This window comes from Opisthocomus hoazin, chromosome 5, assembly GCF_030867145.1.
Source record: "Opisthocomus hoazin isolate bOpiHoa1 chromosome 5, bOpiHoa1.hap1, whole genome shotgun sequence".
NCBI classification, from domain to species: domain Eukaryota; kingdom Metazoa; phylum Chordata; class Aves; order Opisthocomiformes; family Opisthocomidae; genus Opisthocomus; species Opisthocomus hoazin.
The window spans coordinates 38,139,022-38,211,110 of record NC_134418.1 but is presented as its reverse complement, the minus strand read 5'-3'; positions in this window follow the sequence as shown (position 1 = coordinate 38,211,110).

The following is a 72,089-nucleotide window of genomic DNA, read 5'->3' as shown; positions in this document are numbered from 1 at the left end:
AGCTCTGGGGTCCCCAACAGAATCACAGAATCACAGAATGGTAGGGGTTGGAAGGGACCACTGTGGGTCATCTAGTCCAACCCTCCTGCCAAAGAAGGGTCACCTACAGTAGGCTGCACAGGACCTTGTCCAGGCGGGTCTTGAATATCTCCAGAGAAGCAGAATCCACAACCTCCCTGGGCAGCCTGTTCCAGGGCTCCGTCACCCTCAGAGGGAAGAAGCTCTTCCTCATGTTCAGACAGAACTTCCTGTGCTTCAGTTTGTGCCCATTGCCCCTTGTCCTGTCGCTGGGCACCACTGAAAAGAGCTTGGTCCCATCCTCCTCACACCCACCCTTCAGATATTTGTAAGTATATATTAGGTCCCCTCGCAGCCTTCTCTTCTTCAGGCTGAACAAGCCCAGCTCCCTCAGCCTTTCCTCATAGGAGAGATGTTCCAGTCCCCTCATTATCCTCGTAGCTCTCCGCTGTACTGTCTCCAGTAGCTCCTCATCTTTCTTGAAGTGGGGAGCCCAGAACTGGACACAGTACTCCAGATGAGGCCTCACCAGGGCAGTGTAGAGGGGAAGGAGAACCTCCCTCATCCTGCTGGCCACACTCTTCTTGATGCACCCCAGGATCCCATTGGCTTTCTTGGCAGCCAGGGCACACTGCTGGCTCATGGTTAACCTGTCGTCCACCAGGACACCCAGGTCCCTCTCCGCAGAGCTGCTCTCCAGCAGGTCCACTCTAAGCCTATACTGATGCATGGGGTTGTTCCTCCCCAGGTGCAGGACCCTGCACTTGCCCTTGTTGAACTTCATCAGGTTCCTCTCTGCCCAACTTTCCAGCCTGTCCAGGTCACGCTGAATGGCAGCACAGCCTTCTGGTGTATCTACCACACCTCCCAGTTTGGTGTCATCAGCAAACTTGTTGAGGGTACATTCTAACTCTTCATCCAGGTAGCTGATGAAGAAGTTGAACAAGGCTGGGCCCAGTACTGACCCCTGAGGGACACCACTAGTTACCAGCCTCCAACTAGACTCAGTGCCGCTGATGACAACCCTCTGAGTTCTGCCATTCAGCCAGTTCTCAATCCACTTCACCAACCACTCATCCAGCCCACACTTCCTCAGCTTCCCTAGGAGGATATCTTGGGAGACTGTGTCGAAAGCCTTGCTGAAGTCGAGGTAGACAACATCCACGGCTCTCCCTTCGTCTACCCAGCCAGTCATGTCATCGTAGAAAGCTATTAGATTGGTCAGGCAATCAGAAGAAGGACATGGATGTGTTGGAGCAGGTCCAGAGGAGGACCACGAAGATGATCCGAGGGCTGGAGTACCTCTCCTATGAGGACAGGCTGAGGGAGTTGGGGCTGTTCAGCCCGAAGAAGAGAAGGCTCCGGGGTGACCTTGTAGCAGCCTTCCAGTACCTGAAGGGGGCCTACAGGAAGGATAGAGAGGGACTTCTCACAAAGGTGTGTAGTGATAGGGCAAGGGGGAATGGATGTAAACTAAAAGAGGGCAGATTTAGATTAGTTACTAGGAAGAAATTCTTCACTGTGAGGGTGGTGAAACACTGGAACAGGTTGCCCAGAGAAGCTGTGGATGCCCCCTCCCTGGAAGTGTTCAAGGCCACTTTGGATGGAGCTCTGAGCAACCTGGTCTAGTCGAAGATGTCCCTGCTCATGGCAGGGGGATTGGAACTAGAGGATCTTTAAGGTCCCTTCCAACCCTTACCATTCTATGATCCTATGTTGACCTAATTCGAATCATGCTGCAAGGCAGACCACCAGCACATGTTGTCAAAAGACCACACAGGAAGAGTCTACAAGATAAAATAATTTTCCAACTGCAATACCATAAGTAATCAGCAAAAATCTTTGCCACCTTAGTCAAGAACCATCAGGGAACCACCTGTGCTCCATAGCATCCAAGTCTAATCATACAAGGAGGAAAAGACCAGCCACTATACAATAAAATTTATCCAGTAACAAGAAGCATTGTGTGCAAAACAAATCACGCTCTGAGATCATTAGTGAAGGTTCAATTTTCTCTACTGCTGAAGTTCAGGAAACTTAGAGATGTGATATGTTTAAAAATATTTTTCATTTCAGCTATCTGATTTTTGTCTTTATCCTCTACAAAAGAAATAAGGCTTTCCAAATTGTTTATTGTGAGAGGGTGACAGTGTTTGCATAGGCAAGGAATAAAAATTCCCAGTTGAAAGACATCAGGACAACAGGACTCCATCCTTAGAAAGCTTTAAAAAATTATCTCAGAGACTTGCATCAATATTTATTCCCTGTTCCATGGTTAGAAGTCTACAAAGACAAGAATCTTATAATTTGTGATGACTGCCAAACAAGAACAGCAGAATTTCATCTTTTAACTAAGTCATTAGCTCAACGAGTGGTGTAAAGGGAAGAGTTTGTCAATGTATAAGACAGAAATTTTAAAAGATCTGTTGGGTGGGAGAGTATTGGACATATTAGAGAATTTGACTTCAGCGTTCAAAGTTCAACTATTGCAGAATCATAAGCTGAGTTGGTAAAACTGCTTAGTTTTACAGTAGTTTACATGCAAGTTATTATCCACCCCTGGGAATCTTTTTCAGCATTAAGAAATTAATGGCTGATCCTGTAATTTAGCTCCATCCTTGGTGTTTTGGCCAACATATTTGACCTACTTCGTAACTCATTGCCACAGTTTAATTTGTTATTGAAATTCATTGTATGCTTTCTTTCTTTTATCTTACGAGGTCCAAACTCATTATGTTTAAAAATATGCTGAGTTAAATTGTGAAATTTACTTCATTGGAAATACTAGTAGTCCTATATAAATGCCTAATCACCCCTTATTTAAAATTTTCAAAAGAAAGTCAGCAAGAAAATACACTAGAAAACAGCTGCCTCTTCCACTACAAAAAGTTTTGCATAAAGCGTTGTAACTAGGGGAAGTCACTCTTATGAAAGACGCTGAGGATATATAAATCCTGAATGATGATGACAAAAGTTACATTTGACAACATTTATAAATCAATTAGTAAATGTTATGTAGAACAAGTTGTCTGAATTCCTTTAGATAGTCTGAATTTTCTAGCAGTCTTCAGGGTCTTCTGTATTTCAAAAACCACAAAGGCTTTTACGTTAACTGGCTTGCCACTCTGCAACCAAAGTTGAACTGGGACCACAAATCTAGTTGTCTAATTGCAGGCAGAATGAAAAAAGAAATATTGCATTCTTTTTTTTTTTTTTTTTAATATTAGAAGGCTTCCCTTTTCAACTTAAGATCACAGACAGAGAAACAATAAACAGCCCAATATCATACATGGCTGAAGCTCTACTATTATCTTCCTTTTAAAGACAATCCCGTATATAGGGCAAATTATCACGGACCATAAAATTTGACACAGCAGTGCTTTTCTACAGAGACAATTTTCTTATTCCTTCATACTCCATTTTCTGCACTGGACTGTCCTTTAATAATACAGCCATAAATCTGTGCTATATTTCCTGTATTTTAATGTAAAACATAAAAAGGATGGCATAACTTGTATAATAGAATCAATATGATTTTGTGCTAATACTCTATCACTGAGAGCAACAGAGTTAAACTTTGTTTCAAAGTGGTTACTCATCTTGTCCATTAAACTGTATTTCAAAAACGAGCTTAATTTTATTATTAGGCTCACATTGCTTTGTGCTCTTTACCTGTTACTACATTGCACTTAACAACAGATATTCCACTCAACCTTTTAATTGTGTTACTCAGAATGTAAACACTGGACAGACAGAAGCTAATGCAAGAAAATAATTTTCCTAAAGAGTTGGATTATTTCCTAATTGCTTATTATATATGTATTCTCTTGCCAGAACTCAAGATTGAAAATTCCACCTTCTTCAAAGCTTTAATGCTATTTGGATCTCTGAAGCACTTATATTTAATTTCACAACAGTGTCACAATTCTAATGGTATATTTTTGTGTCTCCAGCAGCCAATTGTTGATTTATTTTCTTTCAGGCAAAATACAAATAATCTCTTAAGAGATTTGCTTGTAACCTTTCTGTTTGAGTTAATATATTTGCAGTGAATAAATTATAAGTTCAAAAATAACTTTTTAAGGTCCTCTTGAATTTAAAAACTCCATTCAGTTTTGAAAACTTAGTTGGAATATTTCCTATGAGACGTAACTGGAAATGAACTCATTAGTGGACCTTGGGCCATCCCCAGCATAGGGGTGTGCCAACTGTGAACTTCGAGAGTGATGAAATGAGCAGCCCTAGTCACCTAGCAGCTTTTTGACCTGTCCTCTAGAAGTACATTCCTGGCTGTGGAGACACTCCTGTAAACCATACTCTCAAATTACCTCGGGGCTAACTGACCCATGGAGCATTCCAGAAAGGACAAAGACATCAGATGCTGTCTTTGTCAAAGCATTCACCTTCCCACTCCACATTTTAATAGCTTCTCTTAAAATCTATTCATTCTCTCTTCATTTGGTGTAGACAGAGGCTGCTCTTACTTGAAGCGTGGAATTTTGAGATGGTAGACTTCAGAGACACAGATACCTGCTCTAGCTCAGTGCTGTCCAGCAACAAAGAGTCTAGATCCTCACGGGGTCAGGTGAGCAGATTTCTTTGCTGGAACGTAGGCTCCAAATTCACAGTTCTACTGACCTACACTGGAAGAAACTACAGCTCCTGCTTGCCCATAATTTCTCCTTTCTGTAGAAAGGAAAACCAGTTATACGGGGAGAATTGAGCATCCCCTGGTTTGGCTTCATTACATACCTGAGACATTGCGTAAAATTACCCAGATCCTAGTTAGTGACTCCTAGATTCATAATCAAGGCAGCTCAGAGTTAAATAATTCATCTATAACCCCTGTAGATTTCGCTTCCCACCGGTGCTCTTTGCAAGCCTCACATTTATCCTGCTGAATATCTGTGTAACTTGATATAGCACAAAAAGAAGAAAAAGGAGTTACCAAGCAAGTCAGCTTCAGGTCTAGACTACAGTTTGTAATGATAGTCAAGCTGGCTACAGGCCAGGTTTAACAAGTCAGAGCCACTTCTTGGGGTATCTAGAGCTAAGTTTCTATCAGAGATAACAACAGCTAAGAAGGACATAATTTGTTTTATATTTTAAATGCAAGTATGTACACAAAAATTAACTGGGTGGGGAGGGTATCCAAAGACAATTTTTAAGTGTCATAATTTCCTAGAATAAATTACAATAGTTACTCTCCAATACAAAAATGCTTTGTCAAATCATCAGTGAACATTCAGGATTTATTACCAAAAGCTTGGTCTTTCAAATAAAGCACAAAATGGGAAGTTAGAAGGCTCGGATTTTCTGACATATCTCCCTCTCTCTGAACATAGTAAGAAAATTTATCTAACAATTAAGAATTTTCAGGTTTTTTTCAATAGTGCCTTGTGAGATCATTTAATTTGTAGAAGATTCACTAACACCTGAGAGTACTGTGCTTCACAGAAAGATATCATTAAAACTCGGTCAGCACATATGAAAATAACTATCTGCATCACAAATATTTAATTTTTTTGCACTATCTTGCAACTCTAAAAAACAAACAAAAACAACAAAACCCATGCAAACACTTGAAGCCCAATTCTGTTCTCATTGGAATCAATTAAATTTTGGCAACTACGTTGAAAGAAGCAGAATGGAGTCTTAAAGTACACATGCTGTTACGAACACCAGCTATTGCAGAGATAAAAAGGTCTCTGTTTTCAAACCATCTTGAATCAAATTCAACTCTAGTAAATTCTTTTGTCGCTTAAAAAGCCTGTTAACTCTGTACCTAACAGACTAAAATTGGTCTTTGGACCTACATTCACCCAATTAGCTCTTCATTTTAGTTTTACACTCAATTAATTCACCATATGAAAAACGCTAGTGTTTCCCACACATCTTTCATCCAAGAAGATGCTTGCTTTTATACAAGTTGTTTTCTATTTGGAAGTGTACTCATCTTTATAAAAAGATAGGTTAATATTTGAGGGCCGAGCCTGATAAACTGTTACTTCTCAGAGGAAGGAACAAAGATTATCACAGAAACTATGCAAACAATTCGTTAGATTTCCCCCCCCAAGTGAAGGGCATTATTATTTTGTTAAGTCAATTTAGCTTCTCTGCAATTTATTCTAGATTATTATTAACATTATAACTTTGACCTTGTATTTTCATAAGCCTTGAAACTGAATTCTGAAAATTATATTACAATTTCGAGTTTATTGACCAAGAAGATTGTATCAGAAAACCTTAGACACTCATATCTTTGCCAGAATAGACTAAATAAGAGTTTGTGCCTGGACAAAGCTAATGCATTTACAAATGAATAATCACAAATGAATGACTGCATTTTTTGCTCAATTCTTTCTTTCATCTTTAGTATAAATAAGACAGTATCGTAATAACTCCTTACAAATCACACAAGTGAAAAAAAATCATTAAATACTCAGCAGTATAAAAATATACTGGCTAAAACAGACTAATTTCTTTATCTTACTCTCAATTTTCTTTCAACTGCTTTTGTTACATAACTCTTATTTTTCAAAAATTTCACTGCCTTAATTTTCAGATAGACATGATCACATGCAGTTTGGAAATACAGATGCAAAATTATAAAACTCAGTAATGGTATCTATTGCTCTATTTCTTTCAGACAGGCAGATACATTTGTCTGCTTTTCATCACATGGCAATATTTAAACTTTTTCAGAACAATACAGTAAGTATAGCCATAAAATTTCACTGTCCCATGTTTGATACTGTATATGCTTATCCAACCAGACAAATGTATTTTGACAAAGGAATCTGTAAGGCCAAATGAAATTTCAGCACATCTCAATATACAATACAAAAGCTGAGAACTGTCAAATCAGACAAAAATACAGCAGATAAAGTCACGTTAAATTCCACCCACAAAAGTATTTGAAGTGAGAGACACCAAGAGCTGAGGAAAGGAATTTTAATTTTGTTCATATTCTTTTTACCTGTAAACTGTGATAGCTCAGCATAACATAAAATATCAACACTATAAAATAGCTATCTTTTATAGGGCCTTGTCCAGTGACCTCCAGTATTTCTGCATCAATTCCCTTAGCAACACAGGACATCTGACTATCACATTTTCCAAATCTGGTCTCCATCCCACCAAGATCAATGATGCAAGGGGAAAGTATCATGCTCTCCTGAAATTGAATACCAGCGTTCAAGATACTAGACCTGTCATTAAAGGAAAGACCAGCAGCTTTGCTTCAAGCAACATGTAACAGGCTTACCATGCAGGTTTATCCATATGTTCCACAATTTTAAGATTTTACCAAAATTTAAGACTGACTGTGCACAATGAGTGTACAGTAATTCTGATATTTGGTGGGAATACTGAAAGTATTCTTCATTGGTAAATATTCCCAATCTGGTAATCCAAGCCTTACCTCTAATAGACCTGTTCTGTGGGGTTTTTTTGCCTTTGTTATTTCATCTACATTTTTATTGAAGTTTGATATGATAACCAAATGTTATAACACAATCTTCATGCTCCTGTCCGGCCACAGCCCCAAAATATCCCAAGAATGTAGTCATTTCTTGCATTGTAAATTGCATCTGTCTCCCACAGGAACACTGCCATTTGGTGGATACTCCTCAATAACTGTTAGGAGGGGGTGGCTTCATAATACATCTGTGCAGAATGCATAAGATGACACCATTATGAGGGTCACACGTCCCACAGGAGTCCACTTCTCACTATTCTTTTCATTCCCCATCTACCTGGAACTTTACCCTGAAATCCTCTTATTATTCCCTTGCTGACTAACACTCTCTTGTTATCTTTCTGTATTTGAATCAGAATGCCATAAATAGTAAAGCATCTGAGCAGAAAAATGGTCAAACGAAATAGTACCATCAAAAACTGAATTGTTCAAGAATTAAGGAAAAAGTTACTAAAGACTGCGAACTAATGAGAAAAATACACACATTCCACAAACTTTTATCTACGTTCAAAAGGATTCACACATCTGCATCATCTGAATGATCTCAAGTGTCAACAGCGACCTTTTCCTTACATCTGCCTAACTTGCAGAAGAAACGTCTCCCGTTTATTTGTACTTTGACACATACACATGCAGAGGGCACCAAGAGTTGAGTGTACATTTAGTTATAACCAGGTAGAATGAACTCTCCTGCCTCTCTTTCCATATTCTTCCTTTCCTCCTTTTCACACAAGAATAGTTAGAAAAGGATCGTCTCTTCCCTGGTGTAGTAAGCATACGAAGAATTCAATTCTAACTGGAAATCTCAGGCACTACTAGCTTTTAGAATTCCAGCCTTCACTGCCAAAACTTCCTTCCAAGCCTTCAAAATTCAAAATTTCAGCTACTAAGGCTGCTGCCTCTCTCTTGTCTAAGTTGCTTAACGAAATATATAGTTATTCTGGTAACTTTACTCTCAAAACCGAATCAACTTCTGCCAGTTGATTGGGCAGGAGAGAATGTCCAAACCACATTTTTTTCCTACAGCAATAACAGCTATTCAAAATAAAGTTACTAAAACTTTAAGAATTTAAGGCAGAAGGATTTTTTTTTTTATTAACATCCTTGTCAATTAAACAATATGACACGGTTCCCCATTTGCTACCACACACCTAGAGAAATTACAGACATGACATTTCAATGAAATCAGAATCTTTACTTTTTTATAGGCTAACATGAGGCTGATCAAGCCGCTGTTCAGAAGACAGAACATCTGGTAACATGGACAAAGTTACAAGTACTTACCAATTTGTCTTTCATAAACACCTTCATAATCAGATGGCTCTAGTTTTGGAATTGCTCTGACATCTTTCTGTTTCTGTTCTTTACTGTGAAATGCACTCCAAAGATTCCCAGTGACATTACTTGCCAGTGTCTCAACATGATGTAACCATGATGGGTTTGCATCACTGAGATGTCTAAAGACTTGGAAGAGCATTTCAACTGATGCTGTAATATCACATCTATGAATTCACAATGACATGCTCGGAAGATTGTTATGAGCCTACTGGAGCGATTAAGAAATTTGTAACACTATAAAATGTAATAAGGAAAATGAACTGATTTTTTTTTTTAACCTCAACCATTTCCAAACCTTTTCTTTAAGGCAGAAAAGCCTTATCTATGCTTACAGACTAGACTTACAAACTAGACCCATAGTACTCAAAATTACAACACCAAACTTGTGGATCCTTTATCAATTTGAGTTATATATCAAGACTTCCAACATTGTGCAGCTCAGTCATCTCAGAATGCGACTTCCAAGAAGCACCTTTCATAAAAAGGTGCTTCAGATACATGATCAGAGAAGCCAGAGAGAAATACACTTAAATTTTTTTTTTTTTTAAACTGGAACACCTTCCTCTTTTAATGATCTATAGTTCTGACCTGTTTATTCCAGTCATACATACCTGTGTGAGGTTTTTTCTTTTTTGTTTCTTTTTCTTTTAAAACTAAACAGGAGTGATAGATTTCATCTAAGAATGACAAAGGAAAAGGCTCAATTTTTGGCTATGGCTTTACTTACAAAATTCACCCAGGACATAGGAAACCCCTGCTAAGCTTCCTCCTCTCTCTGAAACAGGTTCAGGTGGTAGCCTAGGGTTTTTTTCAGGCAAAAGTAAGAAAGTTAAAGCAGTTAAACCCACAGCCTAGTAAGTAGTCTTCTCCCTGCACAAGGATTAGGCTCAATGAGGAGGGAGGAAGGGGTGGTGACAGGCACTCCTTACACACTTGCCTTGCCAGCCACTTGATGGCTCAGCTGGGGGAAGAACAGGGTCTGCTGGGCATATTCTGAGCGAATTTGCTGGATCAGCCTGGTCAAGTGAGATGGAGAAAGGTTACTGCATTTGTGCCTACAGACTCATCTTGACATGTGAAGACGGAAGGTTTCTTCAGTAAACTCGAATACAAAAGTTCAGAAAACTTTTAGACAAAAACCGCTATGCAGAGCAAGGCATCATCTGAGCAAGAGCTTTAATTTCCTTCAGAGGGTCATAATTTCAAATGTAAGACACTAAAGCAGGTGTTAGGCAAGACTTAAATCCTTAAGCCATTTTTTGTGGCACAAGGTCTAATTGCCTATAAATCATGATGTGTTATCTGCTTGGCACATAAAGCTTGTCTATAAATACATAACTGTTTTAAAATCCATATTCCTGCATGGCACTGAATAAATCAACTTGAAAATATGACACAGTTTTCTGTTTGTTTTAAACTTCCAGATTTAAAAGAAAACACTTTAAAGTGGAGTAGCTTTTTTTTTGGTGTGGGGTTTTTATTTTTGAAAATCAGTCTGCTTCTAAGCATTTAGATTTATATGAAGATTCAATTTAATGTAGTCTTAGGAATAACAGTCACATGAACTCCAGTGCTTTTCTTAAACCGCATTAAGAAAAGGTCGTCTCAGCTAGATATGTAGTGTTAATAGCACCAGCATTAACAGTATTCATTTGCTCTTGTGAAAAAAAAAAAAAAAAGACATTCACAACACATCTTCCTCAGTTATGGTCAGTTAATCTGGACAGCCATAAGAACTGAATATCTCGTATGCTGCTTGCCACCTTGCTGGGACAGTCAACAACAGAACTTAACTGATACAGCTCCTGCTATGTGTCGGCATGCAAAATAATCCGATAGTAAGGTGTTGTACCCGGAAAAGTGGTATATCAATAGTTGCCAACCTTCCCTCCCTCCTTGGAATTTATGGAATATCACAGTCATAATTTATCGCACTGTGGCTGAGAGTCCATCACTTATTAGAGCTCCTCTCTTCTGTGATTTAAAACCACCTACACATGTACTTTAGAGCTATTTCTGAGATTCCCTGAGCGGTTTTAGTCTGTATGAATCATGAAGCCAGTGAAAGTTCTATAAAGTTTCACTGTTTTGAATTTATTATTGTTGTATATCTGGAATAAGAGACAGCTCCAGCCTGAGTCTTTTAGGGGTACACAGAAAGGAGCACAGCTGAACCATCTGGGTCAACATTGTTCTCTCTTCTGACATTTGCCTTCAGTGCAACACAAGGCTGGGCACATCAGCCCCAATGCTCCTGCACACCATGGGATCACTCCTGGTCTGTGTCATGAGCATGATTAATCCACATAGCTTACAGAGGAGGAGCAGAAGAAGGTGGACTTCAGACACACTTATATGCCGCAGGGCACAACCTAAGACTATTCAGCCACAAAAAAACCCAATTTCTAATGTTAAATAAAGCAGCCTCAAAAGAAGAGAATTCTGCCTCCAGAAACATTATGCACCCCAGTACAGCCTAAGCATCCTGAGTGGCAGGAGCACACCACTAGTGAGTAAATTCTCTGATTTAACATTGCTAAGAATCTGGTATCTAGAGCTAGATCCCAAGAAGAGTCTTGGCATCACCAGATGTCCTTGGCTTCCAATAACGGACTACAGCCAGTACCTGACATATTTTACTGGTCCTGTATAATAAACAATATGTATATACAAAATGCTGTGAAATGCTGCATATCATGATTGTCATGTCAATCAAAGGGGAACTAGAGCTGAACTTCAGGAAAAGCAGAAGTGTGTCTTTCAGGACGTTAAAAGACAAGATTAACCTGTCCATGAGCTGTCCACGAGCATTTTCTCACTCTATTAATAAATTCCAATAATACCAAGCTAAAGACATCGTAATAAATAGTTCCTCTTTTGTATACTCAAATCAGTCCTTTAAGTTTTAGTAACAAATCAGTGGGCCAAACTTTCTGCTAATACAAGAAAAAAAAAATACAGTATTAATCATGACAGAGAAGCCAAGTACTTTGTTATGCTGGTGTCATCGTTAGACAGCAGAAATTTAACTCACCAGGAAACTGTCATTACACCAGACGTGTATCCAATAACACTCCAACCTTCTCCATATCCCCTCTAAATTCAAGCTGCACAGGTTTATTTTTTTAAACAGTCTGTAGGATTACTTTCCCTTCTCTCCATGCCTAACAGCATTCACGCAATTATAATTAGGCATAGCCAGATACCACCAACAAAACACCTCACAAAATTGTGCCAATTCATGCCCATGCAGAGAGAACAGCAAGCAGAGCAGAATCCAGATTTTTGCTTATAAAAGACTCTACATGTGCTGCAGAAGAATTAAAATGAACATATCCACTGTGATGGATTCTGTCGTTATTGCACCTAGGGCAGCAAGAAACTAGAATCAAAAGAAAATAAGTGTTTCAGTCATGTGAGCCACTCAGGCTGTCAATGTAACAGATTAGCTCTTCTGCCTTTCCAGACAAGGAACTGAGACCACCCAGACATATTATAAGAGGACACTACATCTGAACTTTAATAGGCCTTCTGGCTGAATACTTGTATTTGAAGAGTGTGGACCAAATGGTTTGAGTTTCTGAGCCACAGACAGACATCCAAAAAAGGTACAGGAAAAACCCAACCACACTTTGAAGGGGCTTATACAGAGCAAAGGAATACTTCATTAGTTTACCAAATTAAGATATTTATTACATCCTCCCTTGCATGCTTTTGTCTGATTGAAAACAGATTTATAAGATGCTAGAAAACAGATTTATAAGATGCTAAAAACAGTTCTGGACAGCTGGATAAACTAGGCTGTGAACTTGTCCCCACTAGGAGAAATCTTCATTTGGAACAGTATTTGTTTGCACACTGGCTGTCAGACACACACTACTTCGATCTGAACCAATGCAAAAATGTTCACATTCACTTTTGAAGGTGGTATTTAGCAGCCATTTTTTAAAGTATTGCTTTTGCCATAACATCAGAAGCATAGCATCGATCAAAAGGACAGCCACAATTGTTATAAAGAGTATAAATACAAAAAGCTTTAATAGCTAAAGGGTAATTGTAGTGTTCAATATATTTTATGCCTTTTTTGTAAGTAAATGGCATACATGCACTGCAAATTAAAATTCAAGCTATCATACTGTAATATAAAGACACTGTGCAACTGCAAAAGCTGCGAACAAAAAGAAATAGGTAGGGTTCTAGACTCTGAAAGGCTTCTAACACATCTTAATCTCTTGATTCCAACTGTAAAATAGGAAAATTGGTATAATTCTAAAAATAGGGTTAAGTGATTTTCATAGTTCTCAACAGAGTCACCCTAAGTCTCACTTCCAGAATTAACTCTAATTAAAATCACTGCCATAAACTAGATCCATTGCCTCAAAACTGAAAATTCCCATTCTACACACCTAGGAAAAGTATAGACAAAATCCTGAAACTGAACTAAACAGGGACGCTCAGTAACACAGGATGCTTCTAGGGAATATTAATAGCAAGCAGTCTGCAATCACCTCAGCAGCTGAAATTCCTTCATGAAAATTTAAGAGACAATTTAAAATAGCAATTAAAAAATGCAAACAGAACTTGCACATGGATTATTCACAAATAGGAACAAGGCCTGCATTAGTCAAATTAATTGTTCTTTCAGATTGCTCACACAGCTCTCTCCGAGTGTTGTTTTCTGCCATCTGTCACTCAGAGTGCACCTGTGGGCAACCATCCTCATGGAGCTGTTACTACTGTTCTGGTATGGAGAGGATTACCGCTTTTCTTCTGATAATCATATCCGGTAACTTGAAAAATAGCAGTAAAATCACCTAAAAATCCTCTACAATAAAGTATTGTTTTGAATTTCTTTTTCCCTATTGTAGATGAATACTGCTGCAACCTAGTAACATTGTTTCAAGCGAAACACAAGAAACAAGCCTTTAGCATGAACATGCGTGACTTGCATACCTGTACGTAAAAATCTAGACAAAATATCAAGGTCTAAAATAAGGTAAGTAGTTGAGCATGTTAAAGTGTCAATGCACCCATCTTGTTTCATAGAAGTGACTCCTTTGGACAGTTTGAGTGGGTGACTAACCCACTGAGAAAGTAAAACCTTTGCTCTGCTAGTTTATGTCATAGCAGTCATCGCAGACATTAACAAGTCAAGAAGTCTATTTGTACAATTGTCTGATTTTCTGCCTCAAAATTTCAGCAACAGCAGGATATGAAACCAGTAATTTATGTACTGGAGAGTAAAAGAAGCACTGATTTACTCAGCACAGTATGTATGTCCCACCTTTATTCTTCCTTTGTTGCCTGAGAAACTAAGTCACTGTTTTACAGTGTGTAAAGTATACTAATGTGAAAAATCTTCACTAAAATCTAAACATTTATCTTAGCTCTATTTAAAACATCCCTATGTTCACATGAAGACTTCAATCTCAAGAATAAACACACTTTCTTCATGATTAATCTTAGGTTCTTCATTCATTGTTCAAAATCTGCCCCAGCCTCACATTTGACAATCTTGCTATGGCAAGGTTGCAAAGGCGCTGAAAGCACCACTTTGTAGAAGGCTTTAGCAAAGCCTGTTGAGAAATGCACAACACTTGGTAAACACTTCATTCTTTTTCTTTTTAAGCTTACATACTGGAATCATGGGATGTCCTCATATTTAGACCCAACCTTAGAGAACTGTTTGCAAAGTTTTGAAGCATCTTTCTTTGTGCCAATAAGAACAACAAAAAACTGCATACTTTTTGCCCGGCTCTAAAACACAGTAGTCCTGATTGCCCTTCACTTGAACAGTTGCAGATGTGTGAAATCAGTGTATTTCACTACAGCTAGTCTAGATTTACACTAGCTCAGCTGAGATGACAATCATATTACCTATCCAGCAGAGACAGCAGGATACAGTTCAATTGCCTAAGGTGACATTTGATCAGGACACCAGGATTAAAATTCTTTACTATCACTTACATCATGCAATTGCCAGGAATGCCATCTATGTCTATCCTGCAATACAAGCATTACTGGTAGTGAGTCTGGGTACCATAATATAGTCACCTGTAAGGGTAAACTGTAGCAGAATCCCAGCACAAATTGTCCCTGCATCAGCTATTGCTGTCCCAAGCACTTCCTGGGCACTGCTGCAGAGTGAGAACACTCTGGAGCCTCTCCACATATGCAGCATGCGTGCAGCCACCCCGGGTTAGGGTCTCACTGACCCCTGTGGCCCACAACAGTCCCAGGTGTTTCTACTTTGCATTTTTGACATAGCCTTGAAGTCTCATAAATGCCTTGGCACCTCATAACAAGGTACCAGGTGCATCTCATCTAAAAATAAAATATTGCAAGGAGGGTGTGTTCTAAATTTCAACCTAGCAGGAGGTTATCCAAAAGCACTGGAGTTAGATACGTAACACTGCAGTATATGCTGACAGAGATTGAAATGTTGAAACAATTTTTTTAAAGCCTTCCCTTAAAATAAAGCTCCTTTCCTAGCTCAAGAAAATTGAGTAATATTTCATGTTTATGGTTATTTGTGATGATGAAAAGGAGTTCATCTGCTGACAACTTGTCGCTTATATATCAAGTGCTTCTCTAAGAGTGTGAGAGGAGGAAGACAGTTAAGTGTGATTTAAGTGAAAAGAATCAGGTCTCCATACATTCTAAAATAAAGGTTGATTACAAAACATATGCATACCTCTGCCCATAAATTGGTCTACTATAATTAAAAGCTGCCCAAAAATTAGTCTTACTCTCCCTGCACCACGAAAATTTTTCTCTTCTTCAACATGCCAAAATAGCAGATAAAAATCCCCAAGACAGGTTATAAATTCAGCCTCATGAGAGATAGATATCAATTACATTTGCTTCTGAGAACCAGGTTCTTCAGTAGAACACCACAGCAGTGTTTTCATATCAAAGGTTTCCAGCTTTCTGCTGAAGACTGAAAGTTTCTGTTTTCAGGTGTTTCATTTTTTTGCTAAGAAGTCAAAACTGTCTGTAAAGAGCACACATTTCTCATCTAGAAAATAATTTTAATAAAGAAAATAGTTTCAACAGAATATTTTTGGCCACTTCTGTGATGAATTCATGCTGGTTTGCCTTTTACAAAGCAACAGCATGAAAGCTTAAGGTTCAGAGCTAATCCAGCAGAGCAGCCTCAGCCCCACTGAAATTTTTAATCACAGAGTGCACCCAGCACACCCACAATGGCCAACCTCACATTATTCATTTAAATCAACAGTCAAAAAAAAAGGAAAGAAAATCAGAAAATCCTCGCTTTTTTCCTCTTGGTGAAGGCTTCTTACATTTGGATGCATTTGAATTACGCAGTTTTATCTCCAATGACAAATCTGTTCTACCTTGGCTGCACCAACATCTTAGACGCATGCTATTTCTTTCATTCGTTTCCCTTGTGCTTTTACCTCAGTACCTAATGCGCTGTCAGAATCAGAGACTCCATCCATAAGTATTATGTGATGAGTAACTGCTGTATATGCAAGCACACAGGAGAAATGAGCTTTCACTTTTTCATTGCAATCATTTACATAGTGAATATGATCCCATATAAATTACATCCTGTCATCTCTTTACATTTGATCAGCTGAAGGATCCTTCTGTCGAAACTGGGAGAAAGAAAGAAAAAGAAAAATTACCAGCAATTTGACACTCCTTTATGCTTAGAGTTTGAAGGTTTTTGCAGCTTTATATTCAAAATGCTATACTTCCTGATGGTTTCTCCTCTTAGAAGAGGATTCCTTTGATAGTCAGACAACTTCTATCTTATCCCTCCAGGCTAAAAATCTCTGTTTTCATGACTTCCCTTAGAAAATTAGAATAATATGAAGTGAAGAGGTGTTTCTTAAGAGGTTACGACCTGACAGAAATGCCTTAGCTGTAGGAGAACTGACAAACAAGTGTACCTTCTGGAGGGTGGAAGAACCCACAAAGTCTGCATTACTGACATACAGATTCTCACTATAAACATTTTTCACATTAATATTGGTTTTCAGCCAAGTTCTCTGAGAATTTAGCGTAGAGTCACACCTTGACAGGATTCATCCTAAATCACATCTTTGTCTACATTTCTTAACACAAAAGAAATCCACTTTGCATTAAAGTGACAAAAGGGTATGATTTAAACTCTTAACACAAGGCAATTCACGGCTGAAATAACTGAGCAGCACAACATGTCTTTTTCTGTGCAGGTTTTACAAGGCATCTGAAATTGATGACTAATACTGAATACACGCTCCTTTCCACTAAAAGAAAAAAAAGAAATCATATTTTTACTGAATGTTTTCCAGTGTCTTTAAGGTGGGAATGTTGGGAGTGGGGTGGAGGTAGGGGTTTTTTGTGCCTTTATCATCTCTGGAGCTTTCTCAGACTAATTGGCCACACAAAGTTCACTGTCCTGAGATGTTTATAGAACTAATATAGCAGGTTTTGCCTTTGCTTTACACAAATTCAAGAGTCTCCCAAATACTAGTGAAGAACAATGGGCCAAATTCTGCTTATTGTACACATTGCCATTGGTGGACGAATGCAGAGGATGAGTGCAGTGACAGGACATGGCTCACGACTTCTTTTTCCTGCATCTACGTGATCAAGATGAGCAACTCTTAGCACACCACCAGTTTAAAAAATGAAATTTAAAAAATCAACTAGATTAAGAATATTTTTGTGGTTTTTTTTCTACTTGAAGAAATATTCTTCAGCTATGACCCACTACTTTCCTGCCCAAGAAAACTAGCCAGACTGCAACTCCAGCAGGTTAAAATTTACTTACAACATACCTGTGCAAGCAGCCAGAGAAAGCAGAGCATGTAAGTGGGCTCCCTCCAGACCATAACAGCATCATCATTAACTCCTGGTTTTAGCTTGTTCCTTAAGTGAAAGGGAGATGGTAGGGGGACACATAAATGGATGGGGGGCATAACACACTCATCACTGGCAAAGATTATTCTTGCTTCAGTCATTACATTAGATTCTCCACTTGTTTTTCATACAAACATCAATCTTTACCCACAGAAACACAAGCTGAACTGCTCTCTCTACCTAGCTCACAGGGGATGTCTTAAAAATTCACTCTCCAGCACAGATGCACAAAGTCATGGTCTCAAACATGCAACTTAGTAGTTCAGTGCAATATTTTCTTTAGTTTTACACATTATTTTTGATTGGGAAGCCAAATTTTTGATGAACCAACTGCTAAATTGTCAAGTTTGGTTGAACTAGTACTAAGATGACAAGATGCATACCTGAAGTTTGTGAGGTCTGTTTTGAGAAAACAAATCCAGATTACAAATAAAGGAGCCACACAATTCCTGAGAGGGATGGGATAATTAAAAAAAAACAGCAACAAAACATACAAAACCAACCTTAACAAGCAACGGAGTTAAGAAATTTCATTTTCTTGAATTAAAACAATAGACCTAATGTGAAAAGATTGAATGATATTCTGTAGGATTTAATACTAATACCTGTTAGTTATGAAAATGTTCACAACTTTTACAGACTGTTCCAAAAGTGCTGCAGTTTTTTAAGTAATATTTATCATCCAAAAATGAGCATCAATTACTTGTGTTAATTATGTTCCAATTTAATAAAAAAACCCACAACTTTTGTACTAGGGAGCCATTGCAAGGCTATATGATCCAGCTGGCCAACCATAACAAAAACATAAAGCAGACAAGAAAGCCCAGTGAAAATGAAAAGTTTGAGAGTCCAACAACATAAAAGAATTATTCATTCAAGTTACCCAACAAAATGCTTCAAAAATAGGAAGCATTCAAGGAACATTACTATTGGTGATTTGTTAAATTTTCTGACCATTAAAAGACCTTAGTTTGTTTAAAAAAGAGAGACCAAAAAAACAAGGTGACTTCCTTTAAGGAAGAATTAAGTGGAATTCCATAATATAGAAGGCAATTTGTCTGCAGGAGCCTAAACAAAATTACAAAAGAATTTTTATGTTTTGCCAGTCACTGTTGCATCTGCTTTTTCTATTGTGAAATAGGATGGTAAGGGGATTTCATATTATCATCGTATTTTATTTATGCAGTTAATACCAAATCCATCCATGACCTCCACTGTATTTTTAAGCATTACAGCTTTGTTTGAAGATTTTATTTCAAAAGCACACTTTTAGGTTGAAAAATACCACATACACAGAAATCCTACATTGTCTCCATAAAAAGGTCTCCTGTGATCTTCATTGAAGTAATGTAAGATCAGAAAAGAGATCTATTTCCTTGTAATTTTGGAAGATGAACTGCCTTCATATAAAATAAAATCCCTACAAACCTGTGGCCAGTAAACATTTATATTACACCTTTAAATCAATGTTATTCACAGATTAAACCCTTTGAGTTTAGGCATCAAGGGTTGTTTACAACTACGTACAGTATGAAACTCCCTCTTACAGGGATGCTACAACACAGCTCCTCCAAGGACAAAACATGCATATTCTTTCACAATGCGCTAGAGAAATCATCAGATCATAAATCTATATAACAATCTGCATAGCAGAAAGTTCCACAAATATATTTTATGAAAACATACCAGTTTTGTTTTCTCAGTTCTGCCCAACTGACATAATGTGTTGTTACAGGCAAACTAATACAGTCAACTTTAGAGCAGGCTCCCCCTCTATGATTTTTGTCTTTTGAAAACAAAGAGTTACAGATATTTCCCTGCTAGCTCTGTTATAAAAGTTGAGAACCAAATGCAGCAAAAGATTAACTTCTCCTTCTTCAAAATGCAAGATTTCTAATTTTACACCTGTTTTTGAGAACAAATATGACTAATCTTGTAACCGATACACCTTACTGCTCACTTTGCAACACTGTTACTCTATTTGTTTTACTGGTTTTGTTATCCTCCTTATCGTCTGAATTTTTTGCCATTAAAATTCATGTCCTCCCCTACATTAGGTTATATGTCATATGAGCTGGAAGTAGGCTGCTATGACAATCACAGACTTTTGAACAACCATAGCATATCTTTGGGCAGAAAAAGCTTGTAAAGGAAAGTATGCATCAGTAGCACAGCAGATGTACAGGGAGTCATGCATCCACCATACTCTGCTCACTGCTTCCCACAGCCCCCGTCAGTCTTATTTAGGAGAGACATCTTAGATGATGATAACATCGCTCGACATTACTGGTTTACATAATACTTTTTTCAAAATATCTCTTTCTTGATGTAAAACTGTAAGTAAATTGGTGCAGAGCTTCCTGACAGACTAGGCAAGGGGGGGAGGGGGGGTGAGGAATGCATTTCAAAACTGTACCCTTCACACAGATTTTCAGGTCCTGAGGGCACTAATAGGCCCTAAAGGCCATGCCCATCTCCCAGGAGTCCCATTTCAGCCGGGGCACAGGTCCCCAGGGCTAGTCCCAGCACAGAGCCTGTGCCCAGCCCCATCCCCTCCTGATCCTGGCTGGACTTCCTACACTGACACAGGACCTGTCCCATTAACTTGCCTTGCAAGATGGTCCCTGGGCTGTCGGTGGATCCCATCTGTCACCAACACAGCTGGGACCCTGGGGGACTTATGGCCACCATCCTGCTTGTGCTGGGGTCACCCTCCGCTCTGCCTTGTCTTCCCTTGGGGGCAGCACTGATGTGTGCTTTTTCACTGTAACATTTGAGAACACTGAGAATTTTTTTAATAAGAGACATTGTCCTGGAAAACAGCAAAAACGCCACTATTTACAGAAACGTAATGCTTTTGCTACAAAGGTGTCACTGATAAAAGATCTGAGGTGAAATTTCTGGTCAAAATTGACAAAGCAGTTCCTACACTATTATAGTTCTGAATTAAGCACAAGCAGAATTTGAACCTAAGGTTTCTGTATCTCTGACAAGTGGCCGAGTCACTGACACTTTATCTGTCTGTACTTGCATGACTATGCTTTCACACACACAGAGGCTTTCCTGTTCAGGCTTATTTAACTGTGAAGAAGTACACGGAAAGCTGATTTGACACCATAGAGAAGTTTGGCATTTTTGGGGCAGGTTTGGTGGGTGGGGTGGGGTGCTTGAGGGTATTTTGTTTTTTGACTTGGGGAAGGTTGATCTGATTCTGATAAAAAGATGGAAACATCTCAAAGTTCTCACAAGAGGGAATTGGGAAAAAGGCCTTACATCAGAGGGGTTAGTCATCTCATGAGGTGAATCCACTGCCCAAGACTCCAGTTTACCAATTTCTGCCTAGCCAGTGGACTAAGAAGAAGTCTGCAGGAAAAATCAGCATGAAATCAGACGTATCTAAAAAAAAATTAAAAACAAAAATATCTTGAAGTCATCCCATCCAAGAAGATTTTTTTTTAAATGAGCCCTTTTTCCTTCATATGCTACAATTTTGACAACTTGGCAAATTCCAGTCAAGACGTGTTTTCATCCTTTGAGAAACAGTAATACTTTAAGAGAAATAACCTTTATATTCAGTGACTCATCTTTCATTCCTACTCCTTGCCATATAATATCTATCTGCATCTGCAAATGTTACTTCTTGGGAGAGTAGTATGGGGACAACCTTTCAGCCACATGCAATGCTACAAAAAGGATGAAAGAGGAGCCAGGACAATACCAAGTGGGTCCCAGCTGACAGAGACAGCAATCCCAAGACTGCAGTTTGAGAATCGCCATGTAAGAGAATATCCAAGCTGCATCCTTTGAAATCATAACACTATGGAAAATATTCCAGGCTCCTCCAAGAGTACAAAAGTAACAAGAGGTCTATATGATCTACTTACTCTTTGCTTTACAGAAATAGCTCGTGACAGGAGGCAAGCTGATAATAAAAAGTGAAGCTTTCCCACTCCTCTTTTAAGTACATTTTCAGATGTTGGCTCTCTCTTCTCCCCCCATTAAGTGATAGATCTAAAGACTAAAAAGGAACTGAAGAAATGGCAAGATCTAACGCCTGTTGGACTAAATACGTAAATTATGAAATCAAGTCTCAGAACTGGGAGACCTAAAGTCAGAGTACTGGTAAATCAAGAAAGTGATGAAAGCAGCATTCACCATTACAAAGGGCGCTGATTTTATCTGTGACATTTCTAGCCCTCAGCAGTCTACAATATTTTTCATATAAGATCAAAGAAAATGCATTAATATTTGCATATGATTTGCTATATATTTCCCCCCTTCTGTTACCATCTCTTTCACTCCCTAACTTCAAACACCAGATAATACCGAAATCTTCAGTTTAAAGGAAACAAAAACCCTCCATTTCAGATAACTAAAATGCATACTGAAATTAATAGGAATCATTTGATTCCTTCCTGTGACAAAGTAAAAATCAGACATTTTGTGGAAAAGAAGCATCTTTAATCTCCCAGGTGAAGCATGAGAGTAGTGTGATTTCCTGATGAAAGCCTTTTTGTTATTCTCACATTTTTCTGCATGCAGTTATTGCAGTGTTTGTTTGTATAACCACAAATTAGCTTATGCTGTTTGAATTTCTTAACGAAGCATTTTGCTTTTATTGTAATACCATTTTATGATAATTAAAAAGAACTTGTCATATTTAAATATTTTCTGCATGATTGGCATTAAAGCATTCAGTGCAAGGAATTAATGAGAGTATTGAATTGAACGTATCAAATGCATCCAGTTTTTAAAACTTCAGCATAACAACATAAAGCACAGAAGTTATTTTGTCTGCATAAACGATGTTCAAAAGTTCAAAGCTGTCTCATTATAAGGTGCTTTTTAATACCTGAGGTGGAGTTACTCTTTGTAGTATCTTGGCCCCATGATGAACCCACGCCTTTTATTGAGATGATGTTTACATTTTTCTGTTGGTTCAGAGTGAAACAAACCTGGGATGTGTCCTGCAAGCATTTATGAATGCAAGTGGCTTTGCATATGTGACTTCAGTTGTTTACCTCTATGTCACAAAAATGAAGGGGTCTTCCCCAGTCTAAGTGTACAACCCAGCTACATTCAAGTCTTTCTTGACTTCTCCCAATGGTGGGTTGCAGACTAAAATCAAATTTTATGGATTTAAACCTAACTCCTACAGAACAGTCAAGTTTTTTACTTTGTCAGCTACTTTCTGCCTGTCAGAAAGATGATTCATACTGTTGAAAGTAATGCCCACTTCTCCTTACTGAAGACCCTCAGCAAGACTATCCACAATATCGTATTTCGTATTTGCTTCTGAAAGGTAAGCCATCTCAAATAGAAGGCAAAATTCTAGTGGCAGAAAATTCAGACACTACTTTTCCTTTTTATTGCAATATTTCGCATTTTTCTTACTGAGAAAAGAATACACCTAATGTAAGAAGTTAATAATTTGCAACTGTCTTATGAGAAGATCGAGGATCAATACTTATGAGTTAACAACCAAAAAGCAAAGGGCTACATTAAGACAACATTTTCTACCTTTCGAATTTCTGTTAAGCATATCACAGTTGTTAATGACTGCAATACATTGAGCCTCAGACTACATCGATTGATAACAGAAAAAAAAATATTTCAGGCTAAATTTATTGATGGAATTTCTATGCAAATAAGAACAAAAATACACTATGTTTTACCCAACTTCAGTGACAGATCAGGGGAAGTTCCAGTAAAAGTTTTCTCTTAAAACTGTATGATTTTTTTATCGCATCGCCTTTCCAAAAGTATGTATAAGAATTAATGCTTCATGACATTAAGCTCACAAGTTAAATCAAGAATCCTATTACATACCTAGGAAAAATTAGCTGTGGAATGACATAAGACCCAGCCTTCAGCTTTTAACAGTCCAGAAGGAGTTCTTGTTCAACCATTCAGAAAGTCTGAATTATATACAATTCCGCCAAACTTCATCCTTCTCATGAATCTCTCAAGGATTGCTCTCAGGAGACTGGTAAGGAAGCAGGGTCATTGGGTTCCTTTTTTAATGTTACAGTTGGGACATCTATAGCAAAATATAATAGGTGGCATGAATTAATGTGAAGAAATCTAATCGGGATTAATGAAGTACAATATTTTAATGTTCTTCTAAATTTGTTAAGTACAGCAAGAAGCAGACTGTATTTCCTTTATGTGTGAATATATAAAAACACTGGTAGGATATTAAAATATTTCCTGTGATTCAATCAGTAATGTTTGTCTTGTAAAGGCTGATAATCTGTAACTCTTTCCAAACTCCACACTTAAAACTAATCAGAAGTGTGTCATTTTGTAAGACAGAATTTCTCATTCTAAATGACTTTGGCACACAGCTATTCTGTGTGCACAGATTTAAAGACACAGACACAAATATAATAAAGATATATATAAATATAAGAAAGAAGATTTTACACTTTCAAACATATTTATAGAAAGCCACCAAAAAAAAGTTATTTTCACCTACATTATAGGAATTTGGGCAAAGTGGGAATTTAGCATTTATTCAGAGATGTTATTTAACTAACAGGCAGCATGAAACAAAAGTCCTGAACAAATAAGCTTTTAACCACTCAAAGGTCCTTTAAGGCTAGTATCCCTTGCATAGCCGTCCAGAACAGGGAGGCTGGGCAGGGATCCTGGCAGATGCTTTCACTACAGAAGTGCTCTTAAATCTGAGCTGTGGGTTTCTATGCCCCACGCTGCTGCAGAGCATTGTTATGCTGGAAGGTGTTAATGGATGCCAGCAAGTATGTCTCTGATCCATGGGAAATCACAGACTTTGCAAGCTGATGTGCATGCTAGCAGCTCTTTGTTCAGGGGAATTAAGATCTTTAATAGAGTAAAACAGCTGAAACAACAGAAAGCCATGTGGGAAGGCCCAGGGGATTGATTGAAAACCTCGGGTCCTGTATTGATAGGAGGTAGATGTGTTGGTACATGTAGGCAGAAAAACATCAGGAAGCCAGAAAAATAGTTGTAGGTTTGGCCTTAGGAACAGAAATAGACCTCCTTGTGTGCAGGACTGAATGGAAGAACAGGTTTAAAAGTTTAAAGTAAGAAAATTGTCCATTATTATTCATTTCTGTTGCATTTAGGAAAAGAGGATATGTTCAATGACAAAGGACACTCCAAAGAAACGCCTGACAAATATAAGCAGTTTCTCCTCCCATAGAAATGAACCACTAAACCCTAGATAATAGTAGCAAGGAGCTGAAAAAAACAGTTTACAGCATTCAGCCCACAATGAAAGGATTAATTTCTTTAAGAAATTGAAGGATGGTTCGATTTGCTGTTGTGAACGTCAGCCAGAACTTCTTGTTTCAAAAGCCGAAAAGACTTCATTCTCGATGGTTGCTCCTACAGTGCAAGCTTCTGCCCGGAGTAGCCTGTCTGTTTTCACAGCTACAGGGGCCATGGTGAGGCCCATGAGCTTCCCACGTGCCCACAGGACACCCACATCATTCCTCTTCATCTGGCAAGCATCTACATCACAGAGGCACCTTGGGATGGGCAGCGGCACCCACTCCACCATTAGTTACGTCCCTAGTACCAGGAACTTGGAAGAAATTTTTAAGGACCCTTTGCAATTGGCTGTATATTGCACCCACCTATACAGACAGTCAATAGTATGAACCACAGGAGAATGCATCTTTCTTGAGCTCTGGGATGTGTCTTTAGCCCCACTAAGTAGCCCATTTTCAGCTCTCAGTGGTCTGCTTGCCACCATCAGTGCAGCTGGTGACCAGACACAGGGCAGCTCTTTGCATTTCAAAGCAAAGGTCAATCTGGATGTGAGGCACGATGAATAGTTTTTAGACAGCACAGACAGTTTGAGTAAAAATAAAGGTCTCGTTTATGTACAGCCTTGGACAACCCAACAGAAAAAAAAAAAAGAAAGCTGGGTAGCCAGGTTTACCTGCAACTTCCTGAGAGACCTAGGCCTTCACCAGAGTGAATATTATAGCAATCTACTTGAACATGAAATGTTTAGTAGGTATTTCTAGTTCTGCTTCTTTCCAAGCCTCCAACACATGCCTGAGAATGCAGACTCACAACTTCAGTGACCCATCACAGGCTGATTAAATTCAACAAACAGCCTCTTGACTCAGGTATGTGGCTACTATGCCCAGAGACAGGCTGTTGCCTCCCTCCGCATTATGGTATATAAATGACACCATTGTAATGACGATGGACTAGTCCTAAACCAAGTCCTACTGAAGGTAGTGACTAAAGGCAAAATTTTCTATGTATGATTTAGGTTTTCACAGACAAATTTATAAAAAATTTTCAAAAGGAAGTGGACATCAACCTTCTGAGGTACTTCTATAAATACAAGCATGGGCCCAATACTTCAGAATATACAGAAGTCGTGGCAAATCGGGCCCTTGAAATACATGCTGACGTTTAAAGTGAGTGGGTTCCAAATAGGAATATGTTACTACATTTTTTCAAAGTTGTTTGCCATGCATCTAACATTATGTTTCTCTGTACTGCTGTCACGTGAAATATTAACAGTAGCTAGCAACTAACAGCTAAGCACTAAACATATATATTTGTGCTGTAGTTGTTTGTACTTGATATGACTATAATGTCTAATCTAATACCCCATGCTGAACTCGATATTCCAAAACTTTATTTCTCCCTGGTTAGATACACTACGAAGCCAGAGGAGAGGAAAGCAGAGACACTGGTAAGCCTTACGCTCGATATATTGTTGACAGCACAAGAACATGTTTATTTTTTGTTATTCCTTCTGGTGCTCATTATAAGCACCACACTTTTGGATGAGTTGTGACCAAAATGTCTAGCTATCAATAAAACATGGGTTCACTGCATCTGCAGCAACATGAGACATAAGTGCAGTAGTCTCCTGTTTACTGATGGCATATTATGTGACATTATTTTTATTCTTCTCTGACCATTAGAACATTAAAACAACTTTGATCGTTTTCGGAAATTCTGGACTAAGATTTCCATTTGTAACTATCAATTATTAAAAGAATAGTTTTAAAACGTGCTTAGAGCTTTTAAAAAAATTATAGTAATTTAAGCAGCAACGGCAGATGATTACAAATCTTCAGCCTCATATGGAATTAAAAGTCTGTATAAAATAGTCACATTGCCATCTACTGACAGCTCTATAAAAAGGCTTGCATTTTTTATTAACTGCCTGACTATATACTTAACGCTCTCTGTCTTGACATACAGTAGTACAAAAAATTAGGGACGTACAATATATGTTGTTCAATACATCCCACTGCAATAATCCTGCTTCTCTTCAAATCCATTCCATTCAGGCTTTCACAGTTACATGCTACAATTAGATACTTTTATTAATGGCATTATTGCACGGTATTTCATAGCAGGTAAAACTGTATTGAAGAAAGTAACTATTGAAGGTTATGTTAATAAATCTGTGTTACATGCACAGTACATACAGACTTGCTAATAGGATTTCCATAATAACAGCATTTATCTCGCTGCACATTTTATAATACCAATCACTGGCAACCATGGCATTGTTGTTATACTGTGTGAAAAATAGGATTTCATGTCAAGGACACATCTTACAGACTAAAACAGCAGTGTCGCTGATGCACCTGTGTATTAAAAAACACTTTTATCTTTATCCTGAAATGCATTTTGGCCTGAGCCTTAATGCCTTAGTTATTACAACAGCAACAAGTAACTGTACTTTAAAACTGAATCTAGGCTTAATGCCAGCTCTACCTCACTGCAACACTGGCCAGTGGATCCTAAAAGTGACCTGTAAATGAAGTGATGCAGTGCTCTTTCATGAAAGAAAATATACCAAGCTGGGATTTCCTTACTGTTACCCAGCCAGCACTATTAATCCTCCGCACAAACTGAAGGCCATGTTTAGCTTCTCACTGCTTAATTCCCTGCTAAGAATTTCTTCATGCTCTCTGGTCCATGGCATAAAGTGGTCTTTCTTCACCCTCGCCTCTTAGTTGCAATATTCAAGCTGGAAACAAGAAAACAAAACAACAAAAAAAGTAATCACCAGGTGCTGTATAACCGACAGTATTTGTGCGCTGTTTTTCATACCACCAAATTCGCCCTTTGTAAAAGAGTTTCTAAAGCTCTACATTCTAACACTTCAGTTATTGTCATTGCTTACACTGATTTGAACATACTCCAGCATTTTACCTTTTGTGAGAGATTATGCAGGCATACAAAAGAGCCCAGAGAAGGTGGTACCCTCCAGAACACAGGGCATTATAATACTCCATTGAGAAACTTTACACCAGTGGTCTTCAAGTGCCTTCTCAGGGCTTGCTCTTTGGCCAAACCAAGATAGTAGAGAAACCTACCTCCATGTAGCAGAGAAGCTCAGGATCCAGGAGTTAATCCAACTGCGATTCACCACTCCATACGCACAGTCCTTGCACTGTTATGCAATCAGTCAACAAAAGCAGTCATTTTTAGATGACAACTTAAAGTATCAGCTAAAACAAAGGAGTACCTCACACATATCAAGTTAATATCAAAGTATAAGGAGACCAATAAGCAGACAGAAGTATACAAGCTAGAAAATTTACAGATAGGTAGTTACTGACCATTAACTCCTTGTGTGCTCAGACTCTGAAAATTAAATAATCTAAGAGCATCCATAAAAAGACCTAACAAGAACTCTGTTGTATGCTTATGCCCTGTTTCGCCAGGGGTAAGCCATCCTCAGACTTCACAGTATCTTGGAGACCTTTCTGGATGTCCTTTCACAGGACTAGCATACTTTTATTGCACATATCCTAGCATACCCAAGCATTTTATTTTGCCTCCTTTTCTGGAGTTATACAACTACTCAAATCTTCTTAGAGCTATTAAGCTATATCGAATTATCACTCACTCACCAACATATCTGTAATAACTAGAATAACTAAATATCGAGAGAATGATTAGTATGCACACAGAGGAAGAGGAAGGCAAGTCTCTGCAAGGTAATACCGTGTTTGGCTGAAATTCTTTTAGTTTACAGATAAATAAACCAACTGCCAGATTTACTATTCTGCAACTTTCCATTTTGTCTTCTCATCCAACAGTTGCTGCCAATAACATCACCCTGAAATCATCCTGAAATTAAGCTCTTGCAATTCAATGAGTACAGAATAAACTATGAAATTCACACTTGTCTTCCCTTGCAAACACCACAGTTTTTCTATTAAACTACTATATAAATAAACAGGAATATATTGCACAAAATTCATAAAATTTCCCATTGCAATCATTTAAAGACAGCTTTAATGAAAGTTGAAATGTGATCAGTTTTTTAAGGAATAAAATAATTTGTCTAATAACAAAGCAAAATCAAAGCTGGCATTTGTTTTCAGAATAAAATACCTGCTACCCTAAAACTCAAGGTCAGCATCAAATCTCACAAGTTTTCCTTAAATATAGGCATCCTCTCAACTTTTCTTCTTAAATAATGAGGATAAGTATTTTCACTCCTAAGGAAACTGAAATAAAACAACTTTCAAATGTAATTGTAAATGTATACTGAGCAAAAAAACCATATAATCCTAGTGGGAAAACTAGAATCATTTATTTCACTAGGACTGTGACTGAGAAACACAGGAAGATAAAGCAGGAAAACATAGGACATGTGTAATATTTCTTCCCTTAGAGAGCTCAAATATGGATTTCAGAAAAGGTGCTGAAGGGGTTTTGGCGGGGTTTGTTTGATCAGTTTTTAAACAGTGTATTGTTTTAGCTCTCACAGGAATAAAACAGCTCAAGTAGTGGGAAGCTCTTTGCCAAAGGCAAATACTACTTGTTGGTTATATGAATTTCCTAAGCAGAATCACGTGAAACTTAGCAACTCATAATGCTCGGGCTCTGCTCTTCATATGAGAGGATGATGGGCTGAAATGGCCAAGAAGTATGCAAAGAATGCAAACAGTCAATTAATGCAGTTCAGAAGTGAAATTACTTTGTTTGTAATGCAAAGAACACACAGCAGTGATAAATTATTGCTTCAACATTGTAACAGCATCTGTTGCACACAGCCTGCGGGGCGAAGATCTGGCCTTTGATCTACATCACTCGCATTGAAAAGAACAAGATAATCCGGTTACCTGTAGGACTCTCACTTGCACAGCTTAAGAGAAGCTATAAAAAAAAAAGTATCAAAGAATCATTGCTCTTTTTTATTTTTTCATTTGGGGTGGGAGGGGGGAGGTGGAAGTTGGGAGGAGGGTGTTTTATTTTGCTTCAACAAGTTAAAGAATAAGAATGAAAAAGTCCATCACAGGAAGAACTTCCAAGTTGGTATACTTATTTTATGTTTTCCACTGTTTCTGTTTTCCACAGATAAATACATAAAAATGTACTTACATACAAAGCATGGCTGAATAAGGGAAGAAAACAGTTAATGATGCTGGACACCAACTTCTGTGACTGATGTGAGAGAACCTGTCTCAGCTATCTCATTTTAGAACAATCTCTGTATACTTAAAAAAACAGCAGATTCCACAGTGTCAGAAGTGTCACTTCTGCAGTGCAGAAGGTCATGTCATTCAGTACAGCATCCTGGGAGAGCCTCTGAATTAAGAGTTTGGTCTTTTAATACCTATAACTCATTAAAAACTAATTTGAAAGTCTCGAGGCTTCAAAGATACCAACAGCAGAAAGTAGAAGTTTGGAGAGTACTTAGGCATGGTACAGCCCCAAGGGGCTTGTGTTGCTGCTTTTGAAGAAATCGCTTGATCATCACCCATGCTTAGAATTAAAAATACGAAAAAACATTGCAAAATTAAGCCTTAAAGAATATTTCTCTGAGGATGTTATGGAAATTTTCAAAATAAACAAAGGTTTCATTGTGTGCCTTTATCTCTGAACATATTCAGAAGAAACAATTCAAAATAGAGGCAAATATATATATATTTTTTTAAGATGTTCACATACAAAATAAAAAGTCATCTTTTAGACTCATCCATACTACAGTATGAAGCACCTTTGGCAGCGAACTCAAGGCACAGATGACAGAATATAGAGTGTAACTGTCATCCTCAATGTCTCATAACACCAGTGGCCAGCGAAAAATATCTTTGAAGGCTGCAGTGGGTGACAAGACACTTTAAGACGATATATGAAAAATCAAAGGACTGACTGGTTTATACATTGTCATTGAGTAAATCAAATTTTTGTTAGTTTGTTTGTGAGGTCAAGATACTTGCAGCATTTTAAGGATTCATTAGCACAGACAAGTATTACGTGTTAAAAGCTGACTTTTCTTTTTGAAGCTCTAAGAAAACATAAAGCTCCCTAGAAAAGAAGGATGTTGGACTTCCAAAAGATCTTAGCACAAGCTATGATTTGATGTCTTTGTTACAATGGAAACACTGCATATTGAGTAGCTAAAGCAATAAAACCAAAGTCTTGTTTTAGAAAACTTTCTGAACAAATTTTCATGTCCAGACTTTTTATATATTTTTTCAACCTATACTGCATATAATACTTGTAATTATTTCATCACTAGTTATTTAGCAGGAAAATTTGCCTTATTTTTCACTATAGACCTTGATCCAGCAAATATCTAATTTTAAGTTTGTGCGTTAAGTGCTTATAAAGTAGTTCCATGATGAAGTACTTAGCTAAATGACTGCAGATGCATTCAGTAAAAAAATGTAAACATTTAAATATTTTAAGTATGCAAAGTCTGGATTGATGTATAAGTCTGCAATACTATCTTTTAGCAGTCTTCTGCATCTGGCACACTGGGCATGAATTGCCTTATTCAGTGAGCACTCAAGAAATATATATTGCTTTTTGTTTTAAGAGTGCATCACTCATACTAATAAACTCTGCTCGAAAGTGCAACCATTTGCAGCAGTTTCTGCTGTCAGCTGTATGACCCAGTGTTGCAGTTCTGCAATCACAACTTTGACCCAGACCTAAGGAAAGTGACTGCAATAGGTGCAGGTGAGGTCCCTCCCGCTGTGCACTCACTGAATAAAAATGTGGCAAAGAAATTTTCACTTCACATTTCACGGCACATAAGTACCAAAAGAATCTACAGTTTATGAGATATATCGTATTTTTATAAACATTTTATGCAAAGTTTAAAGAGGTGCAATTGTATGACCAAAGATGTCCTCTAAAATAATTTACTGCTCTTAGAGCAAGTAAGACACTGCAGAGCAGATATGATAAAGTTAACAAAGGGGTGAGGAAAGGGAGTTATAGATGGCAAATGGGACAATATTCACAGTCATTTGTTTACTGCATCAGCTACAGCTCCTGAGTCATAAAGGGGAAAAAAACAAAATTATAAACAGGCATAATTCATCATCCTATTTTCATTCTGGTACTCAAGTTGTATCAATAACAATTCATTAAAAATCATGAAAACATATGACATTAGGAATATGTCCCTTAACAGTGTAGAAAGTGTCATGATTGTGAATGATTCTTACAGAAATCTAAGCTCTAACTTTAGAACACTGAATAGCTAACAAATCTAATTATTAGATGAGGTCTATTATTAATATTATTTGTATTACTGCACTTTCTCAGCTGCATAGTACACCCAGTGCAAATCTGTAACATGTAACCCCATCTGCCAACACAGAAATCCTGTATCTTATGGCTTGAGAGCTTGGAAGCACTGATAGTCCTTACGACAAGTTTTTAATGAAATAATGCTATGCTTGTCAGTGGAACCGGGAAAAAGAATACATTAGACTGACATATATCTAATCATCCTGCAAAACTGTCTCCCAGAACAGGAGGTGGAGAGTCATAAAACAGCAGACAGTATAATGTGGTTATTTGTGGCCTCGTCCTGGAATCAGTGAGAGTTAGTCTCTACCAGTAACAATTTTCTGCCCAGAGGAATTAAAAACGCTAGAGTCTGGATAAGTTCAATGTAAAAATATCAAATGATTGACCAAAAATATATAGCCTGAAAATAAAATTTTTGCTTCCTATTTGTTTCTACAGAATTGCAAACAGCATTGATTTGCACAGCATTCCAAGCCATGCCAGAAACATGATGCACAACAAATACGAACCACAGACATGTTTACCCTCTACCTCTTATGCTTCCAGATGTCTCAGTTTTATGTGCCAAACCACCTCCTCCTCTTTAAAATCCTACTTCTAAACTTTTGAAAAGTCCTTTTCCTTTCTACGTTATGTTTTGTGATGCAGTAACAACACTCTGTTTGGAAGGCATACTTCAGAAGTACTTATAGGCTATTTTGAATCAAATATTCAACTGTACTGTTACAAAGAGAAGAGCTTTTAAGTGTTTAGTAATAAAAAGAACCCAAATGACAAGAGTGTCCTGCTAAAATACGGTAGCAATGTTCTGATTAATTGTAATTCATAAAAGACAAAAGTGTTCAGTAAATATCTCTGCTGTATACTTCAGAGACAAAGTAGTAGGTCTCAGGAAGTGATGAAACACTTTCCTATATTAACTCAGGAAAACATTAGCTAGCAGCTTCTGAAGTCTGACATTTTAAAAGTCAGCAGATCCAGATAACCGAAGTGTTTTAAGAGAACCAGCCAAACGTCTTTCCAGGCTGTCAGTGACTTCTGTCACATTGGCAAAGCTTCAGAAGACTGAAGAGCAAGTAGAGTTGTAGCAACATGACAATATGGGACTTTATAAATTCCCATAGTAATTGTCAGAGTAAAACATTGAGAAGAGCAAGAAATTAACTTCTACAAAGTCAGTCCTATGCACAGTCATAACTCCTATGTGCTCAAAACCAAAAATCAGGGTCTTGTGGTTTATATCAGTCAGAAGTAAAGACTGGTGTTTGAATCGGAGTTCTGGTACAAACTACTTGTTTACAAGAATGCATCGAATTCTGATTCTTTAAACACAGGAGAAGTGAAGCGAAACAATTACCTCTCACAGCATCAGAACTTCTTCATTCATCCCGTTTCAAAAATTTGCCTTCGAAGAATACATCTTTCATCTGCTCAGGTTGCATAAAATATTCCTTCTCCATTTCCAAGTTCTGACCCTGTTTCCTGAGTGAGATCAGCCTCAGAAACATACCCCTTCGTGTATCAATAATTAGCCAAACTTTCTTCACACAACATCTGGATTTCTAACTAGCTGCCTTTATTTTGGGTGAAAATACATTTAGCTCTATCTCACAGCTACCATAAAATATAGGATGGTAATTAGCTCCACCAGTTTCTACTACATTAACCCAATTTATACTATGATATTCAACTAAAGAGGGACTTTGTGCGTAGTGGTAAAACTAATGTTCATTATTTTCAGCGTATTGTGTATTAGTCTAATTGACAAATGTCCCTGTTCCTGCAGTAAAAAAAATTGTAGCCTTCTAAGCAGTGAAGGCTCATGTAAAAGTTTGTTCCTTGAAATGACTTGGCTATGGGTGTATTAAAAGCAGCATATAATCAGTTAACAGAGGCAAAAAACCCCAAGGTTATTTAAATTAAACATGATGGGCAACGCCAAATTTCCATAGGCTCAGCTGAATCTCCCCCAAAGAATTCAAGCTGCAACACAGTGGCTCAGGTCTTGTACCTTTATTGTGCCTAAATGACACATATTTGACTTTGGGAGCAAAAACTGATCTGCTGTAGCCTTTAATAACCGCAAGTTAAATAGCTTCAAGAACTGGAAGAGAAAGCAGTCTGTTTCCACTTCCTATTTTATTTTCCTGTTTCTGGCTGTCTCCTTTCCACCTACCCAGAGCAAATTCTGCTGTCGCAGAACTTGTTCCAAAACAATGCTGATCCTAAAGCCTCTGCATTACAAATGTGAGATTTAAGAGTATCACATAGACATGCAACCTCAATTAGAAATACACTTACAGCCACTGTTTACTTATTGTTTTTTTTTCCCCTCCTCACTTGCACCATCTCCATCTTTTTGAAATAGAACTTTTGCCAAGCTCCACTCTCCCCTCTACATGACAGGGTTCCACATAACAACAATATGAGAATTTGCATCATACACACCAATTACAATAGCAACTCAACTAAAGGTATTTATTGAGCAGAATATATTAAAGCTTAGACTGCTGTCCTGATTTTGATTAAAACAGAACCGATTCTCTTTTAGTGATTTCTCCTTACAGCTAAGTTCTTCTAAGTAACTGCATTTTTCTGTTAACTGCATATTTTACAGTGTCTGCTTCAAAGCTGATAACACTTAATATTTACAGTTTTACTGAGCTAAAGTTAGGAATGGAAGGCAGAAAAAGGCCCCTATTTACAATATTGCTATAGCAGCCAAGGTCACTTATAGACCTCTTTGGTCCCACAAGTGAGGAGTTGCAAAGGGTCGCACTTGCAGGGAAGGGCAGAGAGGACAGGAGACCCGATACTGACCGACGCGATATTCCATGCCTTGCACGTCATACTCAGTTTAAAGCTGGGGAATCACAAGGGCCTCATTCTCTTTGTCCATGGCTGGCTTCTGAAGAGGACTCTGCACCTTGTCCTGCTTGTGATCCTGATCCAGATGCTGGTCCGTGCATTCCTGAATCCAGCTCCCATCTACTGCTGAGTCCAGTCTGGGACTTCCTGGTGTCTGCCCTGCAGCCACTGGTGGGACGCCAGCACCCCGGCACCCAACTCCGGGAAACTCAGTATTGGTTTTGTATATTTTGTCTTCTTTCTCTTATTAATAATATTATCAGTAAAGTTGTTTTTATATTCACTTTGTAAGTCTCCCTTTTCCTCCTTTTCCCCTTCCCCTGGTGGGAGGGCAGGAGCTAATAGAGAGCATCTGCCTCTGCTTATTACCACCCTGCTCAGAATGGTAACAAATGGGTTCCATAAATGAGTGCTAAGAATGGAATTAAACTAATTAAACCTGTTGAACCCACTGCCATGTAGACACTTACAAACATCAAGTTGATCAATATTTTACAAAGGCTGGAATTTTTGTATGAAACTGAAGATACTCAAATATGCAATCAGAAGTAAATAACCAATTGACAAAAATCTTCCAAGGCCTCAAGTTACTAACAAGCGAGAAAAAGCTAAAGTTTGAGCCATCTATTTTGGATTACTTGATTCTGTACCACTAAGGACATGAGAGTCTTCCTTTTTTTTTTTTTTTTTTTTATAAGAACTAGATTTTCTTGTATTTAAGAGTTTACTGCTTCTTGCACTAAGCAAGGAAAAACATCTAGCTTGACCATGCTGAGACACCTGCCTTTCTGTCCTGTTCTGCTTTCTGAGTAATTTTGAAAATGTTCCTTTAAAAAGATTAATCCTGTCTTTACAACCTGTAACCTTTTTGGAATGTTTAGTATCCAAAATATTCATGAAAACAGGAGCAAACATAACCAAATTCATGCATGAGAAGACCGTGAAAGACTAAAAATAAGTACTGACACTCACTCAGCCAAGAAGAGCCCTTGCAAATCCTGAAAACCTACGTTTGTCAGTTCAGTACATAGTGTACAGCTTCTTACCAGTAATGGCAAAAATTACATACGTAGCTTATATAATACACATACAGCACACAAAATATGAAAAAAAATGAAACAGATGGAGTACAAGGACAATGCAACCACACAGACAAAATACCAGTGTGTCGCAGACCGATGGTTTTCTAATTTTTTTAAAATTATTTATTTTAAATCAAGTTAAATCACATACCACTCTGATACCTTCTGAGGTAGAGCTTGAAGGAACAAAAAGTACTACTGTATAGAGTTCACATTAGGATTTCCAAGCATAAAAGACAGCACAGAAAAAGAACTATGGGAGAAAAGAGCAAAGGAGAGTTCAAATATGGTATCTTTGAAAGAGTGAATAAGAGACAAACATATGCAGTTTTGACACAAATTTTACTTTACAAAAAAAAGGGTTCTCTTTCCGGTGTTTGGCATTTTGACCTTCCATACTTTTCACAATTTGTGTTTGTTTCCAAACATCTGCCTTTAAAGTAATTTGCTTTTACTGTCCTGGAAAGTACAATGGAAAGAGCAATTCTGCAACTTCCAAGTTCAGCCACCGCCTCTGTGACACTATAGCTTGAGGTGCTCCTCTTTTGAGGAGATTCTTGTAGCTGCACACTGTAAAACCTTTACAGCCTTCCACTACTAAGTGCTGTAAAACTAGCACCCTTCTGAGTGTAGCCTCAGCTGTCTAAAGAAGCTTTAGAACTTTCTCTGGAATAAAAAGGATGGTTATCTGCAAGCATTTACTGAGAGGCTGAGTTCATGAAGACATTATAAAACTAAGGAAACACAAAATAAAACCAAATTACTAACATCAAACATTCCAGTTTCCCCCTTCTGACAGTATCTCCCATTGAGAAATAACCTTCACTGCCAGGTTAGAGCTGTGAAGTGGCAGAAACAGAAGGAGGGATGCACATGAAAGCTAATGGTGAGCAGGGCGTCTGCATTCCCTTTGAAGTCCTTCTCCATTGTTCTTCAGTCACCCACCAGGGCAACTGAAAAACAGTCCAACATGGGTGACATCGAGCCCAGGCTGCCAACTTCTGATGCAAGGAAAGAAAACTCCCTGTGGCAAGTGCAAATGGGGATCTGTGGTACCAACGCTCTGGGCAGCCTGTGCCAGAGCTTAGCCACCCTCTTTCGGTGCACCTCACTGTAAGGCTGAGACAAGTTCCTCTGGCCAAGCCCAAGAGACCTTCGCCACTCTGCCATTACATTTGCAGGTTATCGGGAACAACCTGGTATTCTTCTCTACAAGCAGTTACACCCAGGTTGCATGATTCACCAGTTATGACCCTGTGACAGATTATATATTTGTTCTTAATTTGTATGTTGCACTAAGAAGAACTGAGAGTAGCAAGACCCTGTGGTTGAGGAGGGGGAGCCTTTTCTGGGGAGTACAGGAGCCAGCTGAGGAGGTGCAGGGGAGTGGAGCACAGGGCAAGGCAGAAAATGGGAAAGTGGAAGGTAATCAGCTGGGAGCCTGAAGCATGCAGAGCCTAAGAAACTCCTGAGACACACCAGGCTGCAAAGGTGCAGCACCCAGAGAAACCGCTAAACTTGGAAAGCCATCAGAGACTGAAATCAAGCTTGGAGGCAAAGAACCTGCCTGCAAGAAAAGAGCTGACAAGGAGAGAGCTGTCTATAAACTCATTTTACTTCTCATCTCTGTTTCACATCATTTCAAGCTTTCTCTGTTTACAGAGTTAGTTATTCCAGTTTATATTCTAATAAAACATGGCTTTCAGCTTAAAAGCCTTATTACCTTCTTTGGGGTGCTCTCTATATAGAAAAGGAATAAACAGGTACGATCCAAAGCTCTGGCTGCCAAGGGTCCGGTCAGAAACACATAAAGATTATTTAGTTAAATTGCTCTTATAACATTTTTATTTGTACATAAAAGCATAAACAGGTAACAGCACTGCATGCCAAGTCTTCCTTTTCTAAAAGGAAAAAACCATTTTAGAAAATTAAATTCCTTCATATATGCATTCAGTACTCACATTTTAAATATTGTATATGAACTTTTCCATTGGAAGTTGAGATCAGAGGGAAAAATAACTCAATTAGACACTACTGACACTCTGAAAAAGAAACTTATCATAGCAAGGCAATTTTAGATGCCAAAGTGGTACTGACAAAGAAAAAAATAGGCTGGGGGAAAACAGCAGCTTGTAGGCCATCTTATGGAAGCTATTGAAACACAAACCGTGCTGAGCTTAATGTTTCAATGAACCTGCGTGAAATAGAGTCTGACAGCTTTCTGGTTTTAGTGCAATTATAAACAAACACATTCCTGCATAATCCTTGACTAAGCAAATGATAGTACAACTACAAAAGGAACATCTGAATATCCTTGGACATACATACTCTGTGGGTGTTAAAATATAGAAAAGAATTCATATCACAGAATACAACCAAATATTTTATATAGCCAAACCCATGCGCAGATGGTAAAATTCAGAGACGATGGTCACTAGATGACAAGATCGACTTTAGAGCCAGCCCTCAGCTTCTGGCTGTTTACATTCAGGTAAATAAAAGAAGCATACAGTAATAATTCTCAAAGTATTTGGAACGGAAAGAGAGTTCGTTATATAGATGGCGGACTTCAGAATTTTTTCCCTAGTGCAAGTTATCTTGTTAGTCTTGTGTGTCTGACTGTGAAGGGACAGGATTTCTTTTTAAATTAGTTTTCTTTCAGGCCGTACAGTAGTGTTTTAAAGAAAAATACAACTTACTGGCACATTATCAAACTTCTTAGGTGACAAAGGAGACCTATTCTGAATGCAGAAAACTTGCAGTAAGAATCTGTCAGAAAACATCATGTGTTAAAGACAGAATTGAAAGACATCGAGTAAACATCCATGAGACTCTGACTAATGTTGCTCTACAAATATGAACTATTATCAAGGAGCAAGACATGCATGCAGCACAGTCTCCAACCACCAGAACTAAACCAATGTTCAAACAAGTTGCCTGTTTCACCGACATATTTCCTTCACAGTTCTGACAGGAGGTGAAGAAAAGCTAACCTGATCTGAAAGGGTGCAGCCAATGATGCTTTCATTTAGTGAACACTTACGTTATGTAGCAGAGAGCAGAAGTCATCAAAGCACATCTTACTTCCATTTGCAGTGAAATCAACAGGCAGTGTGAGACTGATCTGAAGGCTGAGCTGCACTGAGAGCCACTTGTTCACACACTGAACAGGTGAAAACAGCCACGTCTTTACAAAGGCTGTTGTCAGACTCCCAGCAACATCACCACCACTACAAATATTTCTTCCTGAATACATTACTTTTATTGACTTAGAGATGAATAATAAGAAGTGGCACATTGCATCAGTGGAGTGCAGTTCAGGTCATTCAAGAACAATCAGTAAGTGGCATGGTTACTTATGAAAAAGCAGTGTCAGAAAGACCAAACTGATGATGGTAAAGAGAAATGAGACATCTAAACCATACAACAAAATATAAAATGATCGTTCTGTAATAATAAACAACTCTCTAGTTTAGGGTTTTGCTCTTTTTTCAGAGTTCAGAGATTATGGACTGATGTCAGGTAGACAGTACTTAAAGAAACAGCTCTTCGGCTTCTTCCTAACAACCCGTAACCCTCTCTCCAAAGACAACTACTCTTAATTATGAGCAAAGTTCTCTAATGGTAATAGACTAGTTTATTCTAGCTGAATATCAGATCCTAAGTGCTAGAAATGTCTTAAGATTCCTTTGAAGGTGCATTGACCAAGACACTGTCATAGATCTGAATGAAACGTCAGTGTTAAAAACAGTGAAATAGTTGAAAAGTATAGGTTCAGGATTAACACTGGGATAAGTTCATTTTGGGTTTGTTTATTTTTGGTGGAGGACTGTTTGATTCTTTCATTTGTTTCACAATTTCAAGATTCAGATTTGAGTGCCTCTATGCATAATTTTATGGCAAAGTGACCCAATAATACATGTTTATGCACGGTCTATCCTGCAGGATGGAGAGAAAAAAAACTCCTAAATTCATTACTTAGAAAACAGTTCATTTGTACCAGTTATATAGCTAAAACTAACCTGTTACTTCTGTCGCTTCTTCTTGGTACTCCATCAGTCTGAAGAGTTGCTTTCTGAAAACGTGCAAAGTTGCCCCACTCTTTCCCTTAAAATTTACTTTTGCCAATAGGGAGGTTGCTGACATGCTGAGAGCAAGCAGCATAGTCTCACTCATCTTGCACTTCCTTGTCTACACATATCTGCTGTCTCATGCACCTGCTTAGACTGTTAGATAATTTGGCAGCAGCTGTCTTGCTTTTCTTGTTTGACATTTAACATCATCTTAATTCCTGACCAAACATTTCAGAGTTCATTTTTAAGAGAAGCATAAGCTAACTGAGTGACCACTGGGAAGGCGTGCTGTTCTTACCCCCTTCAATACCGACTTCCCAACAACATGCTTCCAGTCTTTAAATTGGAATAGCTTTGGCAGTCATTAGATTCCTCCATGAGCCAAAAGCACCTGATGAGCAAAAAAGAAAATTAGCTCAGGAAAGAAAAATGCAAGCTGATACAGCTCATGAAAGGATCAATTTAATACCAGTGCTGGCACAAGAGAGGAGGCAGGGCCAAATACCTAGAAACCTGAGAAAAGCAAGGCCCAGGCAACACCCGTTATTTTTCCCCACTCAGCTGTTGGTAACAATGCACCCTATACACTGGGATAACAAATCAGAAGTGCTTGTTATATTTGGGGGGGGGGGGGGGGGGAAGTAGTAAACAAATTGATTTAGGGGTTTGCATTTTTGGGAGGGGAAAATTGTTTCCTTAAATACGGAACATCTGAGACTTGATTTGGCACATGACTATTCAAAAAGCTGTATTGTGAGTGGCGAACTGTGACCAATGACAGAAACAAAGAGTTAAAAGTTTTTCTGCCATAGGAGATATTCATGTATCTCCTCAAGAGAAGAACTTGCCTGGATCACCACGCTGCCTAAAATTCACTCCTGTCTTTGTTATTATCCACCTGCAAGTTCTGGAGCTATGTCTCACCTCTTTCTATTACTTGCATAAAGAGTTTTTGTCTTCTGAATCATTACTATCTAAAAACACAACAAACAGAATCTTAGCCATAAAACATAACAGCATATTTAGTAGTGAGGATGCACAAGCCACAGAGGAAGAGGAGAAGATGGATGCTTTTCTCCCATTCTGCCTCTACCCAGCATGGAGATCATCAGCAGTCTGTGAGTGTCACTGGAATTTTTCCGTTGCTCCAGTTCCATTTGTGAAGACAAACCTGGCAAAATTGATTTTTTTAAGCCTTAGCTAACCACCGTTTTAAATTATTTCCATACCAACAGGGGCACACCAATGTTTTATGGCCGATTTCATGATTACCTTGCCTACTAAACATGTTTTGGGAATTCTTTGAAATAGGATATATTACATTGACAGACACTTATATTGCAGCAAAGTTTGTAAACCTGCAAAACAACAGTGTCGTAGCAGAGTTTCTGATTGGTCAATGTTACCCAAACACCTGGTCATTTTATGCAAACATAAACTGGAAATATTTCTTCAGTGTAAATGAAGAACATGATAAAAACTATCCCCATTACTATTATGTTGAAATTTAGACTGGATTTGATATGCTGGTAGATTAAAAATTGTAATTAATGAAATAAGTATGAACAAATGTCAGGTTAAAACAGCAGTAAAAATAGCTAGAATGAATATCTTGAAAATCAATAGTGGAAGAAAAAGTAATACAAATGCATGCTGTTATTAACCAATTTTGGTAATGAAACTATCAACAATATTTTGAGACTTGGTTCCCATAAAAATATATCATAAAAATTGGAAAGCAAAAATTGACCAGGATGTCAGTTTTCTAATTTATGGTTGTTTATCTGAATAAGCATAATTTTTAATTGCATCCTTGTCCTGGGTTCAGCTGGGATAGGGTTAATTTTCATAAACCGCCAGGTGGGGATGCAGTCAGGACAGTTGACCCACACTGTTCAAACAAATGGGGTATTGGATACCATGTGCTATCATACTCGGTGAGGAGTGGGGGAGCTGGCTGGGGGAAGGTGAATCGCAGCTCAGGAGCGCACTGGGCATCGGGCAGTGAGAGAGTTACCCTGTGTATTCCCTTGGTTTTTGTAGATTCTTCTTATTAGTATTATTGTTGTTACTGTTTACTTCGTTTGCTTGTTCTGCTAAACGGTCATTATCCCAACCCACGAGTTTTGCATTTTTCTTCCTATTCTCCCCCCAACCCCAACAGGGGGAGGGGTCATAGAGTGACCGCATGGTCCTTTGTTGCCGACCGGGGCTAAACTACAACAATCCTATTAGTCAGAACAAAAACGTCCAAGAAAATGGGTGATTTGTATCACCCAAAGCAGAACTTCTTGAATTTGCTGAAAGCTGTCTGTGATTAATTTGGTACGTAAACTTAGAAGGAAATACAGACAGCTACAAAAATGTTAATTTTTTTTTTTAGGTACAGGAAGAAAACCAGAGACAAGTAGCATTAATATACTGACGTGGTGAAAGCTTTCTGGTACATCGGATTCAGGCGCTCACCACAGAAGAATGTGAAGTCTCCAAACACTTTAACATAATCAGATACGAAGCAAACAACCAGTAGAACTAGGTATCTACAACTTTTCATACATCCTCACTTCCCAATAGAACAATACTTTAGAAGTCCTGGTTTAAAAAAATTCCAAAATGTGCATACCCTGGAAAACTAATGTAGCCATAGAAATTGAGCCCTTCTGTGCAATCTGTTTTATCTTCAACGGTACGGTTTATACAGAGTAGCAAAGTATCAGCACAGAAAAGTTATTTCATCTGCAATAGCTCTTCTTCCAATCAACAGATTTGGTAATAAATCCATATTTAGGGTAAAAGCTTTTCCAGAGGGAGTTATTTTCATATTTTCAGTGTTTTAGGGGGAGGGGGGTTGTTTTTTTAACATAAAGTGAAATATCTTTCAGTTCTTACAGTCAGCTGTCCTCATCATGATGGCACTTGAACACTGATTTAAAATGTTTGCTTTGCCATTAATGAAATCAGGAAGATAGTGTTTATAATCTTCCTTTGAACTCTTGATTAAAATACATACATAAATATATATATATTTATATATGTGAGCATTTGATTGTTTTGATCTACACTCTTGACACTTTGATCCCACTTTACTTTGAAGATGGTTCAAAAAATAAATTTCTAACATATGCTCCAGTACCCATATTTGCATAGGAGATCCAGAACTACTATCAAAATATATGTCATTCTAATACAAAGGGAGACAATTATTTTAAATTGATTCACACTTTCACACAAAATGATAGCAATCAAGTGTTCTAGAGTCCCTTAGGCTGCACTGAATTTTTCATGTTACAGAATATATTACATCTGACAATTCATTGTTTTCCAAAATTATTTTGAGAGATGAGTCAAGTGGCAATGGTGATAGAGGGGCAAATAGTTTATGTCTTCCCAACTATTAACTTAGTATTGAGTCATTTTCATGTACTAAACACACAAATCTTTGTATCAGTTCAGATTTTTCTCTAGTGCCTGACTCCAGATGAAAGATTACTCACATATTTGTGTTTGCTTTTTCAAAATTCACACTCTTCAATAAGCTACATCCCTAAGAATTGCAACCACTGTTTATGAAAACCCAACAAGCAAGCATGGCCTCCATCCACTGCTGTGAGCTTCAAAAATGTGCTGCACACATTCAATAGCTGTTTTCTGATAAAATGGACCTTGTTTGCCACTGCTATGCACTGTGTTCAGTGCTAAAACCAGATTTGATATCTGGTCAGCACTAAGTGTTTGTGACCTTGTATTCATGAAAATAATTCTGCTGCATTAAAAAATAAGTCAGTGAATTACTGTCCTTTACCCCTACGTATTTATTCTACGTGGTGAGAATAAGCATGTAACAAGGAGGAAAATAATCTATCTAATCTAAAACCTTTTAACCCTATAGTAGTATGAAAATACAAAATTGAAGTCAGACCACTGAGAACTGGTTGCAAATTCCCTGCAGGACAAGCCTGTTGGAGGGGTTGGGGAAAGACTTGATTGCAAATACAAGCAAGAAAGGAGCTTACACAAGAGTCAACTTTACCTCAAGGCTTCTAAGACTGAGTAGCAGGGAAACTATAACACACCCCTTACCTAGTGATGAGGTATAACTTTTACTGTGTGTTCCTGAAGCTTAGACTCAAAGAGGGACAACATTGATTAATGACTGACTTTTCTGAAAATTTCATTTTTGTAAAACTGCTTTCTTCAGATTTTGCACAAAGGCTCTGCAAGGAAAAACTACATTCTGTGTTTAATGTTTATATAATAATATATTAATAATATTAAAACATAATAACATTTAAAGTTTATATAATAATGTGCCCATATAATATATTATTATAAAGGGGTTTTTAAATTAAAACCTTAATTTTTTACATCTCGATTTCCCTATCATTTTTCCCCAACTAAACAAAATTCCCAATTTATACATACACATATAGACCATTTATCTCATACACAGGATCATTTTATTCCCCCAAAAACATTATACATGGAAAATTCTGCTCTATACTACCCACCACAGTAAAAGCAAAGGTGAAGCAAGCCTGTTTTCTCACAGCACGTGCCTGAGCAGTTCTGTGGACAGCAGCGTCAGATCATTTACAGCCACTGAAAACTACAAGGCGGTTGTGAATCAGTAACTGTACAGCATCCCTGAGCACAGATCAGTTAAATCTATTTCATTCCAGGCTAACCGACAGTATGAAACATGGAATTGGTTATGCCTCTTGCATTATTTCCAATCTAGCTCAGATTTGCATTGTAAACAAATCAATTCGCCACTTTAATTGTTTAGCTCTGAGTCAACTTACAGGGCTGAGAGGGCAGACAAAACATAATAAATGGCTTCGTGTCCAGATTTTATCACAAGGAGCTGAGCTAAATAACTTATGAGACCAGTCAGTTCTACTGAGTTATGAACTAGCTCTTCCTCCAGAGTAAATTAAAATTCTTATTACATACAAAAAGCCTAGTGAACATTTTTTATTACTGTTGCAAGGAAGTGCAGAAATAATGGAGGTAGAGCTAAGGTAAATATATAACCTGATGCCTCTCTGGTGGATTGTTTGCTAAACCTTGTAATTTTATGCACTGGTGTTTGAATGTTGTATTTTCTGCCTGTGTATTCAGAAGGCTCAATAGAAAAACCTAAGTTGCTGGGACATAGCAAAATGAGAGCTTTGTGATGACAGAAGGAGCTACTGTAAATAAAGAATATGTCCTAAGAGCAATGACAATTTTCTGCTACGTTTTCCAATAAGCAATCTCATCCCAATTCAGGAACAATGGGTATTTTAGTTAGCATTTGGGGAAAGAGCAGAGAGCATAAAGTAATAGAAACTAGGTAAACAGGAAAATTATAAAGTTTAACTAAAATGGAAGCTGGCATTTATTCTATAGTAGAAATTCATAGTTTTAGAAATATGCACTTAACTATAATAGTATATATGCATAATGAACAGAGGAACACACACTTTAAATTATTACCAGAGAGCAAGGCCAAAGTCCCTAAATGGGATAAGCACACACAGAGAGGAATGTCTGTCATATGCAATATGAAGCCGAACTAAAAATAGTGACTTCATCATTCTGAAGTTACAGGAAGGCAACAGGCTAAAATTCATCCCTCTGGTGGCAAAATTCTCACTAATTTCAGAAGGTCTACGATTCTGTACAAAGGAGATGACAACTTTTGCAATAACTGAAATACATGGACTTGGTGATACAGAGACAGAACAAGCATAAATCTAACACCTGTCAACTAAAAAATATGACCCTTGAACAAAAAAGAATCTATTCCAACATATTTATTTTTCTCTGCAATGATTACATGAACAGACAGCCATCCCATGTGTGAATAACAAAATACATTTTAATTTACTAGTTAATATATGTCAACCCAAGTGAGAAACAGAAGTGCTGATTTGAGTCCAAAGGGGCAAGACTACTACTCATCTCACAAGTTAAATATTCAGCGCAGTAAGATCTTGGAACTGACTGGACAGGATTTCTAGTCTAGTCTTTGAGGACAGCGCTTGAGAAAAACAAGACAGTAGTGTAACTAATGAAATAAAGAAAGATCTTTATGCCGATTCAAACTGAGCAACAGAAAACATGCTAATCTGTAGATGCCTTCAAAAATCACTAAACTGATCAAGAAGAATGCATATTAAGTGAAAATATCAAAACTACATGAAAAATTCAGCTCTCTCACATAACTGCAGAGCACACTTGAGAAGATTCTTTCAAGTGGAGTAAATAAAAAATAAATACACTTTGCATATAGAATAAAACCCAAGCAAGCCTCAACAGGAAAGAATGTTACAGAGGCCATCTTACAGAAAATGTCAGCATTTAAGGAATTGAAGGCTTGCTCAATTATGGAGAATATGAAAGCCTATACAATAAGGGATGACCAATGTAAAATAGAAATCAAGAAAACTTAAAAGGGATTTGAGAAGTGCCTTGTAAAGAGTTTTAAAACAGAGTATAAAGTTTGAAATTACATCAAAGGAAGAAGCCAAGAAGGGATTCAGAGAGACATTTTGACAACAAAGGTGTGAAAGGTGTACTTGAGATAGCTAATACCATAGCAGTGAGGCTCAGTGACTGCTTTACATTGCTGGTCCTTGCTGAAGACGTTGTGGAGATTATCGTACTCAGCTTACTCAAGAAGGTTATTCAAGAAACTTAACTACCGTAGGATTGTAGGCAAGTTTCTTTTATGAACCAAAATCCTATTCAAGTCCAAGAAGCAGAAGGTAAGTTTGACAGGTCATTTTTCAGAATGGAAAAAAGCAGTGGTATCCCCAGGGATCATTGCTAGGACCATTTCTAGTGAACAACAGTTAATAAATTCAACATTAATTTAAACAATTCGTTCCAATTAATCAGTGACCAGTGAAAGTATATAAACAGTGAAACTAAACTCTTTCATCTGGTCAGTCTGCCAGTCCAAGGAACGCCAGCAGGACCTCTGCAAACACAAGTGGACAAAAAAGTGGGAAATCAGTTCTTTATAGGTGAATGTGTTCAGGGAAAATAGTCTAAACCATACTTACGTGATGCTCATCTTAGAAATGGAAGTCAAAACTCAGGACGGAGATCTTGAAGTTCTCCTTGACAAATTGTTCTGTCAGAACAAATTGGCCCAATGCTCAGAAGGAGCCAAAAATCCAGAGAGACATTAGGCATTATTAGAAATGGTGCAAAGACCAAGACAAAGAGAGCCGTGTTTTTCCACATCTTTAATACAGATTGCAATGCTGGTCAAGGTCAGTTCAGAATCATGCAGCAGAGCTGGAAAAAGTACAGAGAAGGCAACTATCATGTTCAAAGGCTTGGAGCAGCTGCCTTAAGTGGAAAGAGTGAAAAGGCTGGAGAGAGGTCCCCAGGAACAGATGATTAAGATTTACAAAATCATGCAAGCAATATGCAGAACTTCATTTCCCGAACCGTTTGCAACACTACAACTAGGAGGCACTTAGTGAAAATTTAAGGTCTATTAATTTTTAAAAGACAAAAGAAAGTACTTCTTCAGACAGTGGATATTAAACTTCTGGATTTACTGCTATAGGAGGTTGTGGAAGAAGACACTATCAGAAAGTTCAGAAAGGAATTAGACAAATTCATAGACACCAGGTACATAGATCAAGACTCAAAGAACTAAAAGGATATGAATGAATACTAAAAAACAGGGCCTCTGATGTCCCTGATACAACTCTATGTGCTGAGGAATAAACTGCAGAAAGTAGGCAGTCACACACTTTGCCCTAGGAAGTGTCTCTTTCCATCATTACTGCAGATAGACAGGCAAAACATTTCTGCCCCAGAAGTAAACGCATTTAGAGAAGCATACTTTCTAAAAAAATTTAACTTAAATTCTCCCTACACTTTAATGGAAAGGAGAAAAGATTCTGCAATCCATTTAAGGAATCTGAGCATATACTCTGACAGAGAGTTTCATTTCACATTGGGCACTAGTAATATCATCAACATAGCTGAATCGTTTGTGACACCAGCCTGGCTGATGTTCGGGATTTGTGGTGGGTGTTTTAGAACAAGGCTCTGCTGGCTTTTGGCACATCCCACTTCAATGACAGGATGAGAAACAGCAACCTTAGCAGGATCCACCGCCCTTCTCATAAGTGCTTGCATCATCCTCATCAAACCAAAAGCGAGGAGGCATCCCTTCACCAACAAAATGAGAGAATAACCCACCAGTTGTCAATATGGTTATACATGAGAGGCTTGATTAAAAAAAACCTACAAAACCACAGACAGGGACTTATTTTTGTCTGCTATGGGTCTGTACAGATTCTAAGACTCCATTAGGCTCACAGGGTTTGACTCGGTTCACTGAAGCACAGCATGCTTTCACAAAGAGATTTAGGTAGAAATTAAGGTGCTCTGACAGTCACACACACCTCATGACTAACAGCACAGATAAATTCTCAATCCTGGCAAGAGGTCGGCACTGCCTAGAACTTGCTCATAAAACTGGTCTGAGGAAGGAAATCTGTAAATGAAGCCTAAAAATTAGCCCTCATTACCAATATTTAATCAGTCTCTGGTCTTGCTTCTTTCACAGAATCAGATAGAAGATACAGCTTTCCCTCCCCCAAAACAGCTAGGTAGTTTGGAAAGTAGCCTGTATATGCAATCACCTTGTCTGCTCACTCAAGAAAAATACCACTACGCTTCCAATGTCACAGTAATCTAGGACTGCAAAGCCCACTCTCCACCAATCATTGAGGTCACTCCTTTTTGGCTTTGAAATTCTTCACAAACCTACGCATGCTGAGCTGTTTCCTCCCTTTTATTAGCTCATACACAAAGTCATGTTAGCCATGTCTATGTTAATTACTTCAGTGTTTCCTAAGAGCTGTAGTAATGGAAGCCAAGATATTCCTTCAAAAACCCCAGATGCAGCCTCCATGGGAAAAATACATAATTATCTCAATACAGAAGCACCTCAATTCAACCAGTTTCTATTCAGGCCTTGTTCAGAAAAAAAGCAGTCTTAAGTAGAAAGCCAGCTCCAGGAAATGATAAGCAGTAAGCAGGGATTACACTCTCTCAGAAGACACTTTTCAGTTCTCAGGTGGCCCATAAGTCGTTCCTCCCAAATCAAGATTTCATGTTTCACTATTTCTGAAAAGAATCAAGGAGAAGTTTCTTCATCATTTTCACCTTGATAGCATTTTGCATACACAAGCACCACAAATTCAGACCTGGCATAAAATGGATGTTACTTATTTCCTGTCCCCAATTTCCATTTGGCATCAGTTTTTTTGCTTATTGCTACAATTAGGACAAGGGATCAAAAATGTCACAAAGAGCTGTTCTCCAACCAGTACGCAGCTATTACCACCATATATTACATTATCAATAAAAGGGGCTGGCAATAACTGTTATTTCTAAAGGAGAGTCAAATAAGCTCTGTTTATAGTACAGCCAGCAGCAAGATGACTTTACTAATAGGTAACAAATTGCCACTCTGATTGGAACCATCTGTCTAGCAAAAAACTGGAATCATGCGTTGATGTTTTGGAGCGCTTGCTTTTGTAAAACTTTGGCTGGGTGCAGTATTATTTATATGCAGCCCTTCTGTGTGCTGCATTCGAGATGAAGTGATAGCTACCATCTTAAAACAGCTGTAAAGTCTGCTATAAAATCATATAAACTGGGGTATTTCTTTTAATTTATTTTGGTTTTAATTAGGAAACTGAAAGCTTACAGTCAAAAAAAAGCAGGTATGCCAGTCTACCATTTAACATGACAGTCTTTCAGAAAGACTTAACAAGCTCTTGCATTTATTCTGTTCTACTGCGATTGGCTTATACCAGATTTGCAGTGACAGAAACATTGACACTTTCTGAGACTCTCCCATCTTGATGTTCATACAGCCTGAAGGGGAGGTCGGAAGAATGGAAGGAAAGCAGAAGAGAAAGGACACTTACTCATCCCTTGCCACTCTCCAGCAGCTCAAGGTGACTGCATGCTGGCAGACTTCTCATTTCCCAGGTCTGTAATTGCTTGTCCCAGTTACATCTTTCTCAGAGGCCATCCTCTTCCCCACAGATGCCTAAGCAAAGCAATTAGGTTTGAAAGGCAAGTGAAGGGAACAAAAATCACCAAGTTTGACCGACTCTCCTCACACCTCCTGAATGCAGATTTTTACCTCTGTTATCTATGTAAGACTTGTAGGTGCACAGCTTCCTTATCCATTCCTCCCACGAGGATATAACGGGTTTGCTCCATCCCTACACAGCCCCTGCAGCTGGCAGTCTGGTAAAAGATGAGCCATCCCACAGCAACCTCTCATCCAACAGGCTAGAGCACAGATACACCGCCATCTATCAGGAGACACAGTAGCTTCTGCATTTTCATGACAGAGACCAAAAAAACAGAAGCAATACATGGCAAACTAGTTTGTCTCTCTCCAACATTCTCTAGTTCAGGCTTTTCTCTGGTCCCCAGTACGCACTCATAGAAGTTTGGTTTGTGATGTAGACACTTCATCACTTTCTGAATAATTAAAATAAAAAAAAAATTAAAAGTTTTGAAACTTATTTGGAGGATTTTCTAGTTTCAGCATATCTCTTAGATCTGAGGACCAAATCAAGGATATCATTAAGGTTCCAGTCAAGTGCATGAGTTAGCGGTGTAAGCCTAGACATGAACAAACAGTCCTCTGAAACATGGACACAGTGTCTTAACCACAGCAAAACATCTTTTCTTCTAAACATGCTTTCTTTCAAATAACATGATATGCAGACACAAGTCAGTGACATTACAGGCTTAAATAAAAACGAAAGGATAAGATAGCCTGAAGAAGCTACACTGGTTTAGTAACTGGTGAGGGTCAAAGGGGTTATAGATGCGCTGCTGGCTTTCCATGCGTATGGCTCGTGTTTGCCAGAGGAAGACAACTCCTGGCAAACCACTCACTTTTAATGAGCTTCATTTAAGAAAACAACTGTTCTCTGAAAATGTGGCCAAAAAATGGGTTGTCTGCTCACATTATTATTTTAGCATTCACAAGTAAGTCGCTTGAACACATGGCTTTGCAGAAAGAAAAGATTTCTTGAGTAAGAAAAGATAGCGACTGTGCTCTGTGTCCGCGGACCAGACCCTGAGCCCTTGCACATGTCTAAATACCCTGCTGCAGCCCATAGACTTCATTTTGATCTTTACATATTATAAGATTTACAGGAGAAAAGGAGCACAGTAGCCCATATCCTTACCTCTTCCCCTTCTCTTCTTCCCCTCCCTGCCATGGTATCACCACCTTTAGCATAACAGCTCTTTCCAGCTCTAACAGAGGCCTGGAGTTTAAGGACATAGATTTTTCACCTTTCACAGAAAAAAAAAAAAAGCTGAAGCATGGAAAAACTAAGACTGATACACGGCTAACCAGTCCTAATGGAGGTAAGCTAATGTGAAAGGTCTCACAAAAGGTCACAGTTAAGCACTAACAGTCTTGCATATGTTTAAAAAACACACACACAAGGCCTAGTTAAAGTACTACTTTAAGGAATTTCACACATTCCTTACAACAATGAAAGTATGTATTTTACCAGAAAATTTCCAGATTTGGTAATGAATTTGCTAGTCTTCATGAAAACTGAAGAATCAAAACCTGACCCTGTTTCTTCTATTATGTGCCTCGCAGGTGGCAGTGAAAGAAAAATGAAAGCTGCCCCGTGCAGGACACAGCCAGCTCCGACGGGCCCACCCCAGGGCATGGCCCAGGCCCTCAGCCCAGCTGATAGCATTGCAGTGAAAACGTATTTAAGAAGGGGCAAAAACATCACACAGGTGGGAAGGAGTGGAGAAAACACAGGAGAGAAACAGCCTTGAGAACACCAAGGCCAGAGAAGGAGAAGCTCCAAGCACCCAAGTAGACATTTCCCTGTCACCCCTTGCAGAGAACCATGGAGGAGCAGACTTTCCCCTTCAGCCCCTTGGAGAGGACTGCACCAGAGCAGCCAATTTACACTGCAGCATGGAGGAGCTAAGTTAGGCCTGAGAAGAAGGGGAGGAGAGAGGCTGTTTTAATTTTGTCATTGTTTTTCACCATCAAACTTTATTTTAATTGGCAATAAATTAATTTTCCCCAAGTGGAGCCTGTTTTGCCCATGGCAGTGATTGACAAGTGATCTCCCCATCTCTACCTCAACGTATGAGTTTTATCATCTTATTTTCCTCCCTGTCCTGTTGAGGAAGGGGAGTGACAGAGTGTCTGGGTGAGCAGCTGGCCCAGGTCAGCCTAAACCTGTAACCTTGCTTCCATAACAGCTAATCTTCAGTCTTTTCTAAATACCTCTTTCAAATTAGTTGCGGATTAACAAGAGAGCTTGTATTTAGTGCTTCTTTCACTTTAAACAAGAAGACAGCAAAGAAAAAAGGGTTTGGAACTCCACGCCATCATTAACAACCAATATACTGTCCAAGTAGCAAGTAAACCATCTCTTAGCAGAAACATCTTTTTGTTAAAGGTATGTAAAGGATGGTAGTGTTAGTGATGTGCAGTCTACCTGATGCCAAATGAGCAAGTATTTCTAAGGGCCTGATATTAAATCTTGTACTCTCCCTGCTCTTGAATTTTGTGGCCTAAGGTTTATGGGAGATCTCACTTGTTAACAGAGACCAAGATCTGGTAAACTATTACAACCTCCTGACCTTCACCCATCAGTAGAATCACAGAACGGGGTTGGAAGGCACAGCTGGACATCACTTAATCCAACCCCCCTGCCAAAGCAGGTTCATCTAGAGTAGGCTGCAACAGCTCCTCCTCAAAGCCTGTCGTCACCTATTTGTCACTAGGAGACAGGCTACTTCTTAAGACTCATCCACACTGAAATCATCATACTACAGATGCCCCTAAACCAGTTATTCACAAGCTAGCTCAGGTTCTGCGAACGGAGTAGCTGTGATAGTACAAAACTCAGCACAGGATGCAATACCCAGCTGCACAGGGTCAGGCTGTTAGCTTTCTGCACTGGCACAGACCCTCAATCTACTGCGTTTTAAGGCAAGCTAAGCATTTCTACATGAGCAACAGTCACAGCAGGGACTGCAACATAGATATACTTGAAGAAACTACCTGCAACGATTTCCCCTCAGAGAAAAAAGGCAATTAATTCCCTAAACCAAAATGGATCCCTGTGCAGAGGTCAGGAATTTCTCTCTACTTTAATGCTGTCCGCAGCACAATAACATCAATAAGTAGCAAGTTCTCAACAGCTGTCACAGTTTCAGAGGGGTTTGTGTGTCACAGAAAGAGAGACTTTGTAAAACCATTCTAAAAATATGTTCATTAGGGAGCCAGCAAAATTTCTGCAGGCTGGGAAGGGATGATGCTGTGGCGACCAACTGTTCCACTTCCCTACAGTGGACAGTCACCCTGGTAATACTCTTAAATGGAGGCAGGCTGTAGATGATGACAGAAGCATTGGACCTCACCAGTGGGCACCCAACCTCCTTTACGTGGGGGATTTTTGGCAAGTTCTGCTGGAATGTGCAAACGGATAAGAGAGGTTTTACTGACCTACCAGAAAGAAAAATTCTATGCATTAAAACAGTTCCTCTGGAGGACATAACCACTGGTCACACCTCAGCAAAAAAATAATTTCTCATACCAAAGGCAATGACTACACAGTATTAAAAAAAACCCATCTATACTCAATGTAGTGATTGTTCTCTGTGTTGCTAGAGCCGGGCACTTCGTAGAGTTACCACTGCATAAAAATAATTCCAATGCATTTCGTACATTCATAATGCGTATGTTAAAACTGAAAAAGATCGTCTCAGTGCAGTACAATACACAAGTAACTCCAAAGAAACAATTGTGTGGTTTTCTGCCTCCTGGGTAGTTAACACTGCTTTTAATTTCATCTCTGTCTTTTCATATTATCATCTGCAGAAGCTCATGGCCAAGAGTTTGCCCTAGTAATAGCTGACTGTTCTCTTTGATATCATCACTCCTTGCTCTTTATGGACAGGCCAATATTCATTGTGATTAGCAAGGGACAGCCCTGTCTATCCAGATTACTCATGAACACTTAGCAGTTCACTCCATGCATCATCACTAATTGCTGTAAAAGAAAATGTCTGCATTTCTTTCTTAAACAAAAAAGACCATAAATTTCTCTCTCCGGGGAAGACAACAATGTTTTGCTTGTATTCGCCACAGTTGGTGAGAATTTGTTTCCATCAGTAATTCCAGGAAATAATAAGCTTATTGGTCAGCTTTTTTATTCTTTTCCTGAGATTTAATGTTGCATGAATCTGTACTAAAGTATTGCTTTCTAAAAAAAGACTCAGAAAAGTATTATCAGGTAACTCGTACTTATTCCAGTCCTTAAGCTGCATGTCCATGCTTTCCTAGATGACAATCCTAGGGAAAGTTTTGTGACAAGTCCTCTTACAATGCTAATGAGCATGTGTGAGAGTGTGCATGCTTAGTCCTACAAAGATATGAAGGTACTATTTCTATTCCCATTTTAGCTCATGATCTTTAAAGAAAAAACTAAACCAACACAAATTTAAACAGGATATAGTTTTATCTTCCCCCAGATTTTAAAAGTCTGTGAGAGAAATTTGGTTTTTCCTTAAAAGTCACATTTACAACATTATCAATTATTTTTCTCGTCTGAAGAGATATTTTTAAAATAAGTTGTGGTTTGGAGTTTTGTTTTGTTGATTTTTATTTGGTTGGTATTAATTGATCTGTTATTGAAATGTGTCCATGGTAATCTTCCTGGTTTTGTTTCTGATGGTGACTGACATGCTTAAGGGAAAACATAGCATATTTCTACAAAGTTCAATAATACTGTGTTGTTACCAATAATGTTTTAAAAGATTCTTTCATAAATATGACATTTTACATCTTCATTCATTAAAACAAACGCATTAAGTAATCATTGGATGAATCATGTACATACCATTTTGCCATAGGATAATTATTTTCTTTCAGAGGGTACTTTTTCCATCAGACTTTTTTCCTGCAATGAAAGAAAATTTATGTAAGATTGATTTATAAAATTTTATCTGCCATAAAATTGCTGTTGGCTGATACAATGTTCTCCAGCAAGAGCTGCTCTACTTCTATAGAACAGCATTAGAAATCACATTGCTGAAGTAAAGAAAAATTAAAAGAAATAAAGTGTGGCAGGTGAAGAAATTTTAGAAAAGTCATTGTAGAACCATCAAGGATTATGCAGCTAGGTTTGACACAGTCATGAAGGAAAGGAAATGGGAAGTTTCATTCTAGTTTCACACACATGCCTTTCTGCTACCCTTCCTTTGCCACAGCCACCAAATCCCATGATCATGCCAGCTCAAGCCAGAAACTCCAGCTGAGGCTAGAGCTCTCTCTTTGGGTTCATTTTGGAATGAAAACAGACTCTGATCACAGAGCTGACATATCCAATAAATCCTTTCAGTCACCAACGGCCCTCTCTTCATTAGTAAGTAGTACAATCCAGAAAAATCAAATCTGAAGAGAACATCAATAAGTTTTATTTTGCATTGGTTTCTTTTGGATTTGGGTTTTTGTGGGAATTTTTGTTTTGTTGGTTCGGTGTCCGTGACTCTCCCCTTGACTAGTTCTAACCTGGTCCCAGGGGTTGAGTGCCAGCTAGCGGTTAGGGCATGCTAGGTGTGCTCCTGGACTGCATCTTCCATCATCCAAAAGGACTCCAGTTCTTACAGTCTGAGATGGCTCCACAACACAAACCAAAGCAGAGTGAGCGGGGACAGCTGAGAGAGATTCCCTTCACAAACGTATTTCTTGCCTAAACTAAAGCGCTTAAATAGATGCACTAAGGATGACTTTAAAAAATGAGCATTTTATTTCCATGGAAGTAAAGTAGATTTATATACAAAATAATTCAAATCAAGAAACCTTTTGTATTGAATATGAATATCAGTTACTATGTTAGTGAGAAGTTAGTAATGTAACTTCTGTCAAGACTTTTTCGAGCTTAGCTTTTTGCTGAACATCTAGCAGATTCAGCAGCAAAGGGATGCTTCTGAACATGTCCTGAGGCAATCCATACAAGAACACTTAAAGAGAGCATCTGAGGAGGATTTGTGTGTCCTATTTAAAGCTTTGAGCTGGAGCTGTCACCATTTAACATTCACCGTAAACCTTTGTGATCACTATTATCAGACTCCACATGGAAGATACAAGCCATGCAAGTAGAATATTTAAGATCTTTCTGCTGCTCTTCTGCAAATCTGGTAATGAAATCAATCTGCTAATTAACTAACTCCTAATTCATTTCTGTACAGCCATTAGTGTGCTGTCACTCTAACACCTATATGTTACATTAGTTTTCTCGTACTGTTACTTTGCTCCACGTTTTTCCAGGAGACACATTGTGAACACTATTCCATATTCCAAACCCTCCATGGCAATATCTACACATACATTACTGTTATTGATAATACACATTGCCTATGATAATAATTCATAATGCAGCTGGAAAAACTTACCAGAATTTCAAGGTATTGAGGTTTTTGCAACTGTTTCGATGTTGATTATGATAAGATCTTTCTGTACTCTTTTTCAGAGATATTTATTATTTAGACTAGATCTGATACTAAAATACTAGTTGTTCTATAAAACTGATCTAAATTATATACTTTCTTCTGAGAATATATGAAGAACCTTAAATCTGTACATAGCTACTACTAACTGTAACAGGACATAAAAGTCCACATACACAGATCAGTTTGAAAAACAAGGGCCTTAGATTTATTAAGTGAAAGATGCTATTATATCTAATTGATATCAGTGACTGTAGCCCTTTAAAAACACATTTTTTTCTTTAAAATCTCTTTTAGCTTTCTGATCTCAGACATTCCTAAATGACTAAACATGAATTAAAGACATCAGATTTAAAATAGATTTTATCTGTCAATCTAAAACATCTGTTCATCTGGAAAGTCTTAATTAAGGACATATATCTTCAAGTAACTTTTTTTTTCTCTAGTGACTATGGCGTAAGTCTTATTTTAAGAAATTTTAATTGTGAACATCCTGATCATCAGCATGGTACACTGTAAATTCAGGACTAAGAATATCTGAAAATAAAACTCGGAGGTCTGCAATGTCACTTCTGCATTGTTAACCGTGAGCTCAGGCTGTACTTCTTGCAGGAGCGAGAGAGCTGAAGTAAATGTGAGACATACGCACACTCCTACTCATCTGTCACCAATCATCAGGGTCCAGAAAAAAATAACAGGTGCGATCTTCAACTGGTTGTTTACAATGACACCCTTAGCAGGGCTTAGATCCACTAATGAACACAGCCACTCAGAAGTCCAAACAAAGGTGCCAAGTTAATAGTTCAGGTGATTTTTTATTCTTATTATTCCTCCATTTACTGCTAGAGGAAGTTCAGTAAGAATTAGTGGATAGCCAAGACTGATACCTTCTTATTTTATCTCTGTACCACCTGCAGAAATTAAGCTGTGCCTTAACTGCTGATTACACATGCAAACAAATGCCCAGTGCACCTGTGTCGAGACTGTTCCAATCTAAATTGCAGTTATTCTCAAGCTACCATTTCAGATGCAGGTCTCCTTAAAGCAAAATGCTTGTTTCCTCTGTGATCTTTTCACTAGCCAGGGTGCAACTTTGGCGAGTTTGGAGCTATAGGTTCAGCAGTATAGCCACAGAGAGCTGGGATCAGCTAAGGGAATGCGCAGTATGGTAAACTCTCTTCCTTCTTTTGTCACCATGCCTTTTCTTTCTGCATCTGTGGGGAGAAGGTCATCTTCTTCCTGTTGCCTGCACACACAACACACATTTATTATGTTCAAGACTTCCAAACAGGGAGTACAACTCTCTGTTTGTCTCACCAGCTTACTCTCATGCTGGGAGGCAATGCTCTTTCTGACAGCTCTGGAATATAAAGGTGATGGGGGTTTTTTTGTCCTCATGTAATAAGATTGGCAAAGTGCCATCTGGCATCCAGGGGCCTGATCTGGGATTTAGATTCCAATTCTTGCACAGCGGGAGAGTTCCATTAATGCTGGTAGGTTAGAAAGAGTCAAACAGAAAGCCTTGTAAGTCAATAAATTGCCTGGTCACAGCCTGAAGTAGGAAGGAATACATCCTATGCAGCTAGTGATTCTTTCTGTCTCTGTTCTCTAACTCCTGGTTTTGGGGCTTCTACATGGGGATGTAGATGGGGATCTGGCCTTCACATTTAAGCAAAACTTTCTAATATACCAAGAACCATCAGAACATCTCTGATGCAATCCTGCCAGGTAATTTGGAGCATACATTCAAGTTGAATACAAAGGTATAAATGAAGTTACAGCGTCCCTACATAACTCTTATTACCTATACCACAGTATATACTGATACAAGCAAAAACTGCTAGTGACAAAAAAGTCACTTCATCTTTCTATAATTCATGAAAGTGTCCTACAAGTGAAAATAGATTGCTTCCACATGTGTTGTGAGACCTTTTCACAGAAATTGAGTTACTTTAAATTAAATTTAAATAAATACATTAAAAAAATCTTCACAATTGACTCTGGTTTCCCTTAGAGATGTTTCATGATTTTTCTTCAGTGCTAAAGAAATGTTATCTGCCCCATAACAAAATCCCAAGGGAGACATGATGCTCCAGTTTTTCCACAAGGAAAATTAGACAAGGTCAAATATTATGGAAGGAATGAGGACTGGAAGGAATGAATATATGGCTACGACAGACTAAGTAACTAATAGAAGAAAATACTGACTCTTACCTATGCTGTCATTTTTGTGATGTTGGCTTATGTCACCTATCTTGCTGTAAGAGACAAAATATAAATCTTCTTAATAATGAAGACAGTCTAAAGTTCACTGAAAGTAAGCCACTGTATAACAATTTGCACTTCTTGCAATGGTTTTAAGTATCTTCCTCCAGGTTAGGCTTTCATAATGCACAGCAAATTCACATTCACTCAGAGGTGAATGCGTGACTTGAACCAAGTCTGATTTTAGTGAATTCATTTCTGAGACAAATGACTCAATTGAGTACTATGGCTCTGCAAAGCTGCCTAGAGTAAAACATATGAGTAAGTGACTGCATGATTGAGGCCCGAGACATTAAGAAACATACTGCCGCTACCCAGTAATAGCATCATTAATGCAGCCATTCATTGGTTTATTTTTACTTAGAACAGGAGAAAATGCATTGCCCTTCTGAGACCATGAGAAATCAATACATTTTCAGCTTTTAATAATATGATCTAAACCAGTTGCTATAGTCTGCAGTGAAATCGGTTGTGGGTATATGACGCCATTCATTCTCTTCACAAGATTATCTGCATTTTAACAGACACAAGCAAAGACTTCAGTGAAGCAATAATTAAACCTATGCTACGCTACCTAAAATGAAAATTATGTACGTTAAGAAACATAAAAAGTTCTTTTCACATTTATTGTTTTCATAATAAGGAAAACAAATAAAGTCACCAAAATGTACATGTTGTACAATCACCAACTCACAACGGCACTAAACTCCCTATTAACAGGCTATCATTGACTACACTTAGGCTGTAAAAATGACAGATATCACATAGACATAAATGCATGCTGAATCAAATGCCATATATTTTTACTGGACCTGTTGACATCCTGTTTTGAGAAGATCCACCATATTAACATTTTTACGTGTCATTTTTCCCTGAATACAAGTATATTGCAAATACGGAATGGCAGGACTTAGGACCTCGATTATGACATTAAGTCTCAAGGTCCCTGAGCAAAGCAGTGAGAACAAGTACTGTCTTGGGAAAGAGACATTATTCCTCACCTTCAAAGTGAAAGACGCACCACTGACTCAGGAGAAGGAGCTCTTTCAGGAGCATTATGCTTCCAGGATGGAGCGCAGCCCTCCTTAAAGACAGATAGACAGCGGTAAGTAGGGTCAGTGCACATCACCATTCCTGGCCGCCAAAGCTTTAAAAAGTAATTTACATTGAATTTCATTTGAAAGTCTCCTTATTACTATTCTCACAAGAGTTTGGCTGGAACTCAAGGAAACATCATGGATTAATCCTTGGGACTTCATACGTGAAACAGTCTTTCGGGGTATTCAGTTTTAAAAGCTGAAAATTCATAAATACAAATGCACCAGTAGTAACTGGGCTCATCCAACTTAAAAAAAAAATAAGTAATTTGCAATAGATATAATTCAAAACAAATAGTCTGAACAGCTATGATTATTTCACTGAGTAAAAAAAAACCACGTTCTGCATGCTACGAGTACTTAGCAACCACTGTTGGCAGCGTTTTATCTTGCTCACAGATTTTATTTTTTATTTATAGGATAAGAAAACATCTCTTCGTTTACATCCAGTTCATTCTTCCTTTCTGTCACACCAGAGCAAGTCTATAGATGTTTTACTTTTTGTACCATTTTTAGGACTCTACCACTATTTCAAGAGTCCAAGAGAATTAAGAAGCTCTTTAGGATTCTCATCTGTTGGGGTTGCCTGAAAGCTCCTCAATTTTTAACACACAGATTCAATTTCCCTTTGTGCCTTCTAATTAAGACCTGACACCCCAAGGAACGTAATTAGGCAAGTTCATTTTGGCCACTGTATCAAACTGTGAAGGTTCCAGTGCTGTAAGCTTCACCAACCAAAAGGATGTTTGTGAGACTCCATATGGGCAGAGCTTGTTCTGCAGGAATGTATTTCAAAAACCAAGACAAATGCTGTTAGGAAGAATTTGATGCATCCCAAAGACAGGGAGGTTGCTGGTACACCCCCTAAAAGGTATGTACTACTGTTATTTTTTTTCAGACAAATTAAGAATACTTCACATCATGAGTTTGTAATTGAACTTCATTCAGCCAACCATCTTAGGTAGACATGTTCAGCATGTCAGCTTCTGCAAATCCTAAACCTTGGTGCCAATGAGTTACATAAAGTGGACTGCGGCTGACATAAATAGTGAATCACAGGCACTGAAATACTTGAAAATATAAAACTTAACAAGGATGATGGACCCAAGAAAACCAAGAAAATACAGCGATCTGATGCTTCTCATTTGCTGGTTAGACAGGGGTTTGTAAAGACAGTTGCTTTTTTCCACGTGCCTTTGCAACTTGACAGTAACAGCGGTTCTCCAAGGTGGTACGGAATTAGGAGGCATTTTGTTTGTATTGTTAGAGCCTTAATTGAAACAGTCAGAGAGAAATGTTTTATTACAGTGAGAGAAAGGACTTTTTTAATAAGACTCTGAGGAGACTCAGTTTTAATGATGCTTAACACAATGTTTTAAACCTCACAGTACATCCACACACTATTTCTTGTTAAATGTTGGTTATTTAACAGCAGGCTGGCACCAGATCGCCTGCTGTGGAGAGTTAGGGCTGGCTCATACAAGTTCTGACAGTTTCAACATTGATGAAAGACAACGTCAGTTTTAATTCTTATAGTATTTCACTTCTTGACACTTTATTTCCCAGACTATTATTTATAACAGATGTTCTTCACATGGCAGTAAGTGTAAACACAAATATAATCAACTGCTAAGCTGTATGTCCTGACGTCACTTGGAACACTAGGTATGTGACTAGGACTATAAGTAGGTACATATGTTCCTCATAGGTGTTCAACACTCAACTCTTTGATATGGATATGAAAATACAGGTAGAAGACTTCAGCCTTTCAAACCTACATATTACAAGTCAGCAGTTAAAAAGAGCAAGCATGATACAAAAAAACAACTTTAACAGTATATTAGTAAGTTAGCTTATATTTATATGGATGCTAAGAACAACAAACATTGATTAGGCAAGCTTTTAAAAAAGCTATCAAAATATGAATTTTCAATTAAGTTGTTTAGCCACAGTCCAGTTATATTTCAATTCAGTTCATAACCTTTATTTTCAAGACTTTTTTTTTCTCCTTTCTCCCAGCTTGGGGAATTTTCATGGTTTTATTTGGGATAATGCAGGGGATTCAGGGGGTTTTGTTGTTGTGGGGTGGTGTTCTATGGGTTTATTTGTTTGGGTCTTTTTTTCTTTTCCTTAATAAAGGAAACTGCAAGTGCCATCTCAGATGAAGAACAGATAAAATTTCCATCTGTAGAATATGAAAATACAAACAAAATGAAAGGTAATCCATTACAAAATTACAGAGCATTAAAATTCGCATCCTTCCCCTTCATAGGCAAGGCTGTGGAAGGCAAATTTTGAAGTAAGCTGGTTTTAAAAATCAAACTGCCTCATTGCCAAAATATACTTTCTTGTCTAGGATGTGACAACTTGTATGTATATGGGGAATTTGTGACATACAGACAAAAAGGTGAGAGTTCAAAGAGTAATTGCATGTCATGGACTGAAAAGCTGAACTAGATACTGATAAAACCAACCGTGGCAAAATGCACGCAGGCTGTTTCTACCCAGTCTTAGAGTTTTGCATTAGTTCTGTTTTTTCCCCATAGCCCATTTCTAAAAGGCAAGTATACCCTGAAGGAAATGAAAAAATCAGAAATGTTTATAAGGTGACTCAATCTATCATGGGACATATTAACAGTGGTAAACAAGGCTGCCTCACGAAAGAGCGTTAACCTTCAGGAAGGAGGTAGAAGTAATGAAGTAATCTAAACCCCCCAAACACGTCAGTTGGTATGCAAATCTAATAACCAGTTATTTCATTATTGACTCTGACATTCCTTTTCTTGCTTCAAGAGGGGAATTTGCATTTTGTAGTAGAACAGCTATCTACAGGCAGTATATAAAATGAAGTAAAAAAATCCCAGCAATTGTCAAAGACTTACATAATGAATTAATCACAGCATAGAATAATGAAAGTAAACATCTCATCTTACATAACCAAGGTCATAGAAAATATGTTTTGCCATGGTTTCAGGTGAGTAGAAACAAAAAGTTCAGTAACACATTGAAAACACAGAAATTCTTTCCAGATGACTAGAAAACACACACAAATAAAAAAAAATGCAAGGAAAAATAATAGTCAGACTTCTTTAAGTACTTCAAGTCTAGAATATTTGTAATTCTGCATATAGAAGACAGAAAAGTAATCTCAATCTGGAAGCCCACTAGACCACGTAGCATAGTGCTAATCAAAAGCAGTGTTTCAAGGGTCTCAGTACTTGTATATACCGAAGTATTTAGCAGTGAAAGACCACAGCTGTCTGGATGGGTCATGTGTTTGTAGATGCACACCCAAATGGAATGAGTTTAGTGAAAATCCAACTGAAAATCTGACTTAAAGTGCATTTAGTATCTGACAATATGAACAACATACAGATCAACAGAATTAGAATGAGGATAAAACCTTGAGTTTCTACCTTCCGGATATTCTTACGTCAAACATCTAAATTTCCAGGCAACAACTCCACATGCAAGACCTATCCTTTTCAGGCATTATGGTATTCATACTTGCATAAATATAAACACACAGATCAGAGATTATAAGAACACCCACAGTCTGTTACTCCATTCTTTCAAAATGCCTGTCTTTTCTAGCCTTCTCATTTTTTAATGCTTGAAATTGTTACATTTTAAATTATCCCAGCAATGGATTCTCTGTAGCTTTTCTAGGGCTGCCCCTTCCATCTCCTAAAGAAATTCATTTTCATCAACTTTTTTTTCTTTTCCTTTTATTGTTATTCACCTTCCTTCTTTCTGTAAGTTAATTTTATATAGTTAATTTAACCTGTTTATTTTCTTTCTTTTTCTCTGAACAACATTAAAATTTTTATCTCTGTTCAAGCATTTGAGATGGTTATCATATCCCTTTAGTTACTATTTCCCTGACTACGTCCCCTTTTTTGGCTGTCGTCCCTTACTGCCTCCAAATACATAATCTCCCGTTCAATTTTGCCTGCATGAAAAGGGCACAATTAGACCATTTAATCTTTTCCCACTAATTGGTCCCTTCAATCTCCCATCTCTTTAGCAGCTTTTTTTCCCTAAATTCCTTCCAGCGTATTCACATTTTTGTTGTGCCAGGTCTAACAGAGCTAGCATACGTAGGCTAATGCATCAGTGTTTACATATTGAAAAATGTACATGAAAATGTTGAGTACAAAATAGAATAAATTTAGAACAGACTTTAGACAAAATCACACGCCACTCCAAATCCTTTGGAGAACATCCAAATGTCCTGGAATTAAACTTTAACCTAGTAAACATCTGGAAGCGAATATGTGGTAATATATACCTATCTTGATCAACAGAGGCAGAAGAACTTTGCCTGTTTATATCATATAAAGATTCAATCTGAAGGTTTCCAAAATTTTACAATTATCAGATGTGTATATACCTCATTAGTTTAAGACACTTTCTCAGATATTACAGACATAAAACCCACAGTATTTAGATTTGGAAATTAGAAAACTAATATACACATTGCAAAATGCTTCGCACGAACATGCATTTGATTTGAAGCAGGCTGAAGGACTCCAGTTTGCAGGATTAAAACATCTTACACTGTCAGGTAGAGAAAGAGGGAACAGCCTGCTTGAGAATTAATTTGGCCAAACTGCTGAACCACTTGGAAGAAAATGTGACTTAAAATACAGCTGACTGATAAGCATAAGATCATCCAGAAAGAACAGTTAGGGGCATCTCTTTAATCCTTTACTTCAGTGTTTTCAGTTTGGACAAACCAAAAAAAATATTCCAGCTTGGTGTTTGCCAGGTGAAATCTGGAGCCTAAAACAATCTCTGCTCCTCACCAACAGTCTTCATTTCTTCATGTCTGACCTTCTCAACCTGAAAAATTAATTCTGCTAGTCATAAACAAACTTTTTACCATACATATGCTCCACCTTAGCCTTGTGGTTTCTCCAGGTAACTCTCCATGCTGTCTTGTTCAAGTCTGACATCTCTGTGTGCTGGGATTTAGGTCAACCTTTTACGCTTCCATAACAGATGCCTCATACACTCCAGTCAGGGATTTTGTTAATTGCTTCTCCAATGGTGAGGACATCTCAGCTGCAAGGGATTAGGAAAGAATTAGGAAATCAACAACAGGTAAATTAGAAGTGGATCAAATACTTCCCCATTGGAAAAAAATGTAAATGTTAAAAGCTAAATTTGCTCCTCATGTTCATGCATGCTTTCAAAATGGGATTTGTCAATTGCAGATGCAAAGCAGCTCCAATTTGACATTAGTCACATTGTCTAGTTTATATTCTGAAACATTAAAGCCGCATAAATGACCTGCCAAGTATTGATGTAAGCTTATTGACAAAACAGAATGCTTCACAGTAAGGGCATCATCTCACAAGGCTCCACACAGCGACTCTGTAATTACTGTTTCAACCTCTGCGTATCAGTTCTCTAGTATACTGTGCATGATTCACCAGAAATAAAAAAAAGAAAGAATTAGCTCCTGTAAGTAGGAATAAATTATCTGAAACAAATAATCTTTGGGAACTCACAAAAACAGAATTAGTCTAAAATGATCAGTTACACTTCTTTCACTGAGGTTTAGAAATAATGGGCGAACTCAGCAATTTCTTTCAAAAGTCATTAAATCCTTATCCAGTAGCGCATAGATCCCTACCACATCCTCTAGAAAGCCAGGGTAATACAACAAAATAACCTAAAAAAGGAAGTGTAACAGAACAGATCTTTTTCTAGTGTTCCGTGTAAAACGAATACCCTTTTATATTGTGCAAAACACACGTGCTTTAAGCCAGAAGATGATCAGAAGATCCAGCCAGCACTAGAAATGGGCAGGGCAGGGAGACAGAACTGTCAGTTATTTCACAGGGAGTGGAAGGGCAGAGAAAAGAAAAGTAACAGAAATGGATGCCAGGTCCAACTAGACCTGCACACCTCAAGTCCATAAAATATGTCTTTACTTTCACTGTTACCTTGTACGTGCATTGTACACTTCCACTGGCTTTCCACTGCCCTTGTCAGTATACTCTTACTTTGCAATTTGCATATTTATTTCACTGAAAATATTTTCATTAGGCTATTTCTTGATAAGAAAATGAAGTTTAAAAATAAATAAATCAAAATCTTAACTGTTTTTAACCATCTGTGAAATGTAAACAAATTTAGGCAATCTTTTGAGGGTGGATACTATACTTCTCTCTTCTACTGGAGAAAACAGCCCTAACAACGGGGTTGCCAGCAATCCATGTTTGCCTAGTTTTGGCTGCTTGTTGGCCAGTCCAGGGCATTCTCAAACTAATACGTAAATCTGCCTCAGACATAAAGGTTACATCAGATGGTATGAGTTAACAATGCAAAGGTCTCATTCGAGCTGCTTGTTTAGGAATGACCACCTTGAAAATGAGCTCTGAAGACTGACTTAACAATTCAGGAGTTGTGCTACAAGGAATCACTCCTCTATATAAAGAACAGGCAGAATCTGGTGCATAAATGTGCATACTTCAATAATCCATCATTTGAGTATCAGTAGTATTATTTACTGAATCGTGCAATCTTTGTTCAGTTGCTCTGTTTCAGAAAGTTTTTATTTGGAATTCCTTCTGGTTTTTACCCCTATTAATATTCATCTACAAGAATAATGTCTTTAAATACCAATACCTGTCCCACTTCATCCATAATTTATGAACCTCCTCTTAACACAAAATCCATCGGTATCACTTTTTGCCCCTTGACTCCAAAAATTAAAGGCAGACAAAGCTGTAGTGAAGAGCATAGGAATGTAACTGTAATTTTCTGCAATCTAAAAGAAATCTGCGGTTTAGATAAAGTTCATATTTATTTCACATCTGAGACAAAAAGCTATTAAAGGCACCCTGTGGCTTCAAATCCATTTTATTTACTTTATTTACATTTTAACAATGTTTGACAAGGTAAGCCTCTTAAGAAATATTGTATCATTTGTGAGAAAGGGTGCTGAATCTTAAGAAAGCAAATATTCTGAGCCATTGCAAATGGTTCCCTCAAAGGGATCTTTTCCTTAAATTACAGCTGTCAATCAAAAATATGACTTTGCTCTTTGTGATGTGGAGAGTAGGTTTCAAAGGGAAGAGTAATGCAGCAAAGTAAAAAAAAGCTTTACTCAAATAAGGATAAACAGGAGACTGGATAATCAGAAATATTTCAGATAAAATACAGAATTCTATAAATCAGGCTGAAAAATTTTTAGAAGCATTTCCTAATATGCATTCAAGCTATTCACAAGTTAAAAGATGTCATTCCTGTTGGTACCTTCCAAATCTAAACAGCAAATTCAGTAAGTTATATTATGCAGAAACAATTTTAACTAAATGTCAACAGTAATTCTGAAAGACAAGGAAGGACATTAAGCACAAATGAATGAGCCTTCACAATTCTGAACAACAGTGTCTGATATTAGATTGTGTACATAAAATCACATATGCAAAATACTAGCACATAAAATAAAAAATATGTACCCCCGGATGAACTTCTAGTTTTATAAATGCAGAAGCTAATGGAGGACTGGAGTCTGCAAAGATTCCTAGTGTATTTCCCCAAAAAGCCTCATTAGGGGCTACATCACGTCTACACAACAGCACAAAGGTATGCAGCACAGAGATCCCCAACAGAGACCCAAGCAAATCAGCCTATACTTTGCAGCCCAAGAAGAACCATTGCCATGTTCTCACAGCACCAAAGATCAGCCTACAAAGCCCTGCCTCCTGGCCCCATGCTAACGAACACAGAGATCCCAACCCAAGCTGGCCCATAACTAACGCAGGCAAAGTCTTCCCATGTGCAAACCTTAGCGCTTCCAGTTTCAAAGCTGGTATGGGCAGAAGTGACAGCGCCCACACAGCGGGGCAGACACATTCTCAGGAAAGGAGATCTACCAGCTCTTGTGATGAAACCATCTGGGAAACCAGGCACTGGGGGATCCCCTGGCCAGGAGAGAGGGGGAGAAGGAGAGGGATGAACCATAAGGAGACATCTATACTAAGGCCTGCTGGTAGACATGAACAAGTACAAGAAGAATTTTAGAAGAGTTTACAGACACAATATTATACACCCACACAGAAGCTAACATTTAAAAAATATCAATATTTGCTCCCATGCAACAGACAACTGGCGTTGTCATAAGAAAGCATAAAGATCAGTAGGTCAGTGCCAAGCTGTTCATTTCAGCAACCTTCATTTTATTACCATTTTAATAGTAAATACTGTCATGGCATCAGGTAGTCAAGTTTTTTTCTGTAATTCTGTCAGTCTAATACAAAATCATGATGATTGATTTAAGTCCTGCATCATAGGTTTCCGTTGGATTCCACTTGCAGCAGAAAAGTTTAACACTTAAATCAGTATTTAAATTCAGAATTTGTACAGGTTTTAAATAAGTCCAGTCAATGAAATTAAATCTCTTCCTCCACAATCAAAAGACAGTTTGAATGCAGTTTCAGAAAGGTAAAAATCGAGGCAAAGCAGATATCTTACTAGCTTAATCAGTCTTCTAAACTTCTGATGTTCCAGTCACAAAATAAGTTGTTCAGCTCGTTGACTATGCTTTACAAATATCTATATGGGTAAAGATATTACACACACATGGAGAGCACCTACTTTCTGATGTATGAAGTGCTTAATATACGAAATCTCAGTTCAGTAAAACTGGTGAATTGTGAACAGCAAAGCACTGACCAAGAAGATAGATCATTCTGTAATCCCGGTGTTATGAAATAGGTTTTTGATGGTATACAGGACTAGCATATCACTAGGCTTGGAAAAGGTAAAAAGGTAGATTTAAATTTTATATATAGCCTTTAATTTGCAACAAGGAGTGACTGAATGGTGTAGCCATAGATTCTTTGCTTACCATACAGTCATTTTAAATGGTATTTCTTCGGTAGATCAAGGAGCTGTGGAGTTAGTTTCATCACTAAAATGCCATGTTCTCTCTGCTGGTGGTTTTAGGCTATCAAATGTAAATAATGTTCGCTTACTCTGAAATTTTCTTAGTGTCTCCCCAAAGGCGATGCATAATGACTTCTTGTTGCAAAGATTAAATGTAACATTTTTCAATCTCTCTCAAGATAATTCCTTTGATTTCAGAGATGTAGCAATCTACCTGACCAAGCTGTCAAAAAAGCATACTCTGCAGCTCATGCTAAACATGGACAGACCACAACCTGGAAGGCTATCTGTACAGACACATACATATACAGAAAACCAGCCAAATTGTTCCAAGAAAGCTTGCATGAAGTCAATTTGTGTGATATGCAGTGATACTACTTCCTATTAAATGATTAAGATTGATCCAATGGGTTTCTTTAAAAAGCAAAAAACCCACACATTCAAGTAAAAGCAAGGATATTCTCACACAAGTTACCCAACCTGGACTTGCACCAGGTCCCACTGTCTAGTGTGGGACTAATGCTTGCAATATGGATTTGTTATGAGGTTAAAATCCAGTTATGTTTAAGCAGTGTTCAGACAAAAAATAAACAGAAAAGCATAACCAACTGAAATACAAGTGGCTCAGATGCAGGCATTATACCAGTCTTTCTTGCTGTTCATCCACTTACAGAGTCTCTTAAGGACACATTACCCACACACATAAAATTAATTATGTTATTCATTTTGGTGGAGGGATAGTCAATGACTGTTTTGGATATAAAGTAATTTTTTCCTCACACAGGAACAACAGGGATCGTTTACCTTGCCAGCACCAACAAGTACAGAGGTTTCTAGCTTCATTAGTGTTCACTGAAATTCTAGTGTGAAGAATATCCGGTGTTTGCAGCCTGCAGTAAAGTCTAGAATACTGGTGGGAACTGGTCAGTTTAAGTGACCCAAGTGAGAGAGCTGAATGCCAATGCTCCTGTACCTCTTCATATGACTTTCTCACTAATTTCAATAGATGTTATGCAGATTCTAGAGTGCATGAAAACACACATTTGTAGAGGTGCAGATCTATTGTTTCCTCCTTCTGCACCAAATTTTCTTTTCCCAATCCATTATACTTCTTACTCAGAATGCTATTCCCCCCTGCCCCATTATTCTTTGCTGCACATTTTCCTCTTTTAATATTTTGTATTTTTTGACTGTTTAATTGCATACCATTAGAGACTAACCCAGCCCCAATGAGTTCAGATGGATTTCTTTTTTTTTTTTTAATTTAAATATATCAGACCCTATCTACAAATGGTGTTCAACACCCAGTAGCCTGACCATCACTCTTGCACAGGGTCTCCATGGCTCCGTGCTACACAAGACTATGCTCTAGAAGAGCATGCCCACCAGGACTGGACCGAGACCTCCAAGTTACACAGTCTACAGCACAGCCATCTTTTTAATCACCCCCCCAAACAAACTAGCCACCTGCAATTTTTCCCTTGGATAATGCCTCTCCAGGCACTACACGATTTTGAGACATTACACATCTTCACAGCATTCCACCAGGCAAAACAAAATTTAAGCTGTAATCCCAAGAGACTACAATTTAGCAGTGGTGAAGTTGCCATGACAGAAAGCTCGATACCAGTTTGCCCGGTCTGTAGCAGTGGTTAAGGTCAGACTTTCTCCGCTTGCGCTAATATCAGTGTGACATACACATGTCTAGACCACCATCCAAAAAGCATGCCTACAGCTCTTGTTGCCATACCTGAGCAAGGTTTAATTATTTGGCCCGGGGACCAAATTCAGTCTCAGTGTGATTTATTTGAACTGGAAGGTATATAATCTATGGCTAAGGGTCTCGCTGCTACAACTGCACTCTTTGCTGCACTGGCCAGGCAGTGGTGACTATGTCTAGAAGAACTACAATTGCACCTCGGCATTGCAGCCAGGCTGTACCTTTTGCTCCCTTGACTGTTGTGGCACTAACCTCCCACCAGCTGCTGTCATGACATGCTTCAATTTGGGACCAAACAGCAAAGGTCACGCTGCTGGTACTGTTTACTGCTTAGGTGACCGAGCACAGTGCTCCTCGCGGAGGCCAAAATCTCAGTAAAAAGACCACTTGAAATTAAGCGATGCCTTGCCCCACTATTTTAATCTGGCCTCACACTATCCAGACACTGAAGCAGTCCTGCTTGCAAGAAGTAAAAGCATCAGATAAAGAGGAAAAAGTAAAGCAAACTGTGTCATGGCTGTTTTGCTTTATGAATCCAGTTGCACTACGAAGACAGAGACACATGCATCGACAATGAAAAGAACTGCAAAAAAGGCTGCTTTCCTCTACAATTGTAGAGTAAACCTTATTACAGTTAGTACCAAGTGCTATCTCCAGAACTGCTTTGTTTCCAGTCTCTGTCACAGTTTGGAATATACTTCAGTTTCTTTCTGCTCTGGTAAATTGATTTTCGTATGGCATGAGGGGATGTGTTCTGCTTCCGACTATAGATTGAAAGAAACACCACACATCACCTTACACTGAGTAAAAATCAATTTCCTACCTGTAGGTGATGAAACTATTTCTCACCCCTGCTGAGCAGTCATAGATCTCATAAGGCTTAAAATCATAAGCTGGTTCATTTCACCAAGAGCAAAAATAAAAGGTGATCTTTTTAAATATATTATTTCACATGTTACTCAGGTGTTCCTTTCCAAAGGTTATCTGTAGTTTTATCTACCGTATTTAATATTTAGCTTTCTCCTCCTCACTCCTATATGCTCAGCTGTTACCAAGAGACTTTGGTCTTCGTAAAACCCCAGAACACATTACATCTGAAAAATGCAAAGCAGTTGTCTCTCCATTTCTCCTGGTGATAAAGGGCATTCTAGAAGAAGAGATGCATTAAAAGCTCAGATCTCAATCTGAGCACAACAGAAATCCAACTGTTAAGATTTGGCTGTAGACTGCTGCAAAATTATCTTATTTGCAAAGCTCGCTATGTGGTGAGGCAGATAAATG